Source organism: Coloeus monedula (genome assembly GCF_965178545.1).
Source record: "Coloeus monedula genome assembly, chromosome: 23".
Lineage (NCBI taxonomy): Eukaryota > Metazoa > Chordata > Aves > Passeriformes > Corvidae > Coloeus > Coloeus monedula.
The window spans coordinates 2,187,889-2,256,730 of NC_138803.1; the positions used below are offsets into that span (position 1 = coordinate 2,187,889).

At 58.8% G+C, this 68,842-nt stretch overlaps 3 protein-coding genes across 3 annotated transcripts; 2 read left to right on the forward strand and 1 right to left on the reverse strand.

The window, feature by feature from the left end:
- Positions 1–9,749: 9,749 nt before the first annotated feature.
- PTPN7 (protein tyrosine phosphatase non-receptor type 7) lies at positions 9,750–17,515 on the forward strand (the record flags this gene model as incomplete). Its single annotated transcript, XM_082296296.1, has 9 exons — positions 9,750–9,880; positions 10,229–10,412; positions 10,827–10,911; positions 11,433–11,509; positions 13,697–13,834; positions 14,580–14,690; positions 15,220–15,377; positions 16,778–16,891; positions 17,422–17,515. 9 exons carry the CDS (start codon positions 9,750–9,752, stop codon positions 17,513–17,515), a joined length of 1,092 nt encoding a protein of 363 aa, XP_082152422.1.
- Positions 17,516–24,683: 7,168 nt separating this feature from the next.
- ARL8A (ARF like GTPase 8A) lies at positions 24,684–40,266 on the forward strand. The gene is made up of 7 exons (XM_082296281.1): positions 24,684–25,133; positions 32,822–32,902; positions 33,846–33,919; positions 36,170–36,263; positions 37,437–37,504; positions 38,241–38,311; positions 38,435–40,266. Exons 1-7 carry the CDS (start codon positions 25,011–25,013, stop codon positions 38,482–38,484), a joined length of 561 nt encoding a protein of 186 aa, XP_082152407.1. The 5' UTR covers positions 24,684–25,010; the 3' UTR covers positions 38,485–40,266.
- Positions 40,267–42,455: 2,189 nt separating this feature from the next.
- GPR37L1 (G protein-coupled receptor 37 like 1) lies at positions 42,456–47,212 on the reverse strand (the record flags this gene model as incomplete). The annotated part of the gene is made up of 2 exons (XM_082295971.1): positions 42,456–43,268; positions 46,535–47,212. The coding sequence occupies 2 exons, from the start codon at positions 47,210–47,212 to the stop codon at positions 42,456–42,458; spliced, it is 1,491 nt and encodes a 496-aa protein (XP_082152097.1).
- Positions 47,213–68,842: the final 21,630 nt, after the last annotated feature.

Below are 68,842 nucleotides of genomic sequence, written 5' to 3' on the forward strand. Positions count from 1 at the left end.
GCTGCATCTGGGGCTCTGGTGACACCAGCTGCTGCCTCGATTTCTCCTCCAGTGCTGAAAGCTCCATGGCTCCATCCTTGAACTTGCTGGCAGGAAATCCCCAGAGCAGCTAGGGACCCCTCTCAGCCCCAACAGCAGAAGAAAAGAAACTAAAAAGCTCACCATTTATTTGCTTTTCCTCCAGATCTGGGGCAGCTGTGGCTCCAAGCACCATAGCTTCCCTACTGTGAGCAGACATGAACATTTCTGATGCCTGGAACTGGGACAAAGCAGACCCCATGTGCTGCAAGCTCCCATGGCTCACACCTACAGCCACACAGTTGCAGCAAGACCAAGAGGACTCAGAGGAATAGCACAGCATCTCTCAGCAGGAGCATGCATGGCCCAACACAGCAGCTTCTTGAATTTCTGAGGCCAGAAAGCACAATCCAGAACAGCTTTCAAAAGCAGCCAGGCCCACATTCTGTTGTGGCTCAGAGCCGGAGGAGCAGCACTGGGCAGATCCATCGTCTCTGCATTGCTGCCCTCTGGCTGCCTCTGCTCATCCATGGCCAGTCTCCTCCAGAGAGAGATGGGACGTGCCACGGCTGTCAGGGACTCTGCCTCTTGCTATGCAAGAATCGTCATACAGTTGCTCAGGTTGGAAAAGCCCTCTAAGATCATCAAGTTCAACCACTGCCCTAGCAGTGCCATGTTCACCACTAAACCATGTCCCCAAGTGCTGTATTTATGTGCCTTTGACTCCACCCTGGGCAGCCTGTGCCAGTGCCTGATCGCCCTTTCAGTGAAGATATTTGTCCTAAAATAAAAGCTGCTGGCACATCCTCCCTGGCCCTTTGGCCCCAGGCAGCTGCATCCACAGACCCATCCTGTGCCAGCACCGAAGGACACGGGCATCACATGCACAGTCTGTCTTTAGCAAGGTTAAGAATCCTAACCCCCCAGAAGTGACTCCCTTGCCAGCGGCTGGGCTCACCACACACTGTTTCTGCACCAGACAGTGGCTGAGTATGGGCTATTTTAACCACCTTTCTGGCTGTTATCAAAGGCCAGACGAGGATCTGTGCCCTCATCACAAGCACTCCCTGGAGATCCCAGAGCAGATCAGGCTGCAGAAGGGCAGCACTGTTCCCCCGCGCCCGTCGGTGCGTGGGCGCAGGTTCTCTTGCAGCAGAAATGGAAGTGACGGCTTTCTAACCGCTTCCTTTCTTTCTGGGTCTCTGTCTCCCCTGCCCCTCCTGCCCAGCTCGTTTCCTGTTATTGATAATGGCCCTTGCACCCGGCAAGAGGTCACCAGGCTCAAGAGGTCACCAGGCTCAAGAGTTCCCCTGAGGGAGCAGCCCAGGGACTGGGCCAGCAGGGCTGTGCTGGGCAAACCCAGCAGGGCACAAGGCTCAGCCCTCGTGCTGGCTGCCGAGGTCCCCGCTGCTACAGCGTGCCAAGGGACGCAGAACAGGAATAACATGATGAGTCTTCAGGATTTTCAGGCCTTTTTGTGCCTTTTTCATTGAGACCTGCTTTGCCCTGTGTGCTGTGAGGAATGAGAGGAGCTGGGGGTTTTTCTGTTCCTAGGAGACTTCTTCCTGCCCACACAGCTCGCAGGGTTCTGCAGGCAGTTCGAGAGGATGTGTGTGTGCCCCGCAGGTGTCCAAGCAAGGCGGACAGCTCACTCCCCAAGGGAAACTGAAGCACACAGCATCTTCTAAAAGCACAGCTCTCTTGGAGGCATCCAGGGAAGCACAGAAAAAGCCCAAGTGACACGTGGATGAGACAGGTGCTGCCACAGGTGCTGGGGCTGTGTCCCCAGCAGTCTGTCATGGTGACCAAGCCATTCTGTGGCTCTTGCCGTCCCTCTGTGGCTTCTCCAGTGGCATTTCTTGGCTAGATTGTCAAAGTCTCAGCACTTGGAGGTCTGGTCCCACGTGTTGGCTTAGATCCCCTTTACCCTCACCCCGTGGGGACATGATTTAGTGAACGTGGCAGTGCTCAGTTAATGGCTGGGCTTGATGATCTTAGAGGGATTTTTCAACCTTAGTGTTTCTGTCATTTCATTGTTCTATACCCCTGGCTTAGGAACAGTCCTCCATGCAATTACTCCACTGCAGAATGAACGGGGGGGAGCTTCTTCCCACATGAGGAGAGGAACAAACCAAGCACTTTCAGTCTGGGAGATCACCTTTCCCAGGGGAGCTGTTCCTGTGCCAAGGCACCTTCTGTAGTCCACAGCAACACCAGCTCTGCATCACTGTTAGCCCAGCCCAGCAGTGCTGGTGGTTCACCTGCTCTGCCCTTCTGCTGACAAATTTGGACGAAAGCTCAGCTTGTTTGCAGGAGATACAGGAGGGTATCTAATTCCAGAAACCAGAAGTGGTTCTACTCAGCAGTCATGGAACCACAGAATATGCTGAGTTGGAAAGGATTCATCAGGGTTATCAAGTCCAACTCCTGGCCCCACACAGACACCCCAACAATCCCACCCTGTGCCTGAGAGCTTTGTCCAAGTGCTCCTTGAGCTCAGATGGGTTTGGAGCTGTGATCACTTCCCAGGGGAGCCCGTTTCAGTGCTCAGCCACCCTTTGGGTGAAAAACTTTTTCCTTTCTAATTTATACCTCCCCTGACACGGATCCAGCTGTTCCTGCTAGTCCTGGTCACAGAGAGCAGAGACTGGAGCTGCCCCTCCACTGCCCCTCATGAGGATGCTGAAGAGCTCAGTGAGATCTCCTGTCAGACTCCTCTTCTCTAGGCTGAACAAACCGAGGGATTCAAAGAAGAAAACAACCCAGCAGTTAAGCAGGAAATCCAGGTCCTGGACTCTTCCTCTGGTTCTCCTTGAGGAGAGGGCAGAAGCACAGGGGCTGGCAGGATCAGCGGCAATACCTTGCCAAAATGAACCAGCAATTGCTTCATTGCTCCCAGCTCAAGCCACAGCAGGAGCAAACTCTGCACAGACCGTCACCGGCCACGGGAGAAAGGTCACACATCCACTGCCTCCGAGTGGCTGCCCAGGTCAGCTCCATCCCGGCGGGATGCCCGAGCGTCCAGGCTGGCCGGCAGCGCTGCGCTGCGGGCTCTGAGCTCCCGCAGCCCCGCCAGCCCGGGAGGATGCTCTGCCGGGGCTGTCCTTGGGAACGCGCTCCCGTGGAGGACGCTGGAATAGCGAGCCGCTGCTCTCCGGAACAGCAATCCGCGGAGCTGCTTCCCTGCGCTCCCGGCTCCGGGCTGTCCCCAGGCCGGCGGGCGGGTGGCTCGGGCCCCCCAGGTAAGGTGCCGCACCTCGGCTGTTCGCTGCCCCAGGCCGGCTCCGCGGGATGCTCGGGATGACCGCACCGTCCTCCTCTGCCCCGCCGGCAGCCGATCGGCCAGTTCGCACAGCGTCTGCTCGGTCCCGAGGCAGCTGCTTCACCTTCAAGCCTGCGAGCGATGTTTAGGCAGTGGAGGAGATGGGCTAATTTCCAAAAGCCTGCAGGACATCCTGACTCCCAGTCGTGTCAACGGAAGCAGGACCAGCCCTTCCTGAGTGCCGGACCCAGAGGTGAAGGGGCCTGATGGGACCAAGCCGTGGTGTGGTAGGCAATCCTGGGGAGCGAGACCACTGGGAAGCGCCTGTGCTTTGGGTGCCAGCTCAGCGCCTGCCTAGGCTGAGGTGACTTTGGGGCTACCTCCTGTCTGGAGGGGGTGAGGAGAGGTGCTGGGGTGTGTGTATCAGGGCAGGGAGGCTGCATGAGGAACCCCGTGCTCAGGAGGCTGGGGGGGCAGAAATGGGCATAAAGATTGGCTGGTCGTTAGTGGGAAAACAGGTCCCAGTCTGGGGCTGGAAGGTGCTCCTTGCACCAAGGGAACTGGCTGTGAAATCATGGCCAGAGGTGCGAGATGACCCCATGGAAATGGAGTTTTAAAATGCAAGTGAACAAACAGCAAGTACCAGTCAGGGATAAATCCAGATCTTCCTCCCCAGGGCAACTACTCCATAGGGTCCCCATATCTTGCAGAAAGTAAACCCACAGCTATACAGACCCTTCAAGGCCCCTGAGACTCTGTCACAGAGCTCTCTAGTCCTTACACTCCAACAGATAATCCTAATGTACAGATGTCCACGGACAGAGGACACAGGGGATCCCATGTCTGGCACATCCCTGGTTGGGCCAGGCTGAATGGCTGCTGTGGTAACAGCTGGGACTCTTCCCTCCATGTCCATCCCTCTGTCACCAACCCTCCCAGCACCACTCTGGGCATCATCATCACCCCTGACACCCCATTGCCACCAAGGTCAGAGCAGCAAGGAGTGCTGGGGGACAAAGGGTGTTCTTGTTCTGGGACCTCACCAGTCCTTCCCCACCAGGGGAGGGAGGCAGGAAGGTGAGTGGCACAGCAGTGACCCTATGGGACCCCCTGCCCAGAGCCATTTCCTTCAGTGTTGCTTCCTCTCATCCCCTCCTGGGTTTCACCCTCTGGAGACTGTCAGGTTCCTCTTTGCTGACACCAGATTGCAATGGCTGTCCTGGCGTCCTGGTCCTGTCCTTACAGCACACTGACCCTGGCTTGGGATCTGCCTCCAGACTGGACACCGTCTGTCCTCAAAGCCAGGTCCTCCCTGGCCCCAGCAGTCCCTGCTTGTAGGCCCCAGCAGCTCCCTCTCTGCTCCCTGGGCCAGCCTGGTGCAGCTGGTGCAGAGCTGATGTGACACTGGACAAGCACGACTGCACACGAAAGGCACAGTCCATGGCCAGAGCATCTCCCAGCTCTTTGCTCCCCACTGCAGCCCTCTGCAAACCCAGCTGGTGTCCCTCAGGAGCAGCCAGCTGGCAGCATCATGTTCCAAGCAGGGGCTCAGAGGTGGCCAGAAGTGATGTGCCCTGAAGTGCATTTGGGGGGAGGGAGGGAGGGCATGTCTGGACTTCACTGCCCGAGGTCTGTGCACGCCTGCACGGATGGGCACCGATGAGTGACCAGGGATGTTTGCTCTGCACGTGTGGGTGTGCACCTGCTGTGTGCCCCAGCGGGGAGGCAGGAGGGGGCAGGTGTCATTCCCAGGAGGGCAGCAGACGTAGGTGGGTGCAACAAGGTACAGGGGAAAGCTTGCTGCCCCAGTGGCACTGAGAGCTGAAAAATGCCCTGGGTCAAGCAGTGTGTTCTGGCTCCATCTGCTTCTGGTCTCTCTCACATCCAGTCTGTCTCTACCAGCTCATGCCTTGTTTTCCACCAGTACCTTCATTTTCGTGCTGGGGGTCTCCACAGGTCTGTGTCCCCTCCCATGCTCTCCCTTCAAATGCACCTCCTCAGCATGCTGGGGCTTTGGCAGAAAGGGAGGAAGAGCAGCCATGCTGGCAGGTGGGAGCACAGTGGGGTCCAGCTGTGCACCGTCAGAGGCAGCTAAGGGTCAGGACATCTCAGCAGTGCAGACTTTTTTGCTCCTAGGAGCCTGGGCCATGGCACATCTCTGGACTACATCCCTACTTCCCTCCTGCGTTCCTTCTATCCTGGGTGAGTTGCCATGGCCAGGACAGGCCCCTCAGTCACCATTGGAGTTTTCTGCATAAGGAAAAGCCAAAGGGGGCCAGGTGTGGTTTCCAGAGGCTGTATCCTGGGTGTCCTGCACAGGCACGTGCATGACTGGTAGAGCCAAGCCAGCAGCACCGGGAGGTCTGTGAGCAGCACAGGGAAAGTGCTGCAGGGCTTTTCTGGGGACATCCCTGAGCATGAGTACCTTGGTGTTGTGATGCTTCAGAGGCAGAGGATACGCTGCATCCCAGCATCTCAGTTTCCTCTTTTTACCCTGAGCGTGGTCCATTGTCATGACCAAATTCGAGTGGAACCAAATAAGCCATTTTGGAAAGGAAGTGCATCAGCATCTTTCCTGAAGCATCCAGGGGCAGTTCATGACCAAGGCGGAACCTGGCAGGAGGAAGAAGGGATTTACTGCTGAAATCCTTTGAAATGCCCATCAAATCTCTTAAATCACACTGGGCCACAGATCACTGAGACGAGGAGTGCACAGGGAGCTCCTGGCCTCCACAAAAGCCTTTGTTCCATACCCCTTTTGCGGCTGGAGTTTGCGTCTTGCAGAAAATCATGTGTTGGTAAAAGGTTCCCATTCCCTTTGGGGAAAACCAGCCTAAACCCAGCTCCCAAAGGCCTGTGCTGTCCCGGGTCTCCTGCTCACTGTGCTCTGTGCAGAGGATCAGGATGTGCTGTGGTGCCTCCTGGGTCCAGCGAGGGACCCTGGACAGCCCCGCTGTCACAGCCCCGCTGTCACAGCCCCATTGCTCTGCTCCTCTGGGGTGCTGGCAGATTTGTGGCTGTTCCCTGGACCCTATGAGGTCTGTGAGGGTCCAGCTGTCTCCACCCTCCCTGTCACAGGTGGGGATGTTGGGAGGGAGTGTGGGTGCACAGGTGTCACTGACACATTCCCAGTGACTTCCATGTGCTGGCGGCCCTGTGGCATCTGCCCCAATGTCACACTGAGCTTGTCCCCCGCTTGTCCACCAGTGGCAGAGGAACAGGGCAGTGAGGAGGCAGCAAGATCAGATCAGCAAAAGGCAGGAAAAGCAGCTCCAGGGGTTTGCATCTTGGCTGTATCCTCAGGAATCCCTTAAGCTCAGACACCCAGATGGGACAGGTGCCCTCTGCACTTAGAGGGCAGATACAGTCCCAGCCTCAGGACACTTCTGCATGTCTGACAGCCTGCTACTGCAGCACAGAACCCTGTTTGTTTACTCTGGTTCCTACTGAGAGCAAGTTTATGCAGCCACCTTGTTAAGTCCTGCTGGTCATCCTAGCAATTCCTGAGTTCCGTCAGGGACAGGTGGGAAGGAAGGGCAGTGTGTGGTGGGGCTGCCTCTAGGCCTTACAGCCTTGTTCTCTCATCCCACCTAGGGCAGGGAACAATTCCTCAGTCAGTCTATTCTCTGGCCACTCCAGGATCTGCAGGTCAGACACAGGCGCTGGTGGCCTTTCCTTCAGGATAAGGCTGTTCTGCTGCTGGCCAAGCCCAGCACTTTGCTCTGGAGCTTGGGCCCTCTGATCTCCTAACCCTTGGGTAGAAGGTGGCACTGGCAGGGTCTCCCAGGGTTGCCCAGGGAAGATGTCCTGGCACACCTGCAAGCACACACAGGCGTGCACGGACACAGCTCTCCAGCGAGGTGAGTGGGCACCGCACGGCCCAGGGACAGCACGGTCACCACAGTCAGCTGGGCTGGGGTGGCTCCGGCCGGGGCTCCCCGGGGCAGCGGGAGGAGCCCGTGGAGCAGACACGGGAAAGGTGTTTGGGGTGCGTGTGGCTGGGGGAAGCAGCGGGAGCTGCTGCAGCGCAGCGGGGTGGGGGCTGAGGAGGAAGGAAGCGTGCAGAGCCCGGGCAAGAGCAAACAGGAAGAACCGTGGGGATGCGTCAGGAAGGATGTGCAGTGCCCCAAGGGCAGACCTGTCCTACCTGAGCCAGACCCCTGAGCCAGGGACCTTCCTCCCCAGATACACCCCTGCCCTGCCCTGCTGGGGAGGGGGAGCCCACACGTCTTCCCCCGAGGTACCCAGGGATGGTTGTGGGTGCAGAGGGGTGTCCCCACATGGACATGGGTTGGGGGACGGTGGGGTGGCACAAGGAACACACTGCACAGGGGCAGGCACTGAGGTGGGAGGCACTGAGCGAGTCCTGGCACATTCCACAGCGGGATGGGGACAGCTGGGCACAGCCTGGGCGAGAGGACACGGGCAGGACAGCAGGCATGGGAGGAGTCATTCTGGCTCCCTGCGGGGCAGGTGGAGTCTGGTGCCCCCAGAGCAGCAGCACTGCACCATGCCAAGCATCCTGCCTCACCCCTCCTGCCAGTGGCCCCCCATGGCTGAGCCTCGCCCATCCCTCTGTGCCCCACGGGTGGCACCAGTGCTGGTCATGGCTTGTCACAGAGGGCATCAAGCACACCCCACCAGCCCCATCGGAGATGCCTATGGAGACACTCCAGGGTTTTGGGGGAGGCCAGGCCGTGCCCACAGGCGCAGGACGAAGGTCGGGCGGTGGGGAGCTGGGCTGGGTGTGCAGGCGGCCCAGCAGAGCCGAGCTGCAGAGATGTGGCCGGTATGTGTGTGGGCGGCAGCCGGGGTGGGGGAGAAGGAGGGAGAGGAAGCAGCAGAAGCAGCAGCTCCTTTGATAAGCAGCTTCCTGAACACTTTCAAACCGTGGTGTCAGACCGACACGCGCGGTGCCTGCGGCCTGTGCCGGGACCGACCAGCCCACGCCACAGGGCAGCAGGTAGGCAGCCCCCCAGCCCAGCCCAGCCCAGCCACGCTGCCCGCTGGAGAGGAGACCCCCGCCGGGCAGCGCCGGGCCCTGGTGCCCAGGGGCGGTGGGCATGTGCTCGTGGACAGGCAGCCCCAGGCAGGGCTGGGATGCTGGGCAGGTGATGCGAGCACTCTCCCTGCAGGTGCTGGCAGCTGAGGTACTTCCCAAGGGCCCCTCTGCTGGTGAGGGCATCTCCCAGGTGTTTCCTGGCTGGAGTGTGAGGGACAGCTGCTGGGATGGGAGCTGGGCTGTCTCTGGTCAGGATCTCTCCTGGTGTTGCCGCTCCTGCTAAGGAGCTGCTCTTGTCCTGCCTGTCTGGAGAACACCGGGGCACCCTGCATGGGGCATAGGGATGGTGTGAGTGGCAGTGGTGGCATTGCCACCCCCAGAAATGCCACCGGGCAGCAGGGAATCATGGGGAACAGCTCCTGCCCTAGCTGTGTTCCCAGCACCATGTGGACCCTGGCTCTCCACAAGACCTCCCTGAGCAGATGGGCTGCCTGGGATCCCACTCTTCGCCCACCAAGAGCTCTGACTCTGCATCATTCCCTGTCTCTGTGGGTCTGTCTCCTCCTCATGGAGGCAGCTGGGGATGAGCAGGAGGCTCAGGATCCCAGGGTGCTGCCTGCCCCATGAGGAGCTCTGCCTGGAAATGAATCAGCATCACCTGTACCTCCCTGGCCCTGCCAGGGGCTGACCCGTGGCTGGTGATGGGGAGAGCCTGGCACCTTCCCCAGCCTGGCTGCCCCATCGCCTCTTGCTCAACCACCCAGATAAAGCAGTTTCCTCTTGACAGTTGCTGAGACCCACAGGGTGGAGGAGGCTGTCCCAGGGCCATCCCTCCCTTGCCAGAGCCATGAGGCTGCTGAGGGTGTCTGGTCTGTGTCTCTGTGCAGCAGGAGATGGCCAGACTCTGTGTGGTGGCTACAGCCACCTCGTGTCACCTGCTGGACGCTGCTGTGCTCACACGTTCCAGCTCTCATTCTTCCCACCGTGTCCCCAGGCCGAAGCAGGGGGATGTGATGGGGAAGGGCTGGAAGCGCAGGGCATGTGCTTCCATGGAGGGGAAGAGCTTTTGGGGCTCCCCCAAACCACACCACACCGTGCCACCACAGAGAGTGGGTGTCCTCCCCTCAGGGGAAGCAGGTGCTCCTTGGTGCCATGCCCAGCATCACCAGTGGTGCCGTGTGGGCTGCAGTGCTGCAGGCATCCCCGAGGGTGGGTGTGCTGGGAGCTCTCCATCTGCCTGGATACGGGGGCTGGGGGTCCTGGTTCCAGGACAACTGAGGACTTAAAACCCATCCCTTGCTTGCAGACCATCTGCCAGGGGCTCCACCCAGCCTAGTGGTATCTCTCACATCTGCCTTTTCTTTTCCAGCTGCTTTTCCTCTGATGGCTCCATGATTTCCCAGGAGCTGAGGGCCCCCCGTGTCCCCCCGCTGTGCTTCAGGACGAGGGCTCCGTGGCTGCTGCAGCATGGTCCAAGCCTGCTTGGTGTGCTCCAGAGTTCATAGGGGCAGCCTGGCAGCCCAGGCAGCTGCAGCAGACATGGACAAGCCGGACAAGCCCAGTCCCTCTGCCAAGAAACACGTGCGCCTCCAGGAGAGGTGAGTGTGGCTCCCCCCTGGCCGGGGTACCCATGGCACTGCTCATCCCCAGGGCTCCCCTAAAATTCCTTCCTGCCAGCCCTCTGCCTGCCAGCCTGTGCAGGTGCCAGGTCTGAGTGTGGGGGCAGCCCTGGCCCCCACCCAGCCCAGGACAAATCTCGACACCGTCCTTCAGGGGCTTCCCAGCCAAAAGGCAAAATGATCAGCTAGTTCCTTGTTCCCCATCTGCCGGGGTGTCTATCTGGCTTTTGCTCAGTGTGGGGTGGTTTTATCTGATGATAGGGGGGGTGGGCTGTCCTCCTGTCCCAGCGGGGCAGTAGGTCAGCCAGGGACCCCTCTGCCTTCCAGGAGGGGCTCCAATGTGTCACTAGTGCTGGACATGAGCTCTCTAGGGAACGTGGAGCCCATCCAGCCTGTCTGCACACCACGGGACATCACGCTGAAGTTTCTGAGGACATCCAGCCACGTGCTGAGGAAACAGGAGCTCCAGCAGCACGCCCAGAGCCTGGCACAGCTCCAGGAGGAGTTTTCGGTGCAGTGATTCCCTCTCTCTCCTCACAGGAAGGGTGGCAGGGGCTGGCGGTGGTGGGACTGGCAGGGGTGAGCATCAGGCTCTGAGCCCGGCTGTGCCCCACAGCCCCAGTGGGAGGGCAGGGGGTGTGGGCACACAGAGGGGAGGGGTGCCCGGGTACCACCTGCTCCTCGGTGCACACATGTCCCATTGGGGTGCCTGGAAAACCCTGTCCTGCCCTCCCATGCCACCCTCTTCTCCCAAGGTTGTGTCTCTGGAAGGAGTCCCAGCACAGCTGGACTCATCCCAGGAGCTGGCACCTCTGGTGATGCCCCTGGGTCAGCTCTACCCTGCTGGGAGACCAGGTCTGCCACCACCAGGGGACACAAGTGGCAGCGAGGGGCTTCTCCTTATTGCTGGTTTCTCCCCCTGCAGAAAATCCCACCCAACTTCGTGAGTCCGGAGGAGCTGGAAATCCCTGGACGTGCCTTCAAGGACAGATACAAAACCATTCTCCCCAGTATGTGCCACTGTGACCCTTTGCCTCCCACTTGCCTGTGTTTGCTTGTGGGTGAGGGAGACTCAGAGCAGCCCTGGCACTGGGGTGGGCACTCCTGGGGTTCTGCCATGCCTGCTCCTACTGCCCGTGCTGCAGGAGCTGGGTGCTGTGTTCCAGGGCGTGGGCACAGTGCTGTGGGGTGGCACATGGGGAGCTGTCCCTGGGGTGGGTGTTACTTGTCCCCAGGGCACAGCCCTAAGGGTGTAAAGGCTGAGCATGTTCTGGAAGGACTCAGCTGGGCTCTGGTCAGGTGCTGTGGGGATGTCCTGAGGGGTCACTGGGGATGAGTTACCCCACCTGCTCACCACGGTACCTGCAGGTTTGGGCTGCAGCCAGGCTGTGCCCTGCCAGGTCAGGGAGGCTGAATGGGACAAGAGCAGCTGTGAGGGAGGGTGCAGGCAGCTCTGAGCATGGCATGCAGCAGGAGGACTCAGCCTCCAGGCAGGATCAGTCCCTTGGGCAATACCTGCAACATCTTTCAGATCCTGAGAGCCGGGTCTGCCTCAGGAGGGCCAGGAACCAGGAGGAAGAGAGCTACATAAATGCCAACTACATCACGGTGAGTGTCCTGCCAGGGCCTGCAGCCCAGGACTCACAAGGCACCGGGCTGCAGCTGCCACACTGGGTCACACGTGCTGGACACTGTCACCTGTCCCTTAGCTGGGCCAGTGTGACTTCTTGTGAGACCAAACCATTAACAGGATTGCTGGGAAGGCCTGGATTTTTGGTACCTTTAGCAGTTTTATACTAGGAGAAGTGGCTGGAGATGGAGGATGTTTGGAGCTGTGAAACAGGGATTCCTGTGTCCTGTGGCTGCCCTGGGGCAGCAGACTTAACTTGCCAGCCCTTTTGGGGCTGGAGAGATGTGGCTCCAGCTGTGCAGGGCAGACACGCTTCCTTTTGGGGGGGAGAGTCTCCTGAGGGAGCTGCTCTCAGCTCCTGGGCAGATGGAGCACCCCGAGAGGCTCCCTTGCAGGGGCTGCTCCATCTCCTCCTCACATACCAGCCCATGGTCTGGAAAAGCCATGGGAGGCAAGCTGTGTCAGCAGATTATGGCAGCTCAGAGATCCTCAGACCTCACACATCCTGGGATTTCCTCTCTGCTCAGGGAGCTTGTGGCAATTTCCCAGGAGGAGAGCTAATGAAGGTGGGGTGTGGCTTATTTTTGGCACCCAGTGGGGTCCCTTTCCAGTGACTGAGAAGTCCCCAGACCCTAGGGTGTTACTGAGACAACCTGATTTTGATATCCATCCCTGTGCCAACCTTCCAGGCTGCAGTCTCTCCCACGATGGGATCTCGTGTCAGCCAGGTGCCAGCTTTGCCTGGTGGGCAGGCTTCCTTCTGAGCAATTAATCTTCAGCACCCTTCCCTTGGGACTGGCCAGGGCACTGGGAAGCAGAGGTGGGGCCGTGGCTGCTGTGAGTGCTTGGCAGTGAGGGAAAGCAGGGCTTGGGAAAGCAGCCCACAGAAAATGCTGTCTGGGGTGGCAGACAAACCCCTGGGAGGTGCTCAGAGGGTGTGGGTTGGAGCTGGAGGGCACTGATGGTGCTTGTGGCTGAGATCCACTGAGACAGCAGCACCCAGCACCCCGCAGGGAGGGTCAGAGCAGCTTTGGGACAGGAGCAGTGCACCCAAAGCTGCTGGGAGGCTTGTCTGGCGCGAGGGCAGCGTGACCACGGGCAGCAGAGGAACTGTGCCTTCCCGAGGCAGCCTGGCAGCGTGCAGCTGCATGCCAGCTGACACTGGCACTCTGTCCCTACAGCCCGGGCTGTGCCTGGCGTCCCCTCTGTCTCACATGAGTGCTGACAGTGCTGCCCGTCCCCCTGGCACACACACCTGAGCACACCTGTGCCCACACACCCCTCTGTGCAGCTGGCATTTCCTGACCCCTTCCTTCCCCTTACCTCTCCAAGGGTGTAGCAGTGCAGGAATTTGTGGGCACATCAGAAAAATCAGCAACCCAGCCTGCCTGGGCATGCCTGGGAGGCACAGGAATCTGGAAGGGCTCTGCAGGCCTTTGATCAGCCCCACCTGGGACTGCTGCTCTTCCTGCTGCTGGTGTTCCATGAAGTGTTTTTGAGCATGGGGTGGTGGGGAGAAGGTGGAATTCCCAGGGCTGACACCTCCAGGTCTCCTGAATGGAAAATCATGTTTCCTAGGAAAAAAATGATCCTGAGGTCTGAAAATAGGGCTCTGCAATATGTTCCTGAGAACATTCCTGTCCCTTAGCTGGGCCAGTGCGACTTCTTGTGAGACCAAACCATTAGCAGGACTGCTGGGAAGGCCTGGAGTTTTGATACCTTTAGCAATTTTATACTAGGACAGGAAGTGATTGGAGACAGAAGATGCTTGGAGCTGTGAAACGGGGATTGCTGCTTGTCCTTGTGGAAACACCCACAGTGAGGAGTGCAGCTCCCTGTGTGAGCTTTGCCTCGCCAAGGCATCCATCACGCTGGCTCTTGTCACACTGATAGCCTGGGGATGCTTGCAGGCACTTGGGTGTACAAGGCCAGCTTCAGGGACTTGCTCCTGGGTGAGGGGACCAGCGGGATGGGGGGGAAGCCTGGGGGTCCCTCAGCAGATCTATAAAAGCATTTTAGGGACAGGTTTAGTAGGAAACAGCACGTGTGGCTCAGCCTCTAAACTGTAGAGGCAGAAAAGCTTCATGAGGGCCGGAGTGGCCTGGAGACAGGCCCCCCTCCCCTCGAGGCCCCCCAGCCCCCCTGACGGGCCGTGTGCTGGGCAGGGCTACGCGGGGCGGCCCCGGGAGTACATTGCCACGCAGGGACCCTTGCTGAACACCGTGACCGACTTCTGGGAGATGGTGTGGCAGGAGGAGGCGCCTCTCATCGTCATGATCACCGAGCTCCAGGAGCGCAAGGAGGTACCGCTGACCCTCCCTGGGCTCAGGCACCGCCCCGCCAGGGGCACAGGGGGAGCGGGGTGCTGATAACAGCAGAGGGTTGTGTGAGGCCAAACGTGGGGTCTGTGCACCCACTTAGTGTGCTTTCGTCTCAGAGGATTCCCTGATGGATCACAAGTGGAGGAGAGAGCCCCAGGGCTGCAGCCTTGGCCCTACCTGGCAAAGCTTTTCCTCCTCACATGGCTGTGTGCCCTGGGCACGCTTTACCAGCTGGATAATAGCATAAAAACCCCTGGGGACGGGGCAGAAGCAGTGGGCAGCAGTGTCCCTCTGGCCCCCCAAGCTCTCCCCTGAGCTGGGAGCTCTCAGCCAGGGGATCCAGCCAGGATGGAGCTGACAGCACCTGCCTGGGGGAACTGAGAACTGGAAATTCTCCTGGCCATGTCCTTGTTCCCTTCTCTCCCAACAGCCTCCCTGTGCCCTGGGTCCTGCTGCGTCTGGAAGCTTCCAGGGCTGAGGAAGGCTGTGCATCCCTAGGGCCTGAAAGCCAGGGCAGGGCACGGGAGAGGGTGCAGAGCAGCAGGTGCAGGGACAGGGATCCATCCCTTCCTTGCTTTCCCTCTGTATCACCCTACATCCACCTTCCCCGCTCTCCTACCACCCCCACAGTGATGCCCCCTCCCAAGAGCACTGACCCAAGCACAGTTCAGACATCCAGGGGGTGCCTTGAGCATCTCCACAGCCACAAACCTGCCTTGTTCTCCAGAAATGCGTCCACTACTGGCCCGAGAAGGAGGGCACCTATGGCCCCTTCACCATCCGTGTGCAGGCAGTGAGCGAGTCTGTGGAGTACGTGGTCCGGGAGCTCTCCATCCAGGTGGGTCAGAGAGGGAGCACGCTGGGGCCCAGCAGTGCCCCTGACACCCCTGGGATGTCCAGTGAGATGGCAATGCTGTGTGACAGGAAAGAGCAGGGTCCATGATTCTCAGGAGCCCCTCCTGCCTGGGGAGGCTGGGAGGGAGCAGGACCCAGCCCTGGGCTACAGAGGAGAAGGGGTCAGCTGGGCAGCACCACCAGCCCAGTGTTTGTGTGCTGTGCTGTCGGGCTCTGCCCCATGGGCTATCTGTACTCTCTGGCTGACACCAGCCTAAAGGATCCCGCTTTGCCTGGACGCTGGTGACAGTGTTGGAACACTCTGCATCTGTTCTCGTCTTCTGGGATGGGACACATCCATCGTCTCTGGCCCAGGGGTCTCTCCCTCATGTCTGGCAGAGGCTCAAAGAGGGATTTGGGAGGAGGGTGGCAGAGATGGGTACAGGCTGCCTGGCCTCTGCTGGAGCTGCACTCTGCGTTTCATTTGGCCCCGCTCTCACATCCCGATTTCTCTTTGTTCTGTGCTGGAGAAGCTTGAAAAGGAACGCCGCAAGGTCAAACACATCCTCTTCCCTTCCTGGCCGGACCAGCAAACACCCGAGTCAGCCAAGCCCCTGCTGCACCTGGTGTCCAAGGTGGAGGAGACTCTGCAGACTGCAGCCAGCCCAGGGCCCATCGTGGTGCACTGCAGGTAAGGGCTTGCACCTCACCTGAGCCCCGTCTGTGCTTCACCTCGGGGTCAGGCTGCAAATGCCTGAGGGGAAAATCCCACGTGAGTCCTTATGCACAAGTCCTGCTGTGGTGCAGAAATCCTGGGGCACAGCCACCCCACAGCAGAGCTGTCAACCAGCAGCTCCTGTCCTGGCAGCAGGATGGTGGCAGATCCTGCACCTGCGTCCATGGGCAGCTGGGTGGGAGCAGGAGAGGTCTGCATTTGGGACCCAGCCACCAGCCCCACCGTACACCCACAGCTCTGGCTCTGGAAGATCCTTGCTTGAGCAGGGAGATGGAACCAGATGACCCCATGTGATGCCTTTTCCCTGGTCCTAGAACTATGAGCCAGACACAGTTAAGGGATGGAAGGGTTTTTACTTCGGTATTTAATAAGGATCCTTATGGTGCAACAGTTCGTGAAGGTGGAATACACCAAAATGCACACACACGGTATATCACATATATAATCTTCTACACCTTATAAATTAGCATATCTGACCAAGATTCCCCAATGAGGAGCTTAAATGAATGGTGTGACATCTCCTTATTCTAAAGTATTTCCTCCCAGATGGGCTTAATCCTAGTTTACAGGATATCTTCTAGAGGGGCCTTGGTTTCTCAAGATAGCATAAGGCTTTTCGGCCTCCAGCTGTGAGGCCTTTAGGATGTTTGGTCTTCTCGCTTAGCAGAATACCAGGACTACGTTAAGATATCAGGCTTAAAGTATTACAAGTATGTATGCTAAGAATACTGGGAATACATAAGAGGTATATAAAAAGAAAAGGCAAAAAATCATGGCATCACAAGGCTGGTCCCTTCGAACCTGACCCATTCTGTAATTCTGTGATTCCTGCTCTCTGTGTCACCAAACATGGCCTGTGGCTTGGATGTGGAGCCATGTTTCAGGACAGCCCTCCTGCAGGATGTGGCCTCTGCCTGTTTCCTCTCCTTGCTAAGTGAATTTGGGGACAGTGGAGCAGAGCACCCAGTTGTCCCTGTGGAACACACTCAGCATGCACTGCTGCAGGCTGAGTGCAAACCACTGGTGCTGGGGTTAGAGCCCAGCTGGGAGGGGAAGGGGCTGCAGAGCCCCCTGCACTGCACAAGGATGGGGCACAGACTGGTGTTGTGCTTCCAGAGCAGCTTCAGCTGCTGTGCAACATGGCAAGAACTCCTTGCCATGGCAGAGTGACCCCAGCCCACGGCTTTTGGTGCCTGGCTGAGAAGCTTGGTCTGGCAGCTGGGGCCAGGACCCCCTCATCCCTCTAGGAAGAAATCACAGCAGCAAACCAATCCAGGAGTGCATCCAGCTCAGCAAGATGCAGGTGTGGGCAGTGGATGCTGTCGGTGCTCAGCACAGCTGTGTCTGTCCTGCAGCGCAGGCATTGGCCGCACCGGCTGCTTCATCGCCACCAGGATCGGGTGCCAGCAGCTGAAGGACAAGGGGGAGGTGGATATCCTTGGAATCGTGTGCCATCTCCGCATAGACAGGTGGGTACTCAGAGCACGTGGCTCCTTGGAGGCCTGGGAGGAGGGGTGTGGGAGGGATGTGGCAGAGACATGGGGATGGGCATCCCAAGGGGACTATTTCTGATGGAAACCGGAAGGGTTGCTAGAGGATACAGATGTGTGGATGGCAAACAATTCCCAGTGCTGGGCTGGTTCTGCTGTCAGAGCTGCTGTAACTCTGACCTGAGGACATGAGGGAGAGTAAAGGAGCTGGGAACCTGGCAGCCGTCTGCTCCTCCCTTCCAGCTCAGCCACTAAACCCAGAAACACTCCATCTGGCCACTTTTCAAGAAGCACAGGTGAAAATTAGCACCAAATCAGTTGCTAATCTCATTTTGAACAGCCCAGCAATGCTTCTGAACCTCTACACTCTTTGGGCTGCTCTGGTGCCTGTTTCAGAGGCATCTTGACATGGCTGGTGAAGCAGGAATATCTGTGCCCTGGGAGCAGAGAGCTGGGAACAGGGTTCTGTGTTTGGTGAAGTGTCAGCGAGCCCTGCCTTTCCCTTGCAGAGGTGGGATGATCCAGACGAGCGAGCAGTACCAGTTCCTCCATCACACACTAGCTCTCTACGCTTCCCAGCTGCCAGAGGGGGGAGGCCGCTAAGTGCAGGGCTCCCACCGGGCTTCTGGCTCTCTGCTCTGACCTCTCCTGCACCAGCCTCGGGGGACACCTTCACCAAAACCTCTCCTGATGCTGCCAGGCCACAGAGCAGCAGCACGAACGTCCCTCGGGATGAGTACAGCTGAGTGAACCCACGGGGACGGTGGCTTTGGACCCTGGGGATGAGCAAGGTGTGGTGGGTGCTCGAGGTGGCCACTGCTGCCAGCTCGAGGCAGATTTCACCCATAGAAAGAAGCTTTGGCTTTTGAGAGGTGCAAGATCCTGAAGCAGAAGAGCAAGCTGTGCACAGGAACTGCAGCTGGCAAGCGCCGGGAGCACGGTTTGCCTTTCGGCTGCACTCAAATGTTCACCCCGTGAGACGCAGCACTGGTAGAACTACCCCGAAATAAACGGAGCCTCTGTCCTGGCTGTGCATCCTTTGTGGGCAGGGCTGGGCTTGCTCCAAACATGCACCATGAAGCTCTTCTTGCTGAAGACACCTTGGTGGCTTGGTGCATGGTCGGCTAACAGCGTTCCATAGCTTGCTTTCCTCTCTGCCTTCAGCCAATACCTTCTCACCAGCCTTAAAGTAGAACCATGGAATAGTATTAAGGTTGGAAAAGAGCTCCAAGATCATTGACTCCAACCTCTGGTCAAATTCCACTGTGCCCACTAAACTGTATCATGAATTGCCATGTGTAGTTGTTTCTTGAACAGCTCCAGGGATGGTGACTCCACCACCCCTCTGGGCAGCCTGTGTCAGTGCCTCACCACCCTTTCAGGGAAGAAATTCTCCCTAATACCCAACCTGAACCTGCCCTCTCCCTAGCAGGGGAGAGTCCCAAGCTCAGTTTGCAACTGATGTGTCCCCAGTTGCCTTCTGTTGTTACATGAGGGTGGGGATTTTGAATTCTTGGGTTTTTTTTCTGAAATCAGAACAAAATAATATTTGGGTTTTATTTGGTTGTCTTTTTAACTGATAAATCCAGGGGGGGAGGGAAATAGAAGATGGAAAAACATTTTGGCATAAAGCACGGAGATGGGAGTATTCTGTGACGTATTTTGAAGCTATTCAAAGCTGCCCTTGGCTGATGCACGTCACACACCCGCTTGGGCAGTGAGGACTGGGAAGGAGATGGGATCTGCCCAGTCTGTGCCAGCCCATGTCACAAGCCCTGACATGACCCAGTGGGAGATCCAGGGAAGAAAGGGCCAGTCTTCCTGCTTTCCTGGGCTCCCTGAGCTTCCCCAGCTCAGGGCTGTGTGCATGACCTACCCCTTCACCACTCCATGGGTCCCCGAAATGCAGCTGAATCGCTGCCCAATGGTCTTCCCTGTCCAGTTTCCTCGCTTGGCACCAGGAACAAATCTGCTCCCTGGCCCAGCAGCAGGAAAAGGGACAGATCTCAAGTAATGTCCTTTCACCTGCTGCATTTCGATCATCCTGGCAGAGAAATCCCCCTGTTCCTAGTGCCAGGTCAGCCTTTCCTCATGCCCGAGCCTGCCCAGCCAGGTGCTTTGGGGGGGAATTTTGTTCCCTGTGGGATTCCTGCACGATGCTCAGGCTCTTGGAGAGGCTGTGGAGCTCCTGCAAGCTCGTGTAGGTGGATGCATGGCTCAGGACCTTGCCTTCTCAGGTAATTTAGTGTAACACTGTTGCCTTTAATGGTGCCTCTGGAGACACTGACAGAGGTTTGAGTTGTGAGACAGGCTTTATTCAGCATTCCCCTCCTCAAGTGTTTCCTCCCCCACTGCCATCAGGCAGGAGAACTTGAAGACTTGCAAACTGCAGGTGTACAGTTTTCCTGCACTCCCTGGACAGCAGGACACACAGCATTTTCCTCATGCTTTCAGTTTTCTATCCAGAGGAGAGCTCATAGGGAGCTCAGGCTCAGGCCAGGAGCTGCACAAGGGTCTCCCAAGGCATGCAGGAGCAGCGCCAGGATCACAGCTGGACCAGGGCTGTTGTCTCCCCCTCTCAGATTCCCCATTAGGTGCTGGGAGTTTTTCCAGTTCAGCTGTCTGATGCAGATTATCATCAGTTTCCTGCCTTTTGACCGCAATTTCTACCAGCTCCATCTGTTCCACACTTACCTGGCCGCTATGTGAGCTCTCTCCATCCTCCGTGCGCTGACTCCCTGAGCAGCACCGGGGGCTGTGCCGAACCATCGCCTGTGTTATTGCCAAACCCCATCCTGGGCTCACCCCGTGTCAGGGGTGAGCAGGGTTTGATCTGCTCTGGCTGTGTCCTGAGCGTTCTGAGAAACTGCCTCACCCTGTCCATAGAGAGCACAGGGTGCCCAACAGACAAAGGGAAGGAATCTCTCCAAAATCTCATGCTTCCCCATGCCCTGGGCTAGGGTTCAGCCCCTGAGCTCAGCCAGGGGTTTCAGCACAGCCAAGATTGCTCCAGTTCCTCACTCCTCCACTCAAAGCCCAGGTATGGACCCAGCTGTCCTTATCCTTCTCGTGGTGTTTCTGTGCTTCACGGGAGGGACAGCCCAGAGCACGCTGGCACTGAGGGCCCTGGGTTGCAGCATCCTGAGAACCATGTTCCCAGGGCTCAGGAAAATCCTTCCTCTGCAGGACCATAGACCAGTTTAGGTTGGAAGGCCATCCAGTCCCAACCCCTTCCGCTATCCCAGGTTGCTCCAAGCCCCATCCAGCTTGGCCTTGGACCCTTGCAGGGCTGGGGCAGCTACAGCTTCTCTGGGCAACCTGTGCCAGGGCTTCCCCACCCTCTTTGTAAAACATTACTTTCTTACGTCTAAGAAAATATATTAGGTATGAAGATACAAGATCATGTCCTATCCACATGACTGTAATTTTGGCCTGGGGTTTTCCAGGCTGGTAATCCATCCCCTCCCCTTGCAACAACTCACTGGGATGGGAGGAACAAACGTGGTGGCCAAGTGGCACACATCACAGCTGTGGCACACACCAGCATTGGTGGTGGCAAGTAGACCCAGAATGCTCCAAATTCACTTTCGCAGCTGCTGGAAAGCTTCAATGCCATCAAACATAGCACTGCTCCAGCAGGTCCTGGGAAAGGCAGAGCATATGCCAAAATCCAGGGCCTTGAGTATTTAATAACAGCTTTGTTCTCAGGTGAGTGATGGTAACCACAGGCCCCAACAGCACCCGTGGACTCCAAGTAATCAGTGACCAAGCCATCACCTGGAAAGGACACTTTTTTGTGGCATGCTTTGACATTTCCAGGCAGTACTGTGGGGGCCCAGGATCTCAAGAAGGCCCCATGAGAGCTCCCACAGAGGATGAGGCTCACCCAGCAGCACTCACCCAGCATCAGAGGGAGGGCTGACCTGGTGGCAGGGGGCATGGCAGGGACACCTCTTCGTGCTGGTCCTTGATCACTCAGGGGCTAAACCCTGAGCCAGGGGAGCACAAGGACAAGCCACCCCTTACCCACGTGGGCTGGCACAGCCCTGACCTCTCCGTTTCCTTAAGGAACTCGGTTGAGCAACCACATCAAAACCTCCTGGGAATGTCAGACATGCTCTTGTCTGGAGAGGCCCTGGGGTGGTGCTGGGCCTTGCACAAGACTCTGCCCAGTCCCCAACTCCTGGCATGGAGACCACAGGGTGACACAGTGGGGGACAGAGCTGCAGCCGTGGGGACCAGAGCTGGTGTGCCCATCTCTGCATGTGCCACCACGGACCCTCTGCAGGCAGCAGAGCTTGGGACCCTGGGTCAAACCAGTGGGAAACAGCCAGATGTCCCCAAACCAGTTAGGGATGGCTCCCCTTGATGGGAATAAGGGAAATAGGATGGGTGGAGTGGGGATGGTGCATGAAAATGATCTTTTTTGCTCATTTGTTCATGCCTCTCCCAGCGTGGGGATGGTCAACAACCCAGCTGTTGTCCCTGCTGTGAGGGGTGAGTTTGGTTGGAGCACTGGATGGGCAGTTTCTGTGGCAGGGGCTGCAGGAACATCCCTATGATGCCAGGGCAGTCTCTGACAGCTTCAGTGCTACAGGAATCCTGAGGGGCTGAAGCCCCAGACTGGTGCTGGGACATTCTTTGGGCTGGAATGTTAAACAAAAATCTCTTTTCTTCCTGTATTTGTGGGGCCCCACCTCAAATGCTGGGTACAGTTTTGGGCCCCCCATGAAAAGAAAGACACCTCAAGTGCTGGAGCATGTCCCGAGAAAGGAACAGAGCTGGGGAAGGGTCTGGAGCACCAGGAGAGGCTGAGGGAGCTGGGAAAGGGGCTCAGGCTGGAGAAAAGGAGGCTCAGGGGGGACCTTGTGGCTCTGCACAACTCCCTGACAGGAGGGGGCAGCCGGGGGGGTCGGGCTCTGCTGCCAGGGAACAGGGACAGGACAAGAGGAAACGGCCTCAAGTTGCACTGGGGGCAGTTTAGATTAGATATTAAGAAGAATTTCTTCACCAAAAGGGTGGCCAGGCCCTGGAACAGGCTGCCCAGGGCAGTGGTGGAGTTGCCATCCCTGCAGGATGGTCACTTGTGGACATGGCTCAGTGGTGACCATGGCAGTGCTGGGATTACAGTTGGACTCGATGATATCAGGGGTCTTTTCCAACCTGAACAATTCTCTGAATTCTATGAAAAGAAAATATCTTCAAGCAGAAATTACATTCAAGATTCGGGGGATGATGAATTTTTCACTGGTATGAGGAGTTATGATGGGGTGATTACAGAAAACAATGATATTTCTGCTTCCTCAGGCTTCCCTTGCAGAGCACAGGGATCCTGAGCAGGCTGCAGCAGCTTGGAAAGCAAAATGCTTTGTGTCTCTGAAAACAAAGGCAGCTTCCCAGTGACTCACAGCACACCAGGAAAACTTTCCCACCATTAATTGTCAGGAGCTGACATAGCCCCTGTGAGGTGAATCGAACCCCAGCCCAGTTTCCCTATTTTCTGTGCACACACATTTGTCTCAGGCAGCCCCAGCAGTGGATTCAGCATCTTTGTCTCTCACGAGAACACAGCAACCTCTACCCATGGGTTCTCCCCAGCAACTGCTGGAATAAAGGACCTGGTGTAAGGGAACTGCACCTTCAGTGTGCCAGTCCTCACTTTAAGACTGGCTCAAATCCCACATGGATGGAACCCTGTTGGCATGGCACAGCCAGGCAGCCCTGCCCTGAGCGCTCAGCAGAGCGAAGGCACGGCCAGCACGCACAGCTGGAGCAGCTCGGTGTCCCCCCAACCCAGCAGAGCTGAGCAGGGGGAAAGAAAAGGGGTTTTGAGCCTGCAGGGCCCGGCCTGATGGCGAAAGGCTGGGTAAAGGTCTCACAGGAACATCCTTCGAGGAAGCTGTGCCTTTGGGTTGTGTCTCGCTCTCCAGGTGGGAATCGGCGGCTTCTGTGGGATTGCTCAGGGCTCCTGGCACTCAGCACACCCCACACTGCCCACCCTGCCTGCTGGCACCCAGCATCCTACACACCCCTACACACCCCTGTACACCCCTGTACACCCCTGTACACCCCTACACACCCCTGTACACCCCTGTACACCCCTGTACACCCCTACACACCCCTGTACACCCCTGTACACCCCTATACACCCCTACACACCCCTGTACACCCCTGTACACCCCTATACACCCCTGTACGCCCCTACACACCCCTATACACCCCACAGCCCTGTACCCCCAGTTCTCCTGCACTGATCACACCCTGCACCCCCAAGTGCCCCAGGAACTCTGCAACTCCAGCACCTTTGCACCCCTGTGCCCTGCATCTCCCCCACCCAGCACTGCCCACACCGCCTGCACCCCTCGAACACCTGCAGCTCCAGTACTCCCAGTACCCCTGCAGCCTGCACCCGAATCATCCCTGCCCACTGCACCCACTGCACCCTGCACCCGAACCAACACACAGGCATCACCTGGGGAAACTGAGGCCTGAGGCCAAGCACCAGGTCAAAGCACAGCCTCCAAAGCCACAAAACCCATGAGTGAAGGAAACAGCAAGTGGGTGAGGTCTTCTCTGTGCCCATCGAGGTCCCATCACAGCAGGATGCATCTCCCTGGAGCTCCAGGTCCCCCCACCTCACCCACTGCTGTTCCCCGAGTCTCAGGAGCCAGGGTCCCTGCTCGGGCCACCACTGGTGTTACCTTGCCACGCCATCCTTCGGGTGCACCTGCCACCAGCCCTGGGCAAGGGGCACCTGTGGCCAGGGGCAGTTCCTGCCTTGGCTGCTGGCCAGGTGCTGTTTTCTCTGCCACGGCTGTACTCTGGCAGGTTCCTGGGGGCACCAGGAACACTGTGGGACATGGCAGGGACACCTCTTTGTGCTGGTCCTTGATCACTCAGGGGCTAAACCCTGAGCCAGGGGAGCACAAGGACAAGCCACCCCTTACCCACGTGGGCTGGCATAGCCCTGACCTCTCCGTTTCCTTAAGGAACTCGGTTGAGCAACCACATCAAAACCTCCTGGGAATGTCAGACGTGCTCTTGTCTGGAGAGGCAGGTAATATCAGGGGGACGGTGGCATGGGCCGCAGTGGGGCAGGAGGGCAGAGGAGCAGCCCCACGGGCTGGCTCAGTCCTGCTGTGTGTGCCAGGGGTCCCAGTGGCCCTCCCAGGTGTGCAGGAGGGCTGGGGTCCAGGGGGGCTGGTACGGGTGCAGGATTGGGGTGTGCCCAGCGGCACGGCTGGAGGGCACTGCCAAGGCTGCAGGTGACCAGTGCGGAGGTCACTGGGGCACAAGGGCACAGGGCGTGATGGAGATGGGGGTGCCGGGGGTGCTGGGTCAGTGGGCACCAGGAGGAGCTGGGAGCACAGGAGTGCAGGCCGGAGGGATATTGGGGGTGCGGAGGTACTGGGGGTGCAGCAAGTGCAGGGGGCACGGGGAGAAGGCTGCGGAAGGCTTTGGGTGCAGGCTGCCGGGGCGTACAGGTGTGCCGGGGAGCAGAGGTCCCGGGGAGGACGTGCCGGGTCCGGGGTGCAGTGGTGCATCCCCCCTCCGTCAGGCCGTGCTATGATCTGAGAAGGCCGGGATTAGCGAGGGTGCGAGGCTGCAGGGAGTGACCAGGGCAGGGGTGTGGGGTACTCCAGGCTGTCCGGGCTGTCCGGAGGGCTGTCCGGTGCGCGGTGCGGCGGGTCCTCCGGGCCGGCAGGGGGCGCGGCAGCGGCGGCGGGGCAGGCGGCGCGCGGGCCCCACCCGGCGCGGCGGTGCGGCAGCAGGGCCCGCGGCGCGCGGACAATACCGGGGGGCGGCGGCGGCGGCTCGGCCTCCATCGGCACCGCTCGGCGCAGCCCGGACGCATTCGGCCCCGATCGGCTCCGCTCGGCCCTGCCCGGCTCCACCCCGACTGGCCCCGCCCCGACTCGGCCTCGCTCGGCTCCACTCGTCCCCGCTCGGCCCTGCCCGGCCCGGCCCCGCTCGGCTCGGCTAGGCTTGGCTCGGCTCGGCCCGGCCCAGCCCGGCTTGGCTCGGCCCGGCCCTGCCCGGCCCGGCTCCGCACGGCTCAGCTCGGCCCCGCTCAGCGCGGCCCGGCCCGGCCGGCACCATGCTGGCACTCTTCAACAAGCTGCTGGACTGGTTCCGGGCGCTGTTCTGGAAGGAGGAGATGGAACTGACCCTGGTGGGGCTGCAGTACTCGGGCAAGACCACCTTCGTCAACGTTATCGCGGTGAGCCCGGGGGACACCCCGCATCCCCCCATCCCCGACGGGTCACGTGCCCATCCCAGGGCTTCACCTCTGCGCCTTGGACCCCCCAGTGCACCCTCAGTACCCCCCCAGTGCACCCCCAGTGCCCTCCCAGTGCACCCCCACTGCACCCCCAGTGCCCCCCCAGTGCCCCCCCCGTGCACCCCTGCGCCTTCCACCCCCCCTTCGCACCCCTGCTGCACCCTCTTTGCATGCCCCCATTGCACGCCCTGGGTGCTTCTCAGAATGTCTCCGCCCTATCGCACCCCAGCCTGAAAACGCCTTTGGGGAGGGGGTGTGGGGTGCAGCAGTGGGTACGGTGTGGGGTGTGGGGTGCGGGGTGCAGCAGTGGGGTACGGTGTGGGGTGCAGGGTGCAGCAGTGGGTACGGTGTGGGGTGCAGGGTGTGGGGTGCAGGGTGCAGGCCCGGCACGGCCCAGGCAGCCCGCAGCGTTTGCTCCCCGCATCCCCGGAGCCGAGCGCGGTGCTCGCGGCCACAGCCGGAGCAGGGCCTGGGGAAGGGTCCTGGCACCGCCTCGCCCTTCCCGGCCAGTGGACAGCAGCCAGTGCCGGTGCCCCGGACGGGACTGCGGGAGCCTCGGCCCCGGGAGCCGGGAAGCTCCTGCTCTCGTACCCGTAACAGCAGGCGCTTTGTCATCGTCCCCGCCGCCGCCGGGACGCGCAGGTGGGGCCTCATGGCGACCCTGCCGGGCTCGGTGCCACCGGGGTTCCTTGCCTGGGGGCCGGTGTAGGAGGTGTTTGCCTGGCGACCTTCCTCGGGAAGCATTCCCCAGCAGCAGCGTCCTGTGGGTGCCGGCTGCTCTTGCAGCAGCACACGCTCCGCACCCGAGCGGGGCAGCGGCACCCGCCTTAGGTTCCTCCAGCCCTGGCCTCTCCCTGGCTGCGCTGCCTCGTCCACCGGGTCCCTGCTGTGGATCAGGAGCTGCATGTCCTGAATCTCAAAGCCCAGGGCGTGGCTTTGCCCATGGGGATGCTTGGCAGAGTCTCCCCTCTTGCTTTTTGGGTTGTTCTTGTCCTCTCAATACGCGATGGTTCGAGGCGGGAGGAATCCTGAAGGGGTGGATTTGGGCTGTTGCTCCCGGGGGGTTTCATGGAAGGAAGTGGATGCAGATCCATCCTGGTTGCCCCCTGGTCCCTGCACGTTGCTCCAAAGTCCATGTTCGCCATGGCTCCAAAGCCGAGTGAGTTGTTGCTGCTTGCTCAGGGTGCTGGAAGCTGCTGGACTGTCAGAGGGGATTTCCAGCTCGTATGGAGGCTTCGTTGCACTGGAGCCATGCTCTTTGGGAGGTGCTGAGGGATGAAAATGTCCTTCCTGAAGTGTCTAGAGGCAGAGAGAGGACACCCTAAAATGCTTTTCATCCTGGAGACGATGGCACTCCTGCTCTTGAGCTGTTTTGCTGGAAGTCACTGCTCAGTGCTCCGGTCTCCTGCTGGTTCCCCCAGAAACCAACACCAGCCTCTGGGGACAGGGAGCGTTTCGGCTCTGGGGCACTGACTGAGCACCAGTCCTATTTTCAGGGGACCTCTCCCTGTTATTTGTGTGTTTAATAGTCAATTTTTGCAATTCCATGCCAGGGTGGGACGCGGCAGTGCCACGTGTGGGCTGCTCCTGCTCTGGATCCGCTGGATGCTGCTGCCTGTTAACAGCACCCAGACTGCCTTAAAAATGGCAAAGTAATTTAGTGTCGGTTTTAATCACCCAGATAAGCTGTGAAGGGTGATGGAGCTTTATCCCAGACCTGCTGCACAGTTCTGCCTGCACAGGGCTGGAAATCCCAAGGGTTGGTGTTGCTCGGCTCCCTGTTCCCCACGTCTCCTCCTCTCCCAGCTGCATCTGGAGCAGACAGGGCTCAGTGTGGGCTTTGTGGGGTTTGCTTCTGCGAGTAAATACTTTGTGCCTGGCAGTTTTATTGTGGGCAAGACCCCACTGGCAAGACCCATGCACTAGGACACTCTCCACTTAGCCAGGATTGCTGGTGTAGGAAAAAGGGACTTTGAGGAATTATAGCAGCTCTTGAGGCTGCTGAAGTTGGCACCATGGCCTGCTGGTCTGTCGGGTCTGGGGTGGGGTGTTTGAGACCCTCACACAGCAGTCGGGCTCAGGGTGCTGAGTTCAACCTCTCAAGTTATTTGGAAAGTTCAAGTTTTGTGGCAGATGCACACAAAAAGGGGCACCAACTTTTGAGAAGACATCCTGGAAAGAAGGACTTGTTGGGCACAGTGAAATAGAAGCATGACAGAAAATGCCAACCCGACAGGAACTGCCTGAGAAGGTCTGGAGGTGCCTGGCTTTAGGGTGTTGCAATGGGGTTGTCGGAAGGGGAAATAGCTGTGATTTGGGCTTTGTGGGGCGGGAAAAACCTGAAGAAGAATGGGATTTTGGTGTTGTGGGAGAGATCTCACAAGAAGCCTTTCTGGGATTGGACCTGCTCTGGGGGGGTTGGCACCGTCCTTTTCTTTCAGGATTTGTAGCTGCACCTGACTGAAAAGTGGACTCTGGTTCCCTGGAAGGTGGCTGGTTCCCTCCAGCAGCCAGGCTGTGGTTGTGCCAGGCAAGGGCTTTGCTGAAGGCAGCTACGACCAGGGTGACTCCTCCTGGGTCACCTGCCTGGGGACTTTGATTTTCCAGGACTTATTTTTTCTTTTCCTGCCTGTTGAGAGCTGAGGCTTGAAGTCTTGCCTGTAAGGAGAAGTGAAAACTGCAAATACATGTGGTCTTGATTTAACCTGAAGCCAGTGGGCTTTTAGCTGCCTTTATCCCAGTCTGGTGGTGACAAGGGTGACTCGAGGCCACTGAGAGCTCCTCAGCAGGTGCTGGGGCCCAAAACCTGTCAGTGCAGGCCATGGTTAGAACAAGAGGGTGTTGCTGCATTTTAACATCACACGCATTCTATCTGTGCTAGAGCCTTCCAGGAGAGTGAAGCCACAAGTGCCGGGGTGTTGGACATGTGGTGGGAGCTCTGGGGCACCATCCTGTGCTTCAGCCCTGCTTGGAAAGTGATTCAGAGCAGTGCTGCAAGAGGAAGCATGCAGCTCCTGGAGTGAGTTCAGTGGAGGCTGTGAAGATGCTGAGAGGGCTGGTGCGTCTCTCTTATGAGGACAGGCTGAGGGAGCTGGGGCTGTTGAGCCAAACAGCCAAAAAGAGATGGCTGAGAGGGGCCCTCATCAATGTCAGTCAGTGCCTGCAGGGAGGGGTCAGAGGATGCACCAGGCTCTGCTCCCTGGCGCCCAGCAATGGGACAAGAGGCAATGGGCAGAAACTGATGCCCAGGAAGTTTCACCTGACCATGAGGAAGAACTTCTTTCCTGTGCAGTGACTGTGCACTGAACAGGCTGCCCAGACAGGGTGTGGAGTCACCCCTCACTGGAGATATTCCAGAACTGTCTGGGAATAATGCTGTGCCATGTGCTCTGGGATGAACGTGGTTGAGCAGGGAGGTTGGATCAGATGACCCACTGTGGTCCTTCCAACCTGACCCATCCTATGAAACCACATCAGCCTCATATTTGGCACCAGGTAGGCTGGTGGCTGGTGTGGCAGGTAGCCAGTGCTCCAACAGTGAGCCTGATAGTGGCTCAGAGCACTGCAGAGCTCAGCGCCTGTTCCTGGCCATCCTCAGACACATGCCAACCCCTTCACTAGCCACTTGACCCATCTTGGCAGGATGTGCTCTGGTGCCTGAGCCCGAGAGGGAAGGTGCAGCTCCAGGTCTGCAAGGTTCCCAGGGTTTGCTGGGGAGGTAGAGGAGAGAGAGGTGCTGAGGAAGTAGTAGGGAGATGTTGTTCTGATGCATTTGGACCGGTCTGTGTTGACACCCACCTCTGGATGTGTCCCTTGCGTGGGGTCTGGCAGGGCCAGCGTGGGTGGGAGGTGGCCATGGGCTCTCATGCTGCTTCACGGTCCTTCTGCCTCCAGATGCAGCCCCTGGGCCCTCCACAGGTGTGTCTTTGCACCTTAGCTTCGTAATGCAGAAGGTGGTGGGTTTTCTGGTGGGTTTCTCGGTATTTCTGGAAGAGGAGGAGAATCTGTCTGGGGCATGGTTTTGTGTTGCTGCTGCAAGCTCTGTCAACATGAGCCAAGAAAAATGGACAGTGTGGCTTTCCTGAGACAGGATCATAGAGTGATTTGGGTTGGAAGGGACCTTTAAAGATGACCTTGTCCAACATCCCTACCATTGGCAGGCACATACAGAGACACCTTCCACTAGACTGGTTTGCTCCAAGACCCATCCAACCTGACCTTGAACATTTCCAGGGATGGGGGCAGCCACAGCTTCTCTGGGCAACCTGTGCCAGGGCCTCACCTCTCACATCATAAAAAGTTTCTTTCTTCTATCTTTTATATCTAAGTTTCCCTCCATGTTAGAGCTTGGACAGGGTATGGCAGGAGATGCCTGCAGGAGTACCAGTTGTGGGGATGGTCCAGGCAGTGGTGGGAGACACCCAACCCGAGGTGCTCTGGGCTCCTGCCTCTGTCCCACAGAGGGCCATGCTTTGGTGGAGACACAACTGCACAGGGCTGCAGGACAGCCAGCAGTGATTTATCCAGAGCAGGTCACATTAGTTCAGTGTCATCCAGTGAGGAGCAGGGCCTGGCCACCTCAGCCCTGCTGCTCACCAGAGCTGGGGGAGGCTGAGGTGGCTTCTCTGCATGTGCCAGCAAGCCGAGGTCCTGGGCCCGTCTGAGCAAGGGATGATGGCTGAACTGGCAGGTGATGTGGAATCCTTGTGCATGTGTCAGGGGATGGGGCTCAGCGTGAGCTGGGGACACTGCCTGCCCTGGCAAAAGCTGAATTCTGGCCACTTCTCCCAGTAACCCAACTGGAAAGTGTTGGGGCTGGGCAGAAAGGTCACTCGCCTTCCAGGCAGGGCCTTGGGCAGAGCAGTGAGTGACCCTGGCAAAAGCAGTGATGAGCTCGAGTCTGTGAAGACCTGATCTGCCATTTATAGCCACAAAATCCATCTTGCCTGCAACGATTTTTGTGCTTCCCAGTGCAATCCCATTCTTAAGCAATTGGTGTGGCTTGGCATAATCTTCAGAGTCAGCATGGATGATTCATTACATAACAAAAATTTGGGGGAAGAATGTGTCCCGTGAAGCTTTTGCTTGTCTCCATCAGGGTGCTCACTGCTTTCCTGGCAGTGGACCTGTGGATGGCTGAACCCTGCAGGGAGTTGAAGATGTGTTGAAGGCACCAAGGGTGGTTGGAGAGGGAAGAGGGACCACCGTGTTTCCACCACTGAGAGTTGTGTTCAGGGAGAAGCTGATGCAGGAGGAGCTGATGGAGGAGGAGCACGTGCAAGATGCTTCTGTGGGTGCTGGGACAGCAGGGAGCACGTGTGAGCCATCCTGGACCACAAGGCCTTGCATTCCCAGCTTGGCCTGTTTTGGACAGCTCAAGTGGTTTTGTTTCGGCCCCTTGGCCGTGGGCAGCCTGGAGGCAGGTGCTGCAGGGAGAGGGGTTTGGGGCAGGGAGCAAGGCTGTGGTCACTCACACAGACATGCTCTCTCCCACCCATGGAGGAAAGAAGAGGTGACTCCTGACTCCTGCAGCCCACCCCTTCCTGGAAGAAGCTTCTATCACACCAGAACTGTATCTTGTGTGGCTTTTGCACAGCCAGCAGATCGCGTGGTGTGGTCTGGGATCCCTGAGGGAGGTGCCTGCAGCTTCCAAGAAGCTCTTCAGCAATTGCTCTCCATGCCCACTGATCAAAGCCTGAGAATTTCTTAGTTTCATAAAGCTCAGTTGTGTGTTGAACCTCAGTCCATAGGAGACATCCCCTGTGGATCCCTGCCTGCTTCCCCTCCTCTCCCCGTGCCCTTACCCACAGTCCTTTCTGGGTGCAGCGGGGCCTGAACACCCCTTGGCTGCTGGGTTTTACTGCTGAGTGCAAAAGGGATATGAAAAAGGGAAGCAGTGTGTACTGCAGAGCATTTGGAAGAGGTCAGGAAAACCCTGGTGACTTGCTGATGTGGTGCATCTGGAGGAGCCACAGGCTCAACCAGGCACAAAAATCTGCTTATGAGAAAATAGCATAGACTGACTTCCTGTTTTGAAGTTTGTGTTAACTAACAGAAAAGCCCTCAAGAAACGGAGGTTTTAAGGTAGTAAGGACCTGCTAGGATGAGTTTGGCCATGGTTGGTGGTTCCTGCAAGTTTCTGGCATTGATGGCCAAATTCCCTGCAGCTGCATTGTCCTGGCTATCAAACAGTCTTCCCTACTGGCTCCTCAGCATTCCCCAGGATGCATTTACAGGCCATAAGCCTGATGTGAGTCCCAGGGAAGCTGCTGGAGGCAGTGGCTGAGGGGCTGTGCCAGCTCCTGTCCTGCCCCAGCGATGCCACATCACTGCTGGGACTGCCCCTAACATCCCTGCTCCGCCTGGGCCCGTCCCGCTGGAACTGGAGCAGCAAACTGGACGGTGGGGTGGGCATTAGCAGACCCTTCGGTGTGGTGCTGGGCATGTGGGCTCGTGAGCCAGCTTCAGCAGAGGGATGGTCCCTGCTCCCTGCTCCGACAGGCCTGACCCATCCACAGCAGCACTGGGGTGCTCGACCCCCCAGGGATCTCCTGCATCTGATGCATAAACTCAGCAGACATTGGAGCTGCATGAGAGCAGCTTCTGGGGAGGGGGGCCCTTTGTGACCCCCCACGTCACCCAGCACAGGCAGGATGCAGGACTGGGGACCAGCGCAGACAGCACTCTCTTGAAAGCAGAAGTCAGTCTGGTTTGAGCTAGACCATAAGTGATCGGAAGCATGAAACCTGCTGGTGCCCCCAGGACTTGCAACTGGAAAGGAGCTGGAGCAGGAGGTGGCTCTCTGCATGAAAAGCCCAGCCTAAAACCCCGGGGGTCCTTGCAGGACTGCCTCACCAGAGGTCACTGCGCAGGACGAAGGTCTCAGCCTCCTCCCACGAAGGGCTTGGGAGTCACACCTGGAAAGAGCTGGGATGGGCAAGCCCCGAGCCCACCGAGACAACAGAGTGTCCAGGGCTGAGGCTGGCAGCTCGCTGCAGGGCTGGGGACTGCACTGGGGCACCCAGGGCACCTGTGCCCATTGCAGCAGCCACGGCGTCGTGGTTTAGGAATGGTAGTCCCCAGTTTGGTGCTCCCGATGTTCCCGGTTGCTTCCCCTTCCCCCTCCAACTGGAAGCACAAAAGGCAAAGATCACGGGTTGAGATAAGAACAATTTACTAGAAACAGCAACGAGATAAGAAAACAGTAAGAGCAACACTACTAATAACAGCAGTGTACAAAGAGAGGGTGATTTACATGCAAAATGCTCACCAAGCCCGGGACAATGAAACAATGGCTTCCCTCCACCCACCAGGCTTTTTCCCAACTGGAAAAGAACTCAGTCCCTTTTCCCTGGCCATGGCAATGATGTCAGGTGGTACTGAATAACACAGTGTCTTGGCCACATCCCGTCCCTCTGGGCCGGAACCAGGACACACAGCATTCCTGGTGGCACCGTGCCTCCTGGGCTCTGCCTCCTGGCGTGGACCTGCAGGAGGGTTGCACTGTGCCCACAGCAGGGCTGGCAGAGCCTTTGGGGTTATCCCGGGCTGTCAGCCTTGCTGCCCTGCCAGGGCAGGCTGGCCCCGTTCCTCTGCCTCCTAACGCTGTTTCACTTTGTTCCTTGCAGTCAGGACAGTTCAACGAAGACATGATCCCGACAGTGGGCTTCAACATGAGGAAGATCACCAAAGGGAATGTTACCATAAAGGTGAGATGCAGTTGTTACTGCTGGTGAGGGCTCTTGGGATGGAAGGTGGAGGTGAGGGAGATTGGTGGCTGTTCTGCTGGAGGTGGAAGAATTCCAGGCACCCCAGATGCAGCTCATAGAATAGAAGCATAGCATCATTAAGGCTGGATAATCGCTTTAAGATCGAGTCTAAATGTTCCCCCAGGAGTGCCATGTTCACCAATAAACCATGTCTCCAAGTGCCACATCCACATTTTGTTAACATTTCCAGGGATTGTGATTCCACCATCTGGAAGGGAAAGATTTGCCCTGTTAGGGTCCTGCAGGTACCCACCAGGGGAGGTGGTGGGAAGGGGTGTAGGAGATCCAGACTTGGGCAATAAGAGCCAGTTCAGGCTGCAAAGCTGGAGGTTTCTTATGTCTCTGGGACTTACGGATGTGGTCACGCTGCTGAGGGTGGTAGTGCTGGGAAAAACAGGTCATGGCTTGCAGTGGTGGTCTCTGCCTTGGGAGCCAAGGAAAAGGAGGGTTCTACCTGTCTGGATCTTTCAAGGGCCTGGGGTTGTACTGGGAAATAGCTGTTGGACAGACTTGAAAAGCTGGCTGGGGATCTGTGGCTGCTGCAGAAACACGTCTGAGAGTGTGCCGAATGTTCTGAAATGGGAAATGTCTCAGGGCAGTGCCAGGAGGTGTGATGGGCATGGGGAGGAGCAGCCAGCTTGGGCCAAAGGGTCCCTCCATGCCAGCAGAGGCACATTACAGGGGGATTCAGCATCCTCCAGCTGCCCTTCCTGAGGTTTCTCCCTTCTTCATCAAGTCAGGAGCCTCCTCCTGAAATTTGAGCTGAAGAGGAGGAGATGGGGGTGGGTTTGGTTCGTGGCCAAAATGCTCCGGGTGGCCACATGGGGGAGGAAGGAGTGTTGGGCAGGACTGTGGGGGTAACGCTGCCATCTCCCTGTCACAGCTCTGGGACATCGGGGGGCAGCCACGGTTCCGCAGCATGTGGGAGCGATACTGCCGTGGAGTGAGTGCCATCGTGTGAGTATCCCCAGGGCCCTGCTCTCACCCACGTGCTGATGCTGAGCCTTGCTGCTGGCTGGGGGCATCATCCCACCCCGGGGTGCTGGGGGGACAGGGGAGCTGCAGTGCCTTTGCTGCCAGAGCCAGACACCTGTGCCAAGGGGTGGAATCACTGAATCATCCTGGAATCATTAAGGGTGGAAAAGGCCTCGAAGATCATTCGGTCCAACCGTTAGCCCAACACCACCATATTCACCACTAGACCATGTCCCCTGGTGGTTTCTGAACACCTCCAGGGATGGTGACTCCACCACTGCCCTGGGCAGCCTTTGCCAGGGCCTGACCACCCTTTCAGAGAAGAAATTTTCCCCCATATCCAACCTGAACCCCACCTGGTGCAACTTGAGGCCGTTTCCTCTGGTCCTGTAGCTTGTTCCCTGGGAGAAGAGCCCGACCCCCACCTGGCTCCACCCTCTTGTCAGGGATTTGGAGAGACTGAGAAAGTCCCCCCTGAGCCTCCTTTTTTCCAGATACTTCCCCTGGGGACTGATGTCTACATGGGCTTTGAGCAAAGGACAGCCAGGTCCCTCCAGCTGTGGCAGACCCTTCTCTTCCCTTCCAGCATCACTCAGTCCAGCTCTGTTCCTTAGATCTTGCCCTTCCAGGCTCCCATGCGTCCTCTCTGCTGGCTGCTCACTGCTGGGGCTGAGCAGAGCCCAGTGGTGGGGCTCAGCCCTTCCCAGAGGCTGGTTTCCAGGTCAGGATGTTCATGTGCTGCCAGATAAATCTTGTGCTGAGAGCAGGAGTCTCAGTGCAACACCCGCTACTGAGTCAGCAAATCTGAGTGTCCCTGGGCGTCCCCTGCCTGCAAACAGCACAGTGAAAGCAATCCCAGGGAGTCCAGGCTTGGGGTGAGCCTGGCAAGGCATTCTTGGGAAGCAGGTTGCCTATTCCAAAGGACAAATACTGATCCTGGGACACCATACTGGGGTTCCTTAAACCCAGTCAGAAAATGAGATTTATGGGATCTTTTCCAAGTGACTGTGCCCTGAGATTTGGAGGGCTGGTTTCTGTGCTGCCCTTCCCAACTCCAAGCCTTGGCAGGTGAGGAGGAGTGTGGTACTGCTTGTCCTGCATGCTGGGACAGTGGTGTCTGCTCCTGCCCTTGCAGATTGTAACCATGGTGGGACATGGCCTTGGACCTGCAGGAGGGTTTTTATTACACTTTTTATTACAGTGAGCTTTGCTGGAAATGACAAAATCTCTGTCTTCTCACTCCCTTTGCTGGAAATGACAAAATCTCTGTCTTCTCACTCCTTTTGCTGCCTCCTTCCATAATGTCATAATTTTGGCCCACGTAGTTGTCCGGAAACAAAAGGACCTGTCAGCATCCAGGTCACACTCCAGTCTGCCCTCATCACCTCGAGCTGTGTCATGTTCCTTTCCCTTTGCTCTCAGCCCTTTCCCCTGCCCAACATGCCAAGGTCTGGGGCAGTCCCTGGGGGTGTTTTTCCCTCTGGCACCTCGTTCCCATTTTCCTGTGTTAAGCACTTCAGTCGTTAGTAGCTTTTTTCCTATTTTTAAATAACTCCCCACAGCCTGATGAGCTGGTGTTTCTCACTCCTTCTCTCCCAGCCTCTTGATCTTTGAAATCAAGGCTGCTTTGATCGGTTCCTCACCCAAGTTTTGGCTTCACTGACATTCTTTGCAGGATAAAAGTTGCCCTGTAAGAATGAAATCCTTTCCCAAATCTCCTGCTCTGCTCAGAGAAGCATTGCTGGCCACCGGCTTCACATCCATGTGCTCCATGGCCCTTCCCAAGATTACCCCATCGATGGGACAAGGAGCTCCTTCCCCTTCTTGGGTCACTGTCACCTCTCCATCCTCAGCTTCTCTTGCCTTCTCTGCTTGTCCTCTATCCTGGCTGTTTACGTGGGAGCTGCTATGTGCACGAGGACAATGTGTGTCCTGCAGCTTCTCCTGCCTGGGCTTCCCTCACCCAGCCTGTCCCTGCTGTCAGCAGGTTGACACCTGCAGGGACAAGGCTGGGGTGGTCCCCTACTCCCCTGGGAGACATGAGGGGTTTTTAGCTCCACAGCCATCCTTGGGAAGAGGCATCCTGGTGGAAGGATCCTGTTATCGACCCCCTGCATGTCCTGGGGCAGTGAGCTGCCATGGCAGGAGGTTTGGGGGTGGCACGGGCCTCAGCACAGCACGAGGCCGTGAAGACCTGGGCACCTGTGCTTAGGATTGTCCCTTCCCTTGCAGGTACATGGTGGATGCTGCTGACCAGGAGAAGATAGAGGCCTCCAAGAACGAACTGCACAACCTGCTTGACAAGCCGCAGCTCCAGGGCATCCCGGTGAGCTGGTGCCTCGGTCGGTCCCCAGGCTGGGGACTGCCAGGGCTTGCAGAGCAGGTTCAGGAAGGGACATCCCATAAATCTCCTTTTCTTGGAGGCGTCGCTTCCCCGCTGCACTCCCGAGGGAGCCGGCTGGGGCAATGACGCTTTCTAGGTCAGAACTGGGCCAAGCAACAGAGAGGGAGCTTTAGGGCAGCTTTAGGGCACGGATCAGGCCCCCTGGGTGAAATCTGTCCCCTCACATGGATTTGCACCTGATTTATGGTGTGATAGGAAGGTCCCCTCTCCTGGGAGAGGAGCTGCTGGACTGTGACACGTGCAGGAGGTGGGACGTGGTGCAGTGCTGGGCACCCTGTACGTGTCAGGTGGGATGTGCACCAACCCCCCCAAATCAGCATCCTTTGAAAGGAGCTAATTGAAGATCTTGCCATGGATCCCAAATGTCCGCTGCCAGCTAAATTAAGCTCCTGACACACCACGCTGCAGTTGCAGGCCTCTGAAGGCTCTTCTGAGAACAAGCCTCCAGACTGAAGCAGGGGCTGCTGCATCCTGTGCTGCTGCAGAGCCCCAGTGCAGTCCGAGCAGCCACAGCCTCAGCACCGCCCCGTCAGGTGACAGTCACATGGCTGCTCCGGAGGGACAAACCAGCCCTGCTGGGTGGTTATTTTCCTTACACAGTCTCAGAATGCTTTTGTGGCTGTGGAGAGCCTTGAGGGAGAGATCAGTGATGGCACAAACGGCTGATCCTGGTTTGGGCTGGCTGCCTGCAGAGTGGGTTCTACCCGGCATCCACAGCTTGCTCCTGCTGGGCAACGTCAGGGTTGGCCATTTCACTTGACTTTTTGCTCAGAGGCAGTGGGAGGCTCCTGGGAGACCATCCTGGATGGCACAGCAGATGCTGGTACCCTTGAGAGAGGATGTGCTGTGGGAACATCTCCACACTGGGAGTAGAGAGTGCACAGGAGATGCTGTGTACAGGCTAATTAAGGCAGTTAATTGAAGTGCCCTGCCTCCTGAGTGCTGCTGAAGGGGGGTTTCTCTGTCTGGGACATCCTAGTGGGGTAGCCAGGGCTGTCCTGTGTCACAAGCAGGCTCTGCTTCTGAGTGGCAGAAGCAGGTTCCTGCCTGGTCTGGTGGCCGGGTGCTTCAGGTGTCCCCTGTCCTGCCCTGCAGGTCCTCGTCCTGGGCAACAAGCGGGACCTGCCCGGTGCCTTGGATGAGAAGGAGCTCATTGAGAAGATGTAAGTGTGCCAGTGTGACACAGTGTGACCCCTCCCCGTTCTGCCGTGTCCCCACCAGCACCATCACCTGTCTGGGCTGGCACTGTGGTGCCTGGAGTGGCCTGGCACACACGGGTGGCTGGGGATGTCCGAGGTGACACCTTGTGGAGACAGAGAGGAGCTGGAACCACCAGTGCCAGGGCTGGGTCCCACGTGCCACATGGTGGCGTGGGGGCCCGGCCGCAGCATGGCACTGGCTGGTGGAGCTGGTCTCCCCCAGATACCGCACTGGACAGTGGCACTGGGCTCCTCCATGCTGGGGATCTGGGATGCTGCACTGGCTCACAGCATCTCCTCCCCTTCAGCCACCCCTCTGAGCCCCCCTGGCCATGGGCACCTGTGCAGCTCCCATGCTGCCAGCCCTGTGCTGCTCCCAAAAACCTCCCTGCCCCGTCTGGCTGCAGGGCTGGGGGGGACCTATGGGATTTGGTGGCCAGGGTGTCCGTGGGATTGGGTCCATCCTGCCCTGTCACATAGGCCCCCCCCAGACCACCTCTGCCCCTCAGGCATGGAGCGATGGTGCCCTCCCCTGGCTCACGTGCAGCTCCTGGAGAGCCTGGGGAGCTGCTGCCCCTTCAGTGTGCTCTGTCTCAGAGACTGGGTCTGAAGGGACCCTTCAAGGGCTGCCCAGAGGTGTCTCCCACGGCCACCCCACACAGCTCAGAGTCTGCAGTCAGCACTTGCTCCTTTCCCACAGGAACCTCTCTGCCATCCAGGACCGAGAGATCTGTTGCTATTCCATCTCCTGCAAAGAAAAGGACAACATTGGTGAGTGCCGTGGGCTGGGGTCACGGGGGGCGTGGGGGGCAGCCCGTGCCCACGTGCTTGCCCAGGTGTGGGAGGAGGTGACAGCCAGAGGTAGAGGCTGTAAGTGTCCCCTTACCTCTGCAGACATCACCCTACAGTGGCTTATCCAGCACTCGAAGTCCAGGCGAAGCTGAGGTCCCGCGGGCCTGGCTCGGATTGGGAAGATGCCATTGTACAAGCCCACGCCCCTCTCTCCTGCTCTGTCCCTCCAGCTCTCTCTCTAGATGGGTATTTTTAGGGGACCCCAGACTCTGCTCACATTGGGGCAGAATCCTTGTTTTTATTGTAAAGAAGATGTCCGACTGCCCTCCTCTCCCCCTGTCCTCTCCTCCCTTCTCTCTCTCCCTCCATTTTGGCACTGTTCTGTTGTTGTCTGTGTATACAGTATATATATATGTATATATATTTTAATTTTTTAATTTAAGGGATAGTGCTGTTACTGAACTGGGCCCTGTGAGCAGTAGGAAAGCTGGGGCTCCCCAAGGCCAGCCACGGGTCAGCGCTGGGAGGAGGAGGAGGGTGGTAGCAGAAGGCAGCCCTTGGGAATGGGGCTGTGCCAGCTGCAGGTGGGTCCCCTGGGGCTCCCTCTCCCCTTCTCTAGGTGTGCTGCTGCTGCCTCCAGGCAGAGACCACCCTGGGGGTGTTGGAGGTGCCCACCTTGCCCTGCCTGCCTCGGGCTTCAGTGGGGGGGGAGGGTGTGTCATTGCCACCCACAGGCTCCTCACCCCTCCAGGGGACAGGGATTGGTCACAAGCCACTGCCATCAGCCTCCCCCTATTGCCTCCACTTTCCCAACCCCCCCTTGGGGGCCCAGGGCCACTTGTCCCCCTGCCGCACATGGCCCCTGCTCTCCTGCCCTCTGCCCAGCCTGGCTGCTCAGGGGGGAGGATCTGGGGCACTGGTACCAGTGCTGGGGGCCCAGCAATGCCAGCAGCCCCTGGGGGAGCAGGGGGCTGGCACCTGCCTCCCACCCGTCCTGGGGCTGGCTCAACCCCGTGCAGCCTCTCAGGACAGCTGTGCTGGCTCCCCACATGCCAAGTGGCATCGCCTGTGCCCGGCTGGGGCGGCTGGCTCTGCCCTGGCCAGGGACATCCCTTGGGATGCCAGAGAGGGAGGGACACATGGAGGCACCCGGAGACACACTGAGAGCATCTGTGCACTGTCAGTGCTGCTCGCCAGTCCCAGGGGGCTGTGCCCTGTGCCTGCTCCCCATGCCCTGCTCCCCATGCCCTGCTCCCCATGCCCTGCTCCCCATGCTCTGCTCCCCATGCTCTGCTCCCCATGCCCTGCTCCCCATGCTCTGCTCCCCATGCCCTGCTCCCCACTGCCTACTCCCCATGCCACCCCCTGCCCTGCTGCCCTGGCTGGGCCGTACAGGAGCCGTGGGGCAGGGGGCAGCAGGGCTTGTGGGGACGACGGTCAGGTCTGTGTCTGCAGAGGGTGGAGGTCTGTGGAAGTTGTGTGGGGTGAGAAAGGCTGTGGCTGTCCGTGCCATGTCTGTGCCATTGGCTGGGGCTCTGGCCAGGCTGTTTGGGGCCAGTTTGGGGGGACTGGGCTGGCATTGGAGGGTGGGTGTGCAGGAGGAGGCAGCTGCTGGTCCCAGTGCAGGGCTGGGACATAGGGTGGGGATGGCTGGGGGGCTGCAGGGCCCCTCTCAGCCTCTTCCCACTCAGCTCCAGCGCATCAGGCCAGGGATTTATCTTCTGTTCTTGTTTTTGCAGAATTGCACAAAGAGAGGTTTCTTTTTGTTGTTTTTTTTTTTTTTAATTTAATGACTTGTAAAGTGTTGTCACCCCCCACCCCCCCTTTTTTTTTGTAAGAGATATTTTGACTCAGATTTGACCTCTGTTGGGAAATGATTCTTGTAACTGTACAATTTTTTTGCCTCCTAACAATAAATTAACAATTTTGCGTTGCGGGTGTGGTTGTAGTCACGTTTCTTCCTCCCCATCGTTGCCACCCATCCTTCAGGGCCCTGCCTGGAAGGGAGGTCCCAGTCGTCTGGGTGCCACTGGGCATCTGTGGGGTCATGCTCACCCGAGAGGTGCTGGAGGCACCTCTGACGGCTGCAGTTGCTTTGTTTCCTTGGCCTGGGTGCCAAGGCCAGCTCGGACACTCTGTTTGTGGTCATCCCTGCTGCTGGACCTTCCTCTGCCCCTGTCACGTCCCAAGCTGCTGCGGAACCCTGCTGGGTTTGGGGGGGGCTGCAGTGCCCCCTCTCCCTGCTCCCTCCTGGGGGCTGTGCCCACTGCTGCTGGGGTCCCCCTGCCCTGTGTCCTTTGGAGGTGGCCCCATGTCCTCGGGAGGGTGTGGCCATTGCTGCTGGGCTCCCACCGCCCCGTGGCCCCCTGCCCTGCGCTTGTCAGGTGCCCGGGCAGCAGGGTGGGAGCAGGGCCGGGGTTCAGCGCAGCCCCGGGGTGCTGTGCCTGCTGGGGGGGGCCATGTGCTGCCGCAGCCCCCGCCCCGCCCGCGCTCCCCTCCCCACGCGTGCAGCCCCGCAGCACAAGCCTGGCTTTGTTCGCCCTTGGCCCGGGCTCAGGACGGAGCGATGTGGCCCAGGCGCGTGGGAGATGCCCTCCCCCACCACCCCCACTGCCACCGGCCCCTCACCGGGACCCCGCTCACCCCGTGGGCACACGGGGCGCTGGAGGTACGGCCCGGGCTCTGAGCCCCCCTGCCTCCCTGTGCCAAGATGAGACCCCTCTTCTCCCAAGCCGTGGGGCCCAGCACGGGGTGGGGGGGAGGAGGATGAAAGGAAAAACCCAGTTTTGTGCTCTCGAAAGAAAACTGGGGCTTTTGTTTCCCTGGAAACGGGTCTGCGAAAGCAAAGCCCGCGCGGAGCCCGGTGGGTGTTGCGCACAAAGCCCGCAGTGAGCCCCTCGCTTTCACTGCCCGTGGCAACCGTCTCCCTCGCCCCGGCATCTCGGGGGCTGGGGCGGCTGCCAGCAGCTGGGACAAGGAGCTCTAACAGCTCCGGTGGATGGGCTGCCACGGCCAGGCTGCCCTCAGGCAGATCCGTCCCGCCTGCTCCTTGACCCGCCCTGCCCCATGCAGGGGCCGTGGCCAGGGGGTGGGTGTGGGGTTGGAAACCCTGAAGCCCTGAAAGCATCCTCCTGGGACAATGCTGTCCCTGCAGCGGGCACGGGGATGAGGGCCAGGAGCCCTGCGGGGCAGTTTGGGTGAGGTGCACTCACCCCGAGGCTCCCTGAGGGGTGCTGGGGGTGGTGGTCCCACATCTTCCCCCAGCACTGTGCAGCAGCTCCAAGCCGTGGTGCACAGCACACGTGGGGAACCAGCAGGCTGTGGGGCACCTCAGCCCTAGGCTGGGCTGGCTGGGCTTTACTGAGACCAGTTCAAGTCCTACAAATCACCCCAAGCCCAGCGCTTCAGAGGGCACCCTCTCACTGGCACTGCTCAGCATTACCCCAGAGGGAGGGAGCACAGGGGCTGGGGGCCTTTCCCCATCTCCCCTCACCGCTGCCCACCCTGGCACAGCTGCTTCCCTGCCCTCCTGCCCCCCAGCTGCCCATGCCCACCCCAGAGCCCCCCAGGTCTAGGGAAGAGCCATCCAAGGAGCTCCCAGGGCTCAGCCCAGCAGTGCCAGTGGCTGCAAGCACGACGTGCTCTAGGTTACTGGTTTATTGAGCTCATACAGGGCACGGCTTGAACCTGTGGGATATGGCCAGTTGGACCTTCTCCTCTTGGGGAGGGGCTGGCAGGAGGGGAGGGGGCAGGAGGAGGGCAGTTTGTGTTTGCTGTGTCCTCTGTGAGCCATCACGGCCAGCCTCTGTGGTTTCAGGTAAGACCTTCCTGGCACAACACCATCTCCAGAGCAGCAGCCCCACGGAGCCCGGCCAGGCAGCTGGGACAGGAGGGTGCTGCTGTCCTCACTGACCTTTGGGCAGAGGCAAGAGGGTCACCAGTGTAGCCACGGGGACTGGGATTTCAAGCCCCACCTGCCCAGTGCTGGGTTTGAAGCCCACGGCACAGCCCCCTGATCTGTCTCTTCTGCTTGCTCCATGTCCAGACATGAGTACTAATGGCAAAACAACGTTTGGTCTTGGGAGGAGGTGGTGAAACGATCGCTACAGCTCCCCAGTGGCACTTAGCATGGGGTGCCCAGGGCCAGGAGGGGTGGGGGAGTCTCCCGGGGCTTGTCGAAGAAGATGGAGGAGGACATCTCGGTTTTGAGCTTGCTGTCAGCGCTGCCCTCGCTGGAGGTGGTGTCGGGGCCGCAGCCCTCACAGCAGCAGCAGCAGCAGTCCATGAAGGCCTGGCCCAGGGGACGACAGAGGCACAGGAGCAGGACAGGCGTCACGGAGCACTTGAAGAACAGGAAGAACTGGTTGATGAGGTTGAGCAGATCCAAGGTCTGCTTAGACATGTCAGGGGACATGTAGGCCACCACGATGTTGCAGACGTTCTCGGGGGTGGTGCAGAGCCCGTAGATGACGGTCAGCGCGATGATGGTGCAGTTCAGGTGGCTCTCGCACTGGCCGTGCTTGGTGCCCCGGCACTCGCTCTTCTTCTCGGTGCCGCGGATGCGCCGCGTCACCAGCTGGCAGCTGACGGTGAAGAGGATGGGCAGGCAGAAGTAGCAGCCGAAATACCACCACATGCGAGCGTTCTGGTAGGTGAGCACCAGGGAGTAGATGGACTCGGGCAGGTTGGACGAGGGCTTCATGGTGCAAAACTCCGTCACCCCACCGGACACGGGCGACGTGTCCTGCGCCAGCTGCCAGAGCAGGATCTCTGGCACCGACAGCGTCATGGAGCCCACCCAGATGACGGCCAGCTTGGCGATGATGGACTGGCACTGCTCGATGGGCCGCGTGCTGGCCTGGGGGCTGGTGGCTGCGTGGAACCTGTCGATGCCCAGGGCACAGAGGCTGAAGGTGGTAACTCCCAGTGACGATACCTGGTGAGGGAGGAGGCAGAACAGGTGGGCCCTGCTGCAGGGACATCACAGGGGGCTGGGGTCTACCAGGCTTGGGGCAAACCCCTGGCTACCTAAGACCACAACCTCTCCTTCAAAGCTTGTAGGGAGGTCACAGCCTGTGGCTGCATCCCAGGGTTTTGAGCCACTTTTCTGTGACTCCTGAAAGGTTTTGAAAAATGTCCCCCAACCCTCAGTCCCTGCCCAGCTCCCTTTTCTGTGGAAGGGAGAAGTTTAGCTGGATGTCTGTCTGTCCATCCAGCCAAGGTGGGAACAGCAGGATTGTCTTTCAGGCTCTTCCTCTATTCTGGATGGCTCTTGCAGAGGAGAAGCAGGGACCCTCACACCCACCAGCACCTTCCCAGGGTTCCCAAGGCCTGCCTGGACAGGCCAAGTGAGTTGAAGGCGCTCTTGTCCCAAATCAGCTTGGGGCAATTTCCGCTGCATTGAGAATAGCAAGAAAAACATCCTCTTTGCCAAAGGAGGAGGCCAAAGGAGGGACAGGAATCGCTGTGGCTCTGGGAGGGCTGGCCAGGCACTGGTCAGCATTCCCAGTCCCAGCCCCAGAGCTGGGAGCCAAGTCCCACAGCCCTTGGCCAAGATGATGGCAGAGTCACATGCTGGTGCCCCCAGTGCTGTGGCCATTCCTGGCTCACGAAGCCATCAAACATCACCCTGTGCTGAAAGACCTTCCCAGCTCTCAGGAAACCTCCCAGGGCTCCACGTGGTGCGTGGGGAACAGCCTGGAACACTGCCCCCCCGGTCCCCCAGCCATTTCCTTGGCCCTGGGCTGGTCTCTCCAGCAGCTGATGACCAGAGTGGTGCCAGCCCTCAGCAGCACCATCGCTTATGCCCAGCAGCATCGCCCCAGACACAGAATCAGGACACCGGCCCAGCACCAGCATTCTGCACCCAGCACCACCTCCCAGCATGTCCCAGCTCCTCTGCCCAAAGCCCAGAGCCAGCCTGGGCACCCAGCACCCTGCTCTGCCCCACAGCCAGCACCCAGCACACTGGACCTGTTCCCTGGCTGGCACCTGCAGCCCTCGGCACTGCTGTGCTGCTGCCTCCTCCCCCTACAGCCTTCACAGGGTGTCTCTCTGGGCACCCTTGGTCCTGCAGAACACCCATCTCCAGTGCCCTGGCAGGGATGTAGCTGGTGGCAGCTGGTCCCCAGCAGCCCCTGTAACCAGCTTTGCTCCCAAAATCTGGCTCTGTGCCAGAGCACTGAGCCGCTCCAGAGGATAGATCTGCTTCTCACTGCATCCATCCAGTGGCCCGAGCCACTCACAGTCCCACCAGACACGAACCCTTGGTTCCCCTCTCATCGCTGACCCTCTGCTGGGGATTTGGCTCTGGCCTGGCTGTGGCTCCCAGCCAGGCTCCCTGCAGCTGGGTCCCAGGTGAAGCCCTGGAGCCTCTCTCTGCCCATGCCTTGGGGGCTAGGAGGGCAGTGTAGGGCTGGGTGCTGGGGGGCAGAGCAAGGGTAGCACGCTCGTCCTTCTGCAGCACCAACATCCCACCAGCCCTGTTCCCTCCTGACTCCTCTGGGACCGAGCTGTCCCAGGGCACCCTGGTGCTGCTGAATCCCTGCACCTGGTGGTGCCACCCTCAGGGTTCTCTCACGGGGACAGGGAGCCCATGAGCAGCAGATCCTCCTCAAGACAGGGTCTGTTTTGGGGACATCTCCCTTCCCTTCCCTTCCCTTCCCTTCCCTTCCCTTCCCTTCCCTTCCCTTCCCTTCCCTTCCCTTCCCTTCCCTTCCCTTCCCTTCCCTTCCCTTCCCTTCCCTTCCCTTCCCTTCCCTTCCCTTCCCTTCCCTTCCCTTCCCTTCCCTTCCCTTCCCTTCCCTTCCCTTCCCTTCCCTTCCCTTCCCTTCCCTTCCCTTCCCTTCCCTTCCCTTCCCTTCCCTTCCCTTCCCTTCCCTTCCCTTCCCTTCCCTTCCCTTCCCTTCCCTTCCCTTCCCCTCTCTGAGTCCACCCAGATGCAGCGTTGGAGGCCTGAGGTGGAGGACAGGGATGGGGTAAACTCTCCATTTAGTGAGAGGATGGGGTGGGACACCCGTGGAAAGGAGCAGCTCTTGCCTGCTGGGCAGGGACACAGGGGAGCAGGGGGGCTGCAGGGCTCCCCCAGCAAACACCACATCCCCGTGCTGGGCTGGGCTGGGCTGCTTTGGGGCTGTGCTCAGTGGGACACCCCAGTCCATCACCCTGCACCCACAGGACCCAGTGGCATTGCTGGGGCTTCTAGGGCTGTGCACAGGTGGGGACCCCGTGAGCAGCCAGGGACCCCTGCACAGCTGCAGACCCTGCCCAGGGGCACCGGGGCACGCACAGGTGATGTTCTGGGGCACGCACAGGTGATGTTCTGGTGCCAGCAGGGCACACAGCAGCCGGGACCCCTGAACACTGGGGTGGGTGCTCAGGGGGAGGGGCAGGTTCTGAACCCCGTCTGGTCTGACCAAGCCTGAGAGGGTCTTCAGCGACCTGGCACTGTCTCTAAGCTCTTCCACCCTTTGATAGATGGGGTGCTGACCCCAGAGAACAGCCAGGCTTGGTCTGTCTGTCCCACCAGGGCACGGAGGGGCACAGCTGGACCCCAAGGTTCCCTTGAGGATGGGAGATGAGCACAGCAAGGGTTGGTTTCCAGCACCAGAGCAGCATCAGGCCAAATCCTGCCATCTGGGGCATTTTTGCTCGTTCTACCATCCCCTGTCACCACAGTCCCTCTGGCCTTCTCAGTGGGTGCCTGGCTCTCCCCGAGTGTGGCCAACCTGTCACACGTGGGGTTTGAGGACAAACACAGATCTCAGGTTTCCACACCTAATTCCTGGGCTGGTCCCATTCCAGTGCTGACCAGCACTGTCCACCTGCAGCCCCCTGCCCCTGGACCATCCTCAGCAGCCCCCAGTGGCCAGTTTCTGGGCCAGCACACTGCAGGGCTGAGCCCCCAGGCTTTGGGGCATCAGGCTGGGACAGGAACAGACAAATGGAGGAAGTCCCTGTGCGGGCTGGAGGAGGGTCTAATGGGCTTTTCCCAGCCCTGGCAGCATCAGTGGTGGCTGCAGAGCCTGAGGAATGGCCTGGGACCAAGGGAAGGTCACTATGGGGACTGTCCCTCGACTCCTTGCTGTGCCCCACAGTGGGGTGTCTGGCCACCAGGCCACCAGCAGCAGGCACTGCCCCGGAGCAAGAGGGCAGAGAGGAGTTGAGTCCTTGATCCCTGCAGGGACCTGTGCAGCCCCTTACCTCCATGAAGGGCACGATGCGACAGGACATGTCCCCCAGCAGCCTCTTCTTGGTGATCTCGTTGAAGATGACTACAGGCAGGCAGAAGAAGAGGATGAGGAAGTCCCAGAAAGCCAGGCTGGCCAGGATGGAGTTCCAGGCACTCTTCATGTAGTAGTTGTGCCACACGATGCACATCACGGACAGGTTCCCGATGATCCCCACCGTGAAGACGATGAGGGACAGGAACATGACAGCGTAGGCGCTGTAGGAGCTCTCTGTCACCGGGTACAGGGGGTTGTGGATTTGCAGCCGCTTGTCAGACACCGTGGTGAGGTTGGCTCGGGGCTCTGACCTGTCCCTGTCCGTGGGGACCCCCGGCTGCTGCTCCGACGGGTCCGTGCTGGATGGCAGCAGGGCCCTGGTGGGGTGCAGGCTGGCGGAGTTGAGGGGCCGCGGGAACTCCACGCGCACTCCCGGCACGTACTGCTGCACCGACTTGGAGTCCTCCTCCGTGCCCCGGCGCAGCCGCTCCCTCATCCCCTGCACCTCCGGGATGTCCCGGGCAGCCGTGGGCAGCGTCCTGCCCCTGTCCGCACCCTGGCCGTGGGGAGTGCTGCCGGTGCCTCGCATCCCCGCGGCCCCCGGGGCCAGCAGCAGCAGCAGCAGCAGCAGCAGGAGAAGCGGTGGCGAAGGCATTGTGCCCCCGCGATGGTCCCCGCACCCTCCGGGAGCGCGTGCGGCGGAGGCGGCGCAGCCCCCGGGGCTGCTCGGGAGCTGTGTGCGGGCGCAGCCGCTCGGTCCGGCTCCGGCCGCGGCTCTGGGCGCTCGGGGAGCGCTGGGCAGGATAAAGCGGTGGCGGGAGGGGAGCCGAGCCCTCTGCTGGTCACCCACCGCCCGGAAGATGGGACAGCGGCCAGACTGGGCAGGTCCACATCCCCCAACGCCCACCCCAGCATTTCCCTCAACATCCCCCAACACCCCCCCAACATCCCTCAGCATTGCCCAAACATCCTCAAACCTCTCCCCAGCATCCTCGCAAATCCCCCAGTATCCCCAAACATTCCCCAATATCCCCCCAGCATCCCAAAAAAATCCTCCAACATCCCCAAACGTCCCTTCAGCATCCTTCCCCCAGAATACCCCACCACCCTTCGACATCCCCCAGCATCCCCCAGTATCCCCCAAGTTTCGCCAATATTCCCCAACAGCCTCAAGCATCCCCCAACAGCCCCTGAGACCAGGCCAGGTGAGGGATGCCCACAGCCTGGCACTGGCCATGGCCTGCTGAGCTCAGCTTTTCCCATGGCAGGTGTTCCACTCTCTCCCTGGAGCAGGCGGAACTCAGGAGCCTGAGGGCCGGCACTGGGCACGATGTGGCACATCCCCTGCACACTCAGCCTGGGCTCAGGACACCCTCAAATGGCCAAACCACCCCCCTGGGGATGGGGGGCTGACAGGGCTGCCCTTGGCAGGAGGAAGGATGAGTGACTCCAGGTGATGCTTCTGGCGGCAGCGCGGGGTCAGATCTGCTGGCCTGGTTCTCCCAGGGTTTGCTGCTGCTTTTCCTCCTGACTCGCCCTCGGGACAGCGGTTTGAACAGAACTGGGGTGCCTGACCCCTGTATCTGTGACTCCTCCCCAGACCCATAAGCTCTCTCCCATACCCATCATCTCTCCGTCTCCCGCTCCTATCCCCATATCCACCTCCTCTCCTCTGTCCTAGTCTCCTGCTCCCCTACTTGTTATCCCTCCCTGCACTGTCACCCCTTTTTTCTCTGCCTGTGGGACTGAAGGGCCCAGGGGATCCCTCTGGGGACTTGCCCCGTGGCATGCAGACAGCCTGTGGGGGTGGATGTCTGCCAGGCCTGGAGCTGCAGAGCTGCCCCACACCAGGGGAGCTCCAGGAGTGTGTCCCTGTCCTGCCCAGGGCAGTGGCAAGGGCCAGGACACCTCAACCCTGGCAGCCAGCAAACCCCAGCTCCTCCCCACCTGGGACCCCACTGCCACATCTGTCTGGCACTGCTGCCCCTGCCTGAGCCAGAAGGGACAATGGGCTGGCATCCCAGAGCACTGGGGGACAGGGGCCTCCTGCTGTGTCCCTGGGAACTGCGACAGACAATGCCACTGAAGCCAGAGCAGGGAATCTGAGTCCTGGGACTCAGAGGGTGCTCCTTCCAGGGGAGTGGGTGGCTCCAGATGGCAGGACATCGCTGACAGGGCTTTTGTGGAGGGATGTGGGACGTTGCTGACAGGTGCTTTGGTGGTGGGATGCCTCCTGCTCTACTGCAGTCACATCGTGCTCAGCTGGCACTTGGTGCTTGGCCACTGCAGCTGGGCTGGCAGAAGCTCTGGCGGGGGCAGAAGGAGTGAGTGTCTGCTCCCAGATCAATGGGCTCAGTGAAGCACAAGCCCTTCACCACCCCTGCACTGGAGCCGTCCCTCGGTGTGGGACAGCGTGGGTCAGCCGCGGCCACAGAGCTCGGAGGCACCGCGGCAGCCCCGGCCATGCCCAGCTGTGCCCAGCTGCTCTCCCTCCCCACACTGCTTCTGCAGCCAGGTGCTGCTCCCTGACTCTCAGTAACATTTGGACTTTGGAGCATCATTTGGAAACTTTCCATGAGAAGAGGAGGGTTTTAGCTCTCGCTGGGCTCCACGGGAGCAGACGGTGGCAATGTTCGAGGTCTGGCCCGCGTGGGGGAGGCACTGCTGCCTCCAAGGGATCCCTGGCCTGATGCTGGACGAGCCTGACTGCAACAGAGGAAGGACAGCTCAGCCTGAGCTCACTGCCAGCCCAAGGATCTCACAGGACTCCTGTGTGCTTCAGGTGCTCTGGCTGCAAGGACTGCAGGGCATCTGTAAAAGTTCACATGACAACCTCAAGGTTCATGACTGCTCCGGCCTTGGTCCACTGCCCCATACCTAAAATGAGCCACGGATCTTCCCTAGTGGAGAACAAATGCCCAAAAGAGCTGAACTGTGCCCAGTTTGAACGGGGCACAGTGCTGTGCTCAGGCATGGGGGTGCCAGGAGAGGCAGGGCAGGGGCAGCTTGGCCAGCCAAGCACAAAGTCAGGTTCACTGAAAGATGAATAACTTGAACTTGCTCCTCAGCAAACCCCCAGTGGTGGCCCCAGCTCCCTCTGCAAAGGTCAGGCAGGAGAGGGGGTGGCATCAGTCCCCATATTCGGCTCAGGGAGTGATGACACTGCACCTTGGCGAGGCTTGGGCAAAAAACACACTGTGCCAGGGGCCAGGATGGGCAGCTTGGCAGCCCCCAACATCCCCTGGACATCCTCCAACATCCCCCAGCATCTCCCACCTTTCCCCCAAAATCTCCAGCAACACCCTAACATCCCCCAGCATCCACCTAAGACGTCCCAGCATCCCACAGCATCCTCCAGCGTCCTTCCAACACGCCCCAGACCGCTGAGCAAGGCATGAGCAGAGGCCAGGCAAGGCCTGGGGCAGGAGAGCAGCAGGCTGAGGTCTTCCCTCAGTGCCCACATCAGCTCGGAGGAGGGAGCCCTTGGAGCGCAGCTGTGGCAGGTGCTGCAGCCAGGTGTTCTGCAAGGAGCCGCAGCTATTTTTAGTTTCATTTCGTGGTCGTTGCACAAAGGCCAGGCGTTGTCATGGAGCTGCCTGAAGACAACAGCAGAGTTCACTGGGGCAAGGTGACACTTCAGTGGCACAGGAGCGACCTCGGGCTGGCTCTGTAACCCACGGAATCGCTGCCTCTTCGAGATTCTCCTCTTCCTTCCCTCCCTCTTTCCAGAAGCTCCCAGCCAGTGAGGCTCCCTGGCTGTCACCAAACCGGGGGCCAGACAGCAGCCCTGGACACTGTTTGGGAAGGGCACATTTATCTTCTCCAGCCCGAATTCACAGCGGGGTGAGGCTGTTTCCAGGGAGATGAGTGTGTGTTTTGCAGATGTCTCCTGGGAGGTGCCTCCTCAGAGCCCAAGTATTCCACTGTGACCCAGGAGAGGTTTCTTCCTACATCCCCCCTTCCAGATATTTCACTCAACCCTCTGTGTTTTGGACAAGCCTGCATAAAAATCACACACTACCTCCATCCATTCCCCAGTCCGTGGCCCACAGGTACATCCCCTCAGGAACACATCCCAAACACTCTGACAGAACAGGGACACGAGGTCAGGAGCGTTCCTGAGCCTGCACTGCACCCCACCAACTGTCTGCCCCACTCCGAGGTTTTTAAAGCTGTTCCTCTGGGGCAGGGCAGCTCTGCTGTAGCCAAGGGCAGATATAAAACCACCTGGCAATAGCTCACCCCATCCCCCATGTCCATGTACCCCCACGGCTCCCCAGGTGCTGGGGGTGGTGGAACAGGGACACGTGTGATCCCACTGGTGGGCTCTTTCTCCCTGTCTGGAGGGGATAGCGAGGGTGCCAGCACCAAAACACCAGGGGGAGGGGGTGGGCACAGCTGGGACCCCCGATCTCTCTGATGAGTTTCTCAGACTCCCTCCTTGCCTCTGTGCTCTCCTGCTCCAGCATCTCCCTCATGGAGGATCCCAGTGGGGTGAGCTGTGCCTGGTCCCTCTGCCCTGCTCACTGACTGGGGGATTTCTTGGGGGAAGGTGAATTTCTCCATGCCACTTGTTCCAGTCCAAGCACAGAAGAGTGGCTGAGATGGAGAAAGTCTGGGCAGCAATAAGGCAGCAGTGCCTGCAAGAGTGATGCTTGTGCTGAGATGGACAGTGGGGTGGGCTGGAGGGATGGACAGTGGGGTGGGCTGTGGAGGTGGACAGTGGGGTGGGCTGTGGGGATGGAGAGTGGGGTGGGCTGTGGAGATGGAGAGTGGGGTGGGCTGTGGGGATGGACAGTGGGGTGGGTTGTGGGGATGGACAGTGGAATGGGTTGTGGGGATGGACAGTGGGGTGGGCTGTGGAGATGGACAGTGGGGTGGGTCACCTGAAGGCACATGGGGCTGTCTGTGTGCAGGAGGAGGAGCATCTTTGCCAGGAGGTGCCTTTGCCAGTGATGCTGAACTGTTTGCCTTAGGCTGGGAGGGCAGCAGGGTGGCAGGGACAAGCCACCCTGTCCCCCATGGCGTGCAGCACCCCGACACCCTGGCACTGAGGCTCTTGTCCATGACCTCAGGCTCCTCTTTGCACGGCCATCATACAGAGCACCCTCACACCGAGCTCTGGGGATGTCAGAGCCGTCCAGCTCCTCTGCTCTTGGCAGAAGCACGTCCCTTATCAGACCCTGACAGCGAGAGCAGGCCCAGCATAGCTCAGCTCCCCAGAGCCCTGCAGGGCTCAGACCCTTTCACCCCTGCTCTGTTAACGAAAACGTCTTTTTTTCTTAGATCAGAATCCATGTCAGAACCCTGTGAGGCTTCAGCTGGCCTTCTGGAGAGCTTTGGTGAGCTGCCAGGGCTGCCACGAGCTGTCTCTGACGGCACACAGCAGACCTGTCCCGGTAGCCTTGCAGAGGTGGCGGGGGGCACTGCTCGAGACCCTCTCCACCCCCTGCTACTGCGTGAGCCCCTCACCCCATGGCACCTCTCCTGCTGGAGAGAGTCAGGGCACGTGAGGCCCAAATACCCCGTGGGAGGAGGAAAAGTTCCCTTTTGTTTCCACCAAACAGTCCGGCTGCGGGAACAAAGCAATAACCAGGCTGGTACACGCCTGTTTGCCCGGGAAAGGAGGGACAGGGCAGGGAGGGGACACGGTAAACACAGACGGCTGGTGCAGGTAACCCAGCGCTCAGACGGCTGCTGCTGGAGGGCAGCACCACCGAGGAGATCCCCAGGGCTGCTGTCCCCCCTCGTCCCGAGGGACAATACTCTCCAGTGATTTTCTAGCCCTCCCACAGGGGGCTGAGGCCAGCCCAGTGTCTGTGCCAGCCCCCGTGTTAGAGGTGCACAAAGCTGAGCCTGCCCCACTCAGCCTGGGGGTTCCCCTCAGCGTCCCCGTGGCACCGATCTCGCACCCTGCCGGGCTCCTCCGGGCGGTGGCGATGGAACATGAGAGGAGACCACAGGGGCTTCCTGCAGAGGCAAGGATGGACTCAGAGGAACTCGTCCACTCCAGTCCCAGGCTCTGTCATTGCTCTCTGCGGGGACGGTGTGCAATGGAAGTTGGGGCTTTGGGGAGTGAAGCATCCTCAGTGTTTGACCTGCACACCACGGTGCCAAACCAGGAGCCAGGACAGGCTCTGGAGCTGCAGTTTCTCCTGCCCTGCTCCCTGGAGGTAATGAAAAGCTGCTCCCATCCGACCATGCCCCAGTGCACTGAGCTCACTGCTGCCAGCACTGCTGGAGTGAACTCGCAGCCCGTGGCCTCCGTGGTCTCCTGTGGGATCCCAGCTCTGCTCCCATGAGCAGGTTCCCCAGGAGCCACGGGTGTAAGGCACGACAGGAACACTCAAACCCATTCCACAGCGGTAGAACCAAAAGCACAGTGGGATTGTCCTTGAGCCACAGCAGGAGGTGAGTTGCCAGGGCTGCCTCCAGGGAACAACCCAGGGACATCCAGGCACTCCGTGGGTCGGTATCACACGTGTGCAGGGGAGCGTTCCCAGCTCTGTGAGCAGGGGCTGCTCTTTTGGCTCGTTGGGGTGGTCACGTAGGGCTCCAAGAGGAACTGAGAACCCACAGCAAGGTCAGCTTAGAGCACAGGCAGTATTTTCCTGTGGAATTAAACAAGCAATGGTCTGGAAACAGCAAAAGGCCATTGGGACAGGCCCTGAGCTCTCCCCTTTGGTGGATCCCCCTTGGTGATTTACCTCCAAGTTCCCTGTAAATGCCAGGGAAAAGTCACAAAAGCAAAAATGGGACTTGGAGCAAAAGCTCTCCTAAGTTAAGTGTAGAAAACAAACCATCCTCAAGTCCACTACCTTTCCTCTGGGATGAGTATTTGGTTTCTCCATTTGTCTCAATTCAGTCCCTCTGGCTCTAGCAAAAAATCCTTCATCCTGCTGTGGGTAAACCTCATGTTCCCTTGCTGCTGTGTCCCCCCCCCCCCCCCCTCTGGCCATCACACACTGTGCCCAGGGGCTCCAGCACTTTGTGGAGCTTGGGTTTGGCTCACAGCTGCACGGGGGTGCAGCAGCAGCTCCCCTAAGCCCTGGAGCCACCCTGGTGAAGGTGATACACTCCCTCTGTTTCTAGCACCACTCTCAGGGTGCTTTGGCATCCCTGGCTGCTCTCAGTGAACCCCAGCACCTCCTGCAGCCATGGGGGTCCAAGCCCAGCTGGCCATAGTGCACACTGAGGCTCCAGAGAAACACGGGAGGGGTCTGGGGGAGCTCTGAGAGCAGAGAGTCTGTGCTGGGTGACTCGTGCTGGGGCTGCCATTCAGCTGGGGGTGGCAGACTGGGTGACCTGTGGCTGCTGGCCAAGGCACCTGTGGAAAGCAACCTGCACACAGAGCTGTGGAGCCCTGAGCCAGGCACAGAGCTGGTGCCCAGCCATGCTCTGCCCCAGGTGTTCCAGGGCTCTGAGCAAAAGTCAAGGTGATTTGTGCTTCCCAGGAATACTGCCGTTTGTGTTTGTGCTTCCTCAGAACGCTGCGAGGAGGGAGGTGCTGCGTGGGCAGTCTGTGCTTTGTGTGCTTCTCAGGGCCACGGACACACCCCAAAGGCTGCGGGGCTTCAAGGCTGGCAGCGGGTGGACCAGTGCCACCCCCTCCTGTGGGGTCTGTGCCCAGCGCAGAGCCAGGCGGGCTGGGAGCTTTGGGAGAGGCTGCGGTACATCCAGAGCTCCGTGTGTGCCGTCAGCCCTGCCTGCACGGGCTGTCAGACCCTTGGGGGTGGTGAGCACAGGTCTCCCAGCTGCAGGGGTTCTATTGAGAGACCTCCAACCCATATTCTTTGTCTCCTGAGTGGCCTCTTCCGGCTGCCCCACTTCTTGCCCTCAAACAGACAGTTCACCCACTCCATCCTGACCAGATACCGCCCATCCTGCACCCACGGGCAGCACCTGACCACAGCGGCCAGAGTCTGATGCTGTGATGTGCTGAGTGACCCCAGAAATGTGTCTGTCCATCATCTGCCAGCAGACTCCACAGAGCCTGTGCCACAGCTCAGCCCCTCCTGTGGGGCTGGGTCAGCACCAGGGGCTGGGGCAGGGGGGACTGGAGGCTCTGATGCCCAGCAGTGGCTGGGACCAGAGTCCCTGCCCTCCCTGGGGGAGCTCTGGGGGGTCCTGCTGGTTTAGCACCGAGCTGGCAGTGCGAGGGTGCGGGGGCAGGACGCTGTCCCCTGGCTGCCCGCAGCTCAGGCTGTCCCACTGCACCAGGGGGAGCAGGGCACCGCAGTGACGTTTGTCAGCTGCCGTGGGCTCCCCAGCCCAGCTGGGGACAAAGGTCACCGTGCAGAAATTTCAGCTGCTTGCGGATGGAAAATTCCCTGCTTTGCACACATGCAAATGAGAGCTGGGAATCCTGTGCCCACGCCCCTGCCACTGCACTCCCTTCTCCACGCCCCAGCCAGGCTGGGGGTTTCCATACTGTCCCCACTAAGGTCACCATCACACATCTTGGCCCCCCAAAACCTGTCTTTCCTCCTGGAGATGTCCTGGTCACAGGGCATGGCTGTGTCCCCAGGGCAGCTCTCACTGCCCACAGCCTGTCTATGCACCTGGGGTGGGCTGTGCCCCTGCCCTGCCATACAGACTGCAGTTCCACTGGACCCTTGCTCTGGAGCCAGAGAAGCCTTTGCTGAAGCCACATACAGCCAGGGCCATACTGAGGGCCCAGGGACCAGGGGTGTCCCACGGAGCAGGTCCCATCCCCACTGCTGTGCACAAGTGGGGAAAAAGGATATGCCAGGGTCCTTGGAGGTAGGAGGTCGTGGGAGGAGACAGGCATCCATCCGTGCTCTGCCCTGTAAATTTGGTACCTGTGCCCACTGCAGGGCACTGCAGTGCTGGCGCTGTGCTGATGCTGCGTGGACTGGGGGGCAGGAGCCCCCAAGGGTGCAGAGCTGCACCCCATCAGCATCGTGTGCTCTGAGGATACCTACAGAGCAGGCTCAGGGAAGGGCAGAGGACAGAACAGGAATCTCCCAAGCCTTTACCTTAGAAGTCCTGTTTCCCACAGTGCTGCCTGGGATGTTGAAGGGTGATGCAGGAAAGGAAAAACCTCCCTACCAAGATTATTACCTTGCAGACTCTCTGCACCTTGGGATACCCACTTTGCAGCCACGAGGATGCGTCCACGGGTGGGCAGGATGTGCTCACCTGTGTCAGAACTGCTCTACCTCAACACCCGCAGTATCAGCAAGGCCAGTCACAAGCACAGAGGTGCAAGTGGGATTCCTGAGGCTGCTAGCACCATCCACCACCCATCCCAGGCTCCAAGCCCTGCCACCTGCAGGACACAGCTACGGCTGTGGCAGCAGAAGAGCAGGAGGGAGAGGATGGAGAAATCTCCAGGCTCCCTGTGCAGTCTTCCCCAGTCTCCAGTGACTCTGTCCTACGCAGCGAATTGCTCAGCACTGACCCTCTGACCCACACGGCCTTCAGCCAGCGACCCGCAGAGGCCTGGAACTCCTCAGTGCCACAGTCAGGCAGGGCCAGCAGCTGGCAATATATTCTCCTCTAGGTTCAGGTGAGAGGCTCCAGCTTAGAGCCAAAGCCAGCGGCCCTGAGTCACGAGGTGACGACATCCTGCTGGTATCTCTCAGGTGTGGCAGCACCATGGGTGATGTGAGGCAAGGCAGCAACTGCAGCTTGGTGCTAATAGCACTCGTGACTGTAGGTGGGGGATGTCTCTCTGCTATTCACAGCTTTGGGCAATTGCTGAGGAGCTGGTGAGACAGTTCACTTGGCTGGCAGATGTCCAATGCCTGCCAGGATTTGGGCTCTTCTTCCCTGGGAGAAGCTATTGAGCTCCAAGGAAGCCGCCTCACCCCTCTGTCCCTGTCCCTGACAGCGCAGCCATGGGCATGGGCCGCTGCCCACATGTCCTGACCATCACACTGGGACCTTTCCTGCCCGCTCCACAGAGTCAGATGAAGCACCTGGGAACAAAGCCAGCCCCGGGCCCCACATCCTCTTCTGTGATAGGACCTAACTAGTGATAGGACCTGAGGGAATGGCATGAAGGTGTGCCAGGGGAGGGTTAGGCTGGATACCAGGAAAGGTTCTTCCCCCAGAGGGTGCTGGGCACTGCCCAGGCTCCCCAGGGAATTAATGGGCACAGCCCCGAGGCTGCCAGAGCTCCAGGAGTGTTTGGACACCACTCCCAGGGGTGCACAGGGTGGGATGGTTGGGGTGTCTGTGCAGGGCCAGGGGTTGGACTCGATGATCCCTGTGGGTCCCTTCCAACACAGGATATTCCATGATTCTCTGATTGTGTAATGGAGCAGGGGTCCAGGGCTGGCTGCAACCCCAGCACACTCCTGGGGACTATTTGTATTCGGGGCAGATGGTCCCTTGGTCCTACCAGGCTGTCTTAACTCCTAATCGTGGTCATGCAGGGGACCATGTCCTGCCCAGTCTGGCAGGTCTCTCTTTCTCCTGTCTGGGATGCTCAGAATACTAAAAAATTTCTCTGCTCTCTCTCTGTAGGAGCAATCCTGGGGCTGCCAGCAGGGAGCAAGGCCAGAGGGGGCAGCGGCAGGGTAGGATCCAAGTGGCAATACTCCATGAGCATCACGCGACAAAGCTCTGGAGGATTTCCAGCACCTCAGGACCTGCCATCCCATTGTCTGTGGGGTGCTGAGTGAGCCCCAAAGAAGGGCTGGGAGAGCAGAGGGCCAGTGCTGAGCAGAGCCAGTGGGGCACAGCCAGGGTGCTCCTGCCCTGTGTGCCTGCGCTCTGGCGAACTCGTGGCTGTGGACACAGGAAACCCATGAAATGGAATATCTGGGCCATCTCCCCACTCCCAGTGTGCAGCAGGCTGGCAGATAAGACACCACAGGCAGGTATTTCAGTTAGCGCCGTGTCAGGTGCCAGGCAGGTGGCAGTGCTGCCAGGCGGTGCAAGGACGCTGCTGCCAGCCCAGAGTGCCAGCCCACTGCTGTAGCGCGAGGTGATGCCAGCAGATACCCCATGTCTTCCTCCTTTCCCAACGCTTTGACAGATTGCAGTCAAAAAAGACACCCAGAATGAGAATGAACAGCTAAAAAGCAGTAGCTCTGCCTGAGTCTTGTGGAAGGTGAAGAGAGCAATGTTTGGAGGTGAAAGATCCCGCAATAATAACTGCTGATGCACCCAAAACCTGCCCCAAAACTGTTTTGTCACTGCCAGTTGAGAGAACCCCATGCAGAGGAGACCTGACGTGGCAGCCCTGTCCTATGTCTCAGCCTGAAGGCCCAGCCATGCCCCTTGTGCAAACACCTCAGGGTGGGGGTGGCTGTGAGGGTGACAGAGACCAGCAAGAAGAGTGAGAGACTGAGTCAGTTCCATTTAAAATAGAAATCCCGTCAACAAGGTCTGGCCCTGAGTTTTGGTACGTGCTTGGAAGGAAGTCATTGCTCCTCCTGCACTCCTGCTCCGATCTTCACCAGCCTAATTCAATCAATGCCATGGCCCCAGTTAGGAGGTCACCAGTTCACTGGGGACAATACCTGCTTTCAGGTAGAGTTTCAGACACAAACAGTCCCTGGAACTTGAGGAAAGGTCTGCAATTTCTGCTGTCCCACGTGGTTTTTAGCCTACAGTGTCTCTCTTCCCACCTCATCTCCTCTGCCACTGGCAGAGACACCTCTGGTACCTCATCCATGTTCAGGTTTGGGACCCATCTTTGGGCATCTCTTCCTCCAAGCTTTGTTGAAATGGACTGATTTGCTGAAATGACTTTTCTCTTTTCCCTATCACCATTTTCTCACTCTTCTTCTCGTCCAGTATTTGCAGATGCTGAGGTTTTCTAACCTCAGCCTGAAAGATGGAAGGACCCTTCTAATCCCACTGGTCTTTTCCCACTCAGTGACTGAGAAGTGACAAGGAGCATTAACTGCTGGTGCCATCACTCAGTGTTCCTGCGGTTTCCGTGGAGTCTGCTTTGGAGGGGTGCTGAGCCTGGGATATCCTGACAGGATCATGCTGATGGGTCGCTGCAGAGGGAGCAGGTCTCCTCCCACAGGAGCAAGGAGCCCTGCAAGATGCATCTACTGTAGCTCCAAATCTTCCATGATGGTACCCACACTCCTTCCTCCCCTTTTCCCTATTCCAAACACCTTTCTGACCTTGACTGACCGAGTTCTGCCAACCTGCTCTGCCAGGAGGAGGGGCTGAGCCCTCCCAGGTGGCTGGGCAGGCGTAGGCAGTATCTGCAAACCCTGAGTCAGGCTGCAGGAATGCAGTCGGGATGGGGTGGCAGGGAAGGACAACTAAAGGACAACAACACGACCCACGGTGCAGGGGATCTCCGAGTCTGTGGGTGATGTCTTTCCCTGCAGGTGGCATGGCCACAAGCCCTCACGCCCACACCTGCACCTTGCTGTGAGCACACGCCCCATCTCTGCTGGGGTAGCGGCATCCCCTGAGCTGCCCCTTTCCCAGGCAGCCAGAGTTCCCTGCGCTGGGCTGACACCACAGGGATCTTCTCCTGGGTGAAGCCTGTCCAGCCACGGATCTGTAGGGTTTCAGCAGGGTCAGGGTGATCACCAGCACTGATCCTGTTATTCTCCTCCTGCAGTGTTGGAGCCAGAATGAGGAGAGCCCTCCCTGGCTCCAGGGCACAGAAGCAGTGCTGCCCTCCAGAGAGGAACCGCAGCACAGAACCACGGCCCGGGCTGCCCTCAGGAGACCCCCTCTCCCTGGACCTCCTTGAGTCTGGGCAGGTTTGAGGAGCGCACAGCACCAGCCATCACTCTCTGCATACCATACCCAGCTCGCAGCTGCTCTGGCAGCTCTCTGCAGCTCTCTAGGATTTCACAGGGGCTCTGCCTTTGTGGAATCCAACCTTACTCTCCAAGAATGTGTTCCCAGCAGCTGCTGGAAGCAGCATCGCAAGCCTGGCCAGCACATCTGCAACTCCTCAGCCCACAGGCAACTGCACTGGGAAATGGATCACAGTTCCAGGAACAGCCCCAGCCAAGGCACAGGTGTGTGGCAGAGGCTGAATGCACACAGGTACCACGGGCACCTCAGCCCCCCAAAACCGGGCTGTGGACCAGGAAAGCCCTCCAAGGCCATACCAATGGGGTGCATGCCAGGGCTTGTGCTCCCATTGGGCCAGGCACATCATATGGTGTAGATTCCTTGGAGAAGGGGATTTTTATTAAAATGAACTGCCTGAATCACTCACACTGCTCGTCTCCCAGTTTCACTCACACTCACCTGCACAGGGTCTGACCAGGTGACCAGTGCAGCACTGGTGTGAGGGGTGGTGGTAGGTGGGTCCTTACTGTGGCTCAGGGCTCCTCTTTACTGGCTACAGCAAGCGCTGCCAACAGCTCCTTTAGACCCTGTAGGAACTGACCATTTTCATGGAGCCTCTGATCCACCTTCCAAGAGCCTCAGGCTGGATTTTTGCCTCTGTCTGGGTTTCCCTGCTGTGGGTGCCTTTACAGGTGCTATCACGGTGTCAGGGGAGGAGGATGATGTGAGGGATGTGCCTGTATCTTGTTGCCATTCTTCTGCTATCAAAGCAGAGGTCTCCTGCTGGTGTCACCTACACCCCAGCCCTCATCAGAGTGCAGCCATCTGGGCTGATGCAAACAACAGATTGCTCAGCATTTTCCTGGTGTTGACTGTGCCCCGTGCAAGCCACGCTCATAATTTTCCCCTTTAGAGTTCCTTCTGGTACTTTCAAACCCAGCCAGTCCCACAGACACTTCCTTCATTCCAGCCTCAGTGTACATGTTAACAGGACTTTACCTGCAGGACAACAAACCTAGGCCAAAAATGTTCTTCTGATGACCACAAAGATCTCTAGGACAGGAAAACCAGCAGCAGAAAACCTGCAACAATAATTATGTGCAAAAAGAGGGACACTTTTAAAATTAAGAAACTAAAAAAAAAAAAAAAGGAGGAAATTAAAGAATTAAAATTAGCAACCAGAGGAGTTCCTGAGCTGGAAGTGGCCTTTGAGTCCAACCTCTGTGCCTACACAGGACACCCCAACAATCCCACTCTGTGCCTGAGAGCTTTGTCCAAACGCTCCTGGAGCTCTGGCAGCCTCGGGGCTGTGCCCATTCATTCCCTGGGGAGCCTGGGCAGTGCCCAGCACCCTCTGGGGGAAGAACCTTTCCCTGCCCTCCAGCCTGACCCTGCCCTGGCCCAGTTCCAGCTGTTACACTGGGTCCTGTCCCTGCCACAGAGAGCAGAAATCGGAGCTGTCCCCCATGAGGAGCTGCAGCCCCCAGCAGGGTCTGACCTCAGGCTCCATCAGGCTGAACAGACCAAGTGCCCTCAGCCCCTCCTCGTGTGGCCCCTCCAGACCTTTCACCACCTTCACAGCCCTCCTTTGGCTATTCTCTACCAGCTTTATCTCTTGCCTTTATAACACATTGGATGTTATGTAAATATGATGTTGGAGGCAGAGAGCAAGTGTGTGTCTGTCCACAGAGGTTCGAGCAGGTGTTATAGCAAATGTTTGTGAAAAGCAAGCGTGGGAGCCTGTTGGAAGTAAAGTGATATCTTTGAATAAGCCATAACCATGTCCAAACACCGGGGAGGGTAAACCTGGGCAAGTGAAATGTGAAACCACGGTCAGGCAAGCCAAAATTTTTTTTGAGGAACAACTAGCTAAAGGCATAACAACTAACTTCCAAGGGCTTTTGTGAGTAGACAAAAGGTGGTTGCCTGCCAAAGAGTTTGAAGTCAACAAACAACGGAGTACAACAGGACCACTCATGAAAAGAAGCTGCAAGGAGAAGTGAGATGAATCCCTCACATTGTTGTCCCTGCTGAGGCACTCAGGGGCTTCCCAGGCTGTGCTCTTTCTGCACAGTGAAGAAGTTCAAGGAGGTCCCTCACATGAGGATGCCAGGAGAGGAGCATTTCAGAGCACATTAGTACATGAATGGAGAGAAAAATGGCAGGATCTTCACATGGAGAAATGTCTCCACAGAAGGGTTTGGGAACTCACAGGTGGAGTTGCTGCCTAGCAGGGGATCCATGGCACGTGGCTTAGCAGTAGGCTGTGGTTAAGGGTCAGAGTGATTTTGGCAGTAAGTGCTCTCCAAAGACTGAGGTCACCAGCTGAGTGTCTCAGGAATCCTTTCTGAGCTGGTGCTGCTGGTGGCATTAAAAGCTCCAGAAGCCCTTATGGTGACACAGGATCAGCAGTTAGGTTGGTGCCTCAGACAGAGCTCCTCAGGAACCCCCCGTGCGTGTGATGGAGCAGGAAAGGACTGTTGTGGTGCCACAAAGGGAGATTCAAGCACAAGGTGGGAAAGAACATGAGCAATGCCTCACACCCATCTCCCCTGACCTTGCCCGGTGCCTCTCCCTGCCCATGTGCTTCGTGCCCTGCTCCGTGATCTGCTGCACGGATGGAGTCCCTCCCTTCCACTCTTCTCCTAAGGAACCCCAGACATTGTTCAAAGCTCTCAGCCTGCACCCAGGAATCATTTTCCACCTGTAGTGCTTTGGGTTTTTTTCAGGCTCTGGGGCTTGTCCCAAGATCACAGACTGGAGCAAGAAAGCCTGGGAACTGATGCTTAAATTCTGGCCCAGGCCCCTGATGGCCATCAGTGGCCATTCCCAGAAGATGATGATGTCAGGGGTTTAGGAGACAGAGGAGTTCTGTAACTTTATTCAAATAAAGGGAGAGGCCATGGGGCATTTCCCAGGGGGTCTCTCAAATTGCTAGAGGACACAGACTCCTTTCTCTCCTAATTTCCCGGCCACATTTCCCTCTCTCTTTCCGCATTGGCTGAGGTATTTGAGAGGTACAGATTTCCCAAATCATCTAATACAGACCCTCTTCTAATGTGCATCCCTCCCCCACCCCTTCTTTTTCTTTGTGTCTCTGTCCTTTTTTCTATGTCCGGGAATTTAGCACGGCCTTGAGCACGCCACAGTCAATATCAATTAGTGGAATTCCTATCGAATTTACGGTTCCTCCCACTGCTTCTCTCACCTCTCAGTATCTAGCTTTATCTACCAGCAAGCCCACAGCTTGTTTGTCAAGACACCTCTCTCTCATTCCTTTCAACGATCACAAGGAAGGTGGCAGGGACAGGCTCTGCCTCCTTAAGGTGGGATGTGGGTGTCAGGGCTGGCCTCCAACAGAGCGTGCACTGCTGGGGTGAGCCAAGGGAAGGCTCTGCCCCACCGGGGACCCCGCCCCACACAGAGATGAAGGGCCAGGGCCAGGGCCAGGGCCGGGGCCGGGGCCGGGGCCTCCCTCACGCCGCACTGCCCCCGCCACCACCGCCACACCCAGCAAGGAACCAATGAGCGTCCAGCAGAGACCGAAGCAGCCAATCAGCGCCAGGCGTTCACCAATAAACCCTCAGGAGAGGCCCGGTAGCCAATCAGAGACCGTCTGTCGCTGCCACACCCGGGCGGGTGGTAGCTGTGTTCTGATTGGCCGCGTGCGCCACCTTGTTCGCGCCGCAGCCAATCAGGAGCGGCGGCTCTGCAGGGTTACTCGGGGTCAGGAGTGCCTGCGCCGCACCAGCCGTGACGTCACGGCCGCCGAGGTGAGGGGAGGCACCTGAGGCGCCCCCGGGGCTGCGGGGCCGGGCGGCTCCTCCCCAGCCCCGGCTGGCCCGGGGCACTCTGTGGCCCAGGGAGACACCTGCCCAGAGGTTGAGGCTGGAGGAGGTTGCTCAGGATCGTGCCCACATGGTGCCTCCACAGCTTCCCTGGGTAACCTCTTCCAGGGTTCTCTGCAGCTGTGCGCATGGAGGACTCTGTGCCATGCAGTGCCATGAGCTGCCTCGGAGCAGAGAGTCCCTCCCTGCTGCAGGGATGGGTGATAAGCTCCTGTGCAGCCCCGTGCTGGGTTGCCCCATGAAGGCGTGAGGCAGTGCAGCACCGGCTGCTTTCTCCCACAAGTCACTGACTCCCAGTGAGATCTCCACGTGGGAATACCCTACCGCTGTGTGACGGGGTGCACAGGGTGCCACCACCCTCCATCGTAGCTCGGAGAAGCACAGGATGGGGCAGAGGCTCTCCCAGTCCAAGGTGGGACTGCCAGTGAGAAGCTCTTACCTGCAGCAAAGAGCTGGTGGGGTGCAGGCTGGGCTGAACGAGGGCAGGTCCCTGTCCTGCTCCCCCAGCTGTGAAACTGCAGAAATCCCTCTTGGCTCTGTTGTTTGCAGAGCAGGACAGTATAGCAAAGGCAGCAGGTAGAGAAACCAGGAAAGGATGGACTCCGCAGCTGAGGGACCCTGCTTTAGTTGTCATGGGGCTCTTCAAGAGGCCATGCTGGCCCCTGTGTCACCAGGGTCTGCGCTGGAGATTGGCAGAAAGGGCACTGTCTCCAAAGAGTTTGTTCCTGGTTGCCATAGGAACTGGGGCTTTTTGGTGCTCCCTCTGTCTTTCACTGTTACAAAAATACATTTATTTTCCGGCCCTGGATGTGGCTGGAGGGATGGGTGTACCCCAGGAGACCACCAAGGGGCCATGTAAATTCCCATCACATCCGCACAGGTGATGAGAGGTGGTCAGGGAAGAGCTGGTCCCAAATGTGGGGCATTGCTAAACAAGCAGTGAGAGAAGAAGAGGCTCAGGTGTGTGTGCCAGGGCTGAGGCCCCAGCCCCACAGCACCAGGAGCGTGGGGTGAGCACGACCCCCAGGGAACAGGAGCTGCCCCCTTCCTGCCCTGCTGCCGGCCACCCCTGAGCACGTCCCGCAGCGCCGCCGGGGTTCGTGGCACTCGAGAGCCACATCAGTGCCCGTTCCTGCCTGCCGTCCATGGGGAGAGGCCACAGACTGCCGTCACATGAGGACCTGTGGCTTTGTCACTGATTTACTGCACAGGTGGCTCCTGAATGTGCCGTGCGGCACCTTCCCCACCTCCCTGGATACCCTCTGAACCCGGGAATGGGGACAGGAGTTTGATCCCTGCCTGGTACTGCTGCAGCATGGGAGCTGCAGGTCAGCCCCAGAGAGGAAGGGGCTGAGCTGAATACGCATTTGGGGACCCTTTAGACAATCAGCCGAGGGAAAACGTGCCATGCCCATGAGTGCACATGGCCTGCAGGCAGATATTCCTGGCATGGGGTGGGTGAAGACATTTCTCTTTCATGTGTGGGCCCTGCCCTCTCGGATGTTCCTGCTGTGGAGCTGGGGCAGCAAAGCAGTCAGGGTGAATGCTGGGGCACCGTCAGGGTGGAGCCTGGCAGGAGCCTGGCAGGAGCCTGGAGGGCAGCGAGAATGGCTGGGCCCTCCCTAGGCAGCCAGAGAGCTGCCACGCCAAGCCATGGCACTGCACAGCTGCCTCTCACCATCCATCCCCACAGCACTGTGATGCTGGAGGAGCCTGGTCAGCTGCCCACCCTGACCCAGCTACAGCTCCTGCCAGGCTGGGGACGCCAGTTTCTGCCTGCAGTGCGAGCTCCTGCCAGCCTGAACCTTGATCAGTGCCCAAGCAGTAAATATCCCAGGGACGATGCAATGACACAGGTTCCTTCTCAGGCGTTGGCACTGGAACTGACGTGAATCATGCGATGGAAGCGGGCCAGCAAAGAGGCCAGCAGGAGACAAGCCCACACGTGGTTTTCTCTAGAGGGCCCAGCCTTGCCCAGAGCCAATCTAGGTTAACTGGGAACGGTGTTTTGAGGTTAACTCCTGCGCACAGGTCATCTGCTCAGCGTGACAAAAGGTCTGGGCTGGCCAGGTGCCAGCAGGATGCAGCAGGCAATGGCATCGCTCTGCAGTGCCCCATGGCCAGTGTGGTGGGGATCAACACGGACCTGCTGAAAGCACCTGAGATCTCCACTGAAGGCTTCAGGACCTCTTGTCTGGGGTCATCATGTGCCAGGCACTCCTGCCCATGGCACAGCAGTTGTTTCCAGTTGCAGCAGGAACACTGATGACCATCGTGCTGGGTGTCCACCCCTGGCAGTGCTGTGGCAACAAAACCAAGTTAATCTAGAGCAGAAAGCAGGGAGATGGGCCTGATACCCTCCTTCCCAGCCCACTGTAGAAGGAAATGTTGGTGTTTCTGCTTCTGGCCAGCATTTCCCATCTCAAGCTCCACAAGAAGCTGAATTGAAATAAAAAACTTTTTGCATCTGTTGCCCTTGACTTTCCTCTAGGGAAATTTCTCAAAACAGCATGTTTAGTTCTAAAACTATCCATATAAAGGGACTTTCCCCTGACTGTCCCCTGCCCACACAGGACACGTATCCTGGCAGCTGGCAGAAGGTGGCCAGGTGGCTGGGATGGCAGTCAGCAAATAGCGTAAGGAATGCAGGGGAATTTCTGTCCCTCTCCCTGGGCTGACATCATGCCGATACAACTGCTTCAGTGTGCCACCACCTTCCCATGGTTTGGGACTGTGTTTTGGTGCACCTGCCAGTTTTTGGCTGCCCTAGGAGGACACTCCAGGACCTCAGTTTGTGTCACTGCTGTCCCCTGGGCAGGGGCAGCAGGCCAGCAGCAGTGCTGGAGCAGAGGGCTGGCCAGAGGCTCCCTGCCCAGCTCCCCAGCGTGAGCCAGGCAGACTGGGGTGGGAACAGGTCACTCCTCAGCTGCGCTGAGCCTGGCCAGCAGGTTCGGTGCTGAGGAGGAGGGGCTGCTCATCCTGGAAGGCAGCGGCCACCCAGGTGCTGGTAAACACATTGCGAAAGGCTGGGCTGAGCCTCACCCCCACACATCACAGCTGAGTCATCCCGCACTCCAGGCTGCTCCTCCTGCCACCATCCTGCCCTCTCCTCTCACTCCACAGTGCCAGCAGTGTGGGTCCCCTCTCCTGCGAGGTGCCGGGGCCCAGATCCTCCTCAGCATGCCTGAAAATGGGAGTAAGTCACGACTTCTCACTGCTTTGGTTTCCCCATCCATGGCAGAAGGGCTCCCAGGTAGGAGGCAGCTGCCTCAGTTTAGCAGTGAGAGGACAGACCCGGCAGACCCATCAGACCCATCCTCCACAGGGCTGAGCACATCACGCTCTACCCCATGCAGGGAGGACAGCACGACCCAAACCCCTCAGCTTTCCAAGAGGAGTCTCAGAGCTGGGGGCAATTTCTGCACCCTGCAAAGGTTTGGCAGTGCACCCCTTCCAAGTTCCATCAGGACGTGCACCCAGGGCCAGCCACTGCTGCTGGCAGAGGGAAATGACTCTTAGCCGAGCACAGTGAAAATGCAGCTCGGAAAAAAAGTGCTTGCATGGAGAATTTGACTCTGCCTCTGAGCCAGCAGGAACCCTCTCCCTGGCAGCGGTGCTCAGCTGGTCCCTCACTCCTTCATCACTGGGGCCCAGTCAGGACTGGTGCTGGGAGACTCTCAAAGCGATCTCTACATCTTGCAGGACCTCTGAGAAGAGCCAGCTGTGCCAAGGTTCCATGAGGGAGGACTTCAGCTCCTTTACCCTTGTTCTGAAGTAATGCTCCTTATGGCAGCGTGGCAGGATGGTGCTGGCACCCACCTGGTGCAGGGTGACACAAGGACCTGTGGCACGGGGCACTGGGCTGGGAGTTCCCCAAAACTCCCAGCCTGGGCTGCTCCAGGAGCCCAGCCATGGCTCTGCTCCCAGCACCCATGGGCAAAAGGAGAGGCACGGGCTGGAGGGGTCCAGGCTGGCCTCCACTGGGCTGGTGGCCACAGAGCCTGTGCTGGGGCCCAGCCCTGCCCATGGGCCGTCAGCCCGGGTGCTGCTGCCAGCGCCAGCTTCATGGGGAAGGCGTGAGCAGCCCTCTACAGCAGTGTCGGGTCTCAGCTCTTGGCTCACCCCAGCACCTGGCAGTGCCCAGGGGCACTTGTGCCATGTTAGGGGAGCAGGCTGGTGTGAGTCACTGGCTCATTCCCGTGTGCCTGGAGCTGGTCCAGGCACAGCCCACCAGCTTGGAGAGGTGGAAGCGGTAGGTCAGCTCCTGGGGCTGCCCGGCATTTCTGTCTCAGGCAGGTGAACCCCACAATCACGTGCTCCTCCACTTTGCTGGTTTGCATACCATGGGGATCCCCATCCTTTGGCTCTGCACATGCTGCTGTTTATCACCCTGGGCACTTCCACCCACCACTTCTTCCAGCATGGGGATGCCCTGTGGCTGTGAGCAGCCTTGCTGAGCATGAGCCATACTGCCTGGGACTGAACAGAGTGCCCGGAAACCTGCTCCAGGCTGGGTGCTGGTGCTGGAAGATGCCCTGGAGCAGACTTCCTTCCTTAGCCACAAGATCTAAATCTGGTCTCGTCACCAAGCTGGGGTTTCCCTAAACTCCTTTCACTCCAGAGCTGGCAATACTGGAACAGCAGTAACACCTGAGGAGATGGAAATACAGCATATGTGCCAGACCCATCTCTGCTCCAGCTGCTCTGAGCTCCTTGCCTGGCTTTCCCTGCTCACCTCCATGCCGTGTCCCCGGCACTGTAGCAGAGCTCTGTCACTCAGACCTGCATCCCCAGCTCAGGTCAGCTCAGCTTGCCCTCAGGGACCACTCACTTGGGTGCTTGCCATTAGAGGCCTGTGAAATATCCACCAGCCAGAGCGTGCTGGTGGGGAGAGCTGTGCTCAGGCTGGCACAGCCTGGACCAGCCACCACCTGGCAGAGCCTCTTGGACTACAGGGCAAGTGGGCAGAACTCACAGCTGAGGAGTGTCTGGGCTAGCAGTCCCACAAATCTCCTGGGATCCACCTCTCCAGGAAACAAACAAAAATCTGCTGGCCCCCCTGGGCAGCTCAGACTCCATCCCACACTTCTACCTAGCAAAGAACCTGGAGCACGGTGTGCACTGGGTGCTGCCTGTGTGTAGCTCACCTTTAGTGTCCTCCAGAGGCACCTGCATGGTCTCACATGATGCTTCATGGTGGGCCTGCCCCTTTCCTTCTTTGTGCCACTTGCTAGGGCTTCAAAATATCGCTGCTAACACCCAGCACCCCCGAGAGCCATGCCTGTCCTGATGCTTGGGCTCTCTCTTCTTCTCTGGTCTCAGGCACAGAACTTCCCACCTGTGGTTTTGCCCCATCCTGTAGACCTCCTGCTCCACTGTGGGCTGTGCCGGTTTGTGAGGAGCTGGAGCTGCAGCAGAGAGGCTGAGGGTGTCCAGACCACCCCCACACCCCTGTGATGTTAGGGCTTTGGCTAGAGGGCTCTTGGAGCATGGACTTGGATGGCATGAGTCTCTGGATACTGCCAGGATAGGCTCAGGGGGAAGAATCACTTCAGGCTGTCCCAGAGTGTCAGACTCTGCAGCATGGGCTGCCTGAAGCCAGGCAGACAGCAGGCTGGAGGATGCAGGAGAAGCTTGTAGTGTGGGTGTCTCACTTTTGAGAGAAATTTAAGAGGAGGCATTCTGCA

What these genes read in the sequence shown, in the direction of transcription:
- ARL8A (XM_082296281.1), top strand. Translation starts at nt 25,011, where the DNA reads ATGCTGGCACTCTTCAACAAGCTGCTGGACTGGTTCCGGGCGCTGTTC. An exon ending in AAGGGAATGTTACCATAAAG is followed by an intron (nt 32,903 to 33,845) that starts GTGAGATGCAGT and finishes TCCCTGTCACAG; the next exon opens with CTCTGGGACATCGGGGGGCA. An exon ending in AAGGAGCTCATTGAGAAGAT is followed by an intron (nt 37,505 to 38,240) that starts GTAAGTGTGCCA and finishes CCTTTCCCACAG; the next exon opens with GAACCTCTCTGCCATCCAGG.